Here is a 71676-nt window from a genome sequence, read left to right as displayed (position 1 = left end):
GACAACCCTACAATATCTTACTTCCATACGATTTGAAAGCAACAGCAGCTTCCAGGAAGTAGCTTGACTTGCTCATCAAATCAGAAAGAGATTCCGAATGACTTTCCAAATATTGCAATGCTCTACTGAGATTGGCAAGTTGGCATCCAGAGTTCAAGAGATTTGAACTAACAATCATATCAGCTCTTTAATCCCTATCTGAATGCTCACCAACTGAACTGTTTCTTCTCGAACGGGATGTACCTCCTCTACCATTGCTGTGAACTAAAGTCTCATGGTTTCTTCTACCAACAACTGAGCCACTTACATATCTGCAGCTCAAAGCTCTACTAATAGATTTTGGCTTAGGTTCAACCCCGTCGCCATCTCCCTGAAATTCAGACAGCCCATCATTTCCAGCCATTAAATCCATCAAATTGCTGCGCAAACCCAAGTCAGAGTAAACCCTCGGCGAATTCCTCATTGGCGTTGCAAGTCCAGCATCTCCACCATCCAAATCTCTTTGTTTACTAACTTTTCTAGACTCCACAGGTCGGCCTACTGTCTCAACCATCAAACAAGGATTGGTAAAACCATTCCAAGAATGTAAAGGTACCAACTTACTCAACCCACTCAAACATTCGGACACCTCCTTCATTGTTGGCCTCCTCTCCCTACATGACCTCACACATTTCGCAGCCACAACCGCCAATTGCTTTCTTACACAAGGATCCTTGGGAGGCGGAATCCTCGGATCGTATACAGCCAAGAGCTTCCCTCTCTTAATCAACGGAATCGCCCAATCCACAATAGACGGCGGGGAATACGCTACATCAATAGCTTTCCTCCCACTAATAATCTCCAACAACAAAATCCCAAAACTAAAAACATCAGTTTTTGTACTCAAATTATCAGGAGTCACATAACATGGATCAAGATAACCCATAGTACCAGCAGGAGGAGTAGACCTCAACCTAAAATCATCAAGATGACACCTTAACGCTAACCCAAAATCACCCAAACGAGCATTGAAATTCCTATCTATCAACACATTAGCAGACTTAATATCACGATGAATAACAGGAGGAGTCAAAGAATGTAAAATATCAACAGCTTTAGCAGTTTGTAAAGCCATTTTTATCCTTCTACCCCAACTAAGTGGACGAGAATTGGAGTGAAGGACATCATAAAGTGTACCATTGGACATAAACTCAACAACCAAAAGAGTGTCATGAGAATCATTAGAAAAACCAACAAGGTTAACCAATCTTGGGCTTTGTAATTTGGAAAGAATATCAATTTCATTCTCTACCTCATTACAATTATCAGATGAAGTGGTGATTCTTGAAACAACATTTCTAGAAGACCTTTTAACAGCTACAAGACGACCATTACGAAGTATACCTTTATAAACAAGTCCATGGCTACCTCTACCAAGAAGTTTTTGTTCAGAGAAACCATTAGTGGCTAATTCAAGATCTTTGTAGTTAAACTCTTGAATTTTGATGGGTTTTTCCTTTTCTTGATTATGGGTTTTCTTGGGAGTGGTTTTACAACTCTGAGAATTGGAAATTGATATGGAAGATTCAGCTTTACATGATAGATAACCCATAAAGTTCTGATTTTTCTTCTTCTGTACACTCAACAAACTTTTTATGTGTGTTTTTTTGCATATAAATAATGGCAAATCCAGAAGAAAAATGAAAGGTTTTTCAGTGATAAAGAGTTTTTCTGGTTTTTGCAATTTGGTGATAATTGTGGTGAGGAAGGAGAGGTGTTGCGGTTATAATGGGTTGTCCACTCTCCAAAATGGAATCTCAAGAATTGCCACCAGTTTGTATTTACATTTGGCTCATACTCCGTCTCAAATTATTTTTTGTGCTTTCTAAAAAGTAATTGTCTTAAATTATTTGGGATTTTAAAAGTTGCGGACAAAATTTATTGTTCTGTTCCTATTTTATCCTTGGTTTATTGCTCTTAAAGATTACAAACATATAAATTATGGAGAGATTAACATAAATAAAATTAACATAGTTAAAATCCCTCCTAATTAACATTTTTTTAAGAAACGCGTAAGAGAGAAACACGATAAATAGTTTTAGAGGGAAAGAGTAAGAAATAAGGTAGTTAATGGAAGATTTATTTTAACCAAAATTACAGAATTGATGAAATTGATTGCACTTTCAACTTGTTCCCAGGTAAGAGTCGTTTGAAAGGGTTATTAATGGAGTTAATCCAATTTAAACCTTTTTTCATTATCTCAGTCGATCAGAATTGATATGTCAAATGCATCAGCCATCAAGAAACAATTCTATAATCAATATTAGAAGTTAGTAATTAACAACGATTGCCATGAAGTAAAGAGTACTACGGGGGAAACCCACAAAAAGGGGGGAAAATGTTTTACTTGAAACTTCTCACGGAAAAGTAATTTTCCTACACGGATTTAATTAATTACGGTAAATTTGAAGACGGTTTCATTATATTAATCCGGGAAAAGATATAATTTTTTTTGAGGAAATGTCATTTATAGTTTAAATTGAAGAAAATGATTTTTTTAATAAAAATCTCATGTAAAAAAAACGTACATTATATGCATAATGTCCGCAAGGTAATATCATCTTCAGAAACAATTGGAAAAGAAAAATCATCTTTTTATTAAACTTCAAATATGAAATGAGAGGAAAAGCAGTGAGAAAAGTGTGAATCCTGGAAATTAGAGACAAAAGAAGAAATTTCCACATTCTTCTTCCCATTATTTAGATTTTAGATTGCTTAAGAAAGGGAAAAGAATAATATAGAGGAAAAAGAAAATTTCTTTTTAGCCACTTATTGCTTCAATAAGTCGAGAAAATTTAGAGTCTAATTGGATTCCTGCTTTATTGTCAAGTCATTACATTTCTCATCCAAAAAGTTAATAAGAACTATTTGAATGTAGTTTCCGGAATTTATCTTTCTTTTCCTTTATCCTCATTTCCTCTTTCTCCAAAACATATTCTAAAAACAATAAATTTTGATAATGGACAAAACTTGAGAATTTGAACTATACTACTTATTTAGTCATGGACGAATGGAAAGGAGCAAAAAATTGAGGAATAAAATTAATTTCAAGGGAAAAGGATAAAAAATACCCCTCTACTCTGGAAAAATGGCTAAAAATATTCTCTGAACTTATTTTGGATTAAAAATATCCCTCTCATCCTTAAAGTTTTCAAATATACCCCTGTCTTGACGGAAATTATCCTCAAAATAACCCGAAATTATTTTTTAAACCCGACCCAACTAAATAATAACCCATAAGATTCTCTTATTCCCTCAATTCCCTCAAACTTCATGTAACATCCCGTAAATCCGAATTAGGTATAAATGTATGAATCTAGTATAAAGGTGATATTTTAGCTATACGAATCTATTTGGGATGAACTCGGGTGATAAACAGTCGTTTTGAAGTCAAACCAAAAAGTGAAGTTCTTAAGGCCTTCTAAATTCGTCTAAGTCTAGGACAGTCTGTACTTATGGCTTGTTTTTAGGTACTTGCGTTAGGAATTTGTGAAAATTTCCTTCTTGAAAGTTGTAGCCCTTTGAAATACCTTTCCAACGGTATATTATGGGGGTCAAGGAGACATTTGTACAAATATTTATGGCCATTTTACTGAAGGAGTACAGAGCAGTCTGTTCACTGGTCATGTTATACGAACTACTTATACGGCCCATATAATTTTATACGGACCGTATAAGTCGTCCGTACTTCATGACGCTCCAAATCGAATTTCTGTTCAGCCATGATGAAATATGGTCATATTATACGGACCGTATAATACGTCCATATAACTTCCGCCTCACTTTTGTATAAATTCAAGCCTTGAGTTCTTTTATTTCATTATTCACAATTCCAAGCCCTAGCAACAATCCAAAACATCAAGGTAAGTCAATCCAAACCCTTCCAACCCAATTCTAACATATACTTTAATCATCTAAGCAAGAAATCATTGTTCCTAAACTAGGGTTTTCAAGAAAACCCATCTCAAGGTTCAAGAATCAAGATTTAGGAAATCTTCTCCAAAACTCAAGTCTTTAATTCAAATTTTGGAGCAATTAAGGTGTGTAGAACTTCCATCCACATGTGGGAATCTCTACGTTCTTCCCCATGCTCCGTTTCTTGATATTCATGAAGTTCAAATCCTAAGGCATTAAACCCAACATATTGGTAGCCCGTATTTATGTATTTATGTACATGAATTTTGTATCTATATTCGTTATTGTATTCCTAATCTTCCATTACGGTTATTAGGAACCCTAGCTTAATCCATGAATCATGAATTCTTCCTCATGTGTTCTCATTATGTTTATATGAAACTTTATGATTTTATCTAGCAAGTTACAAGCATGTTTTCAAGTCAATTATATATATAATTATGAACTATTGTTATTACTCATGAATCAAGAACATGTTTGCAAAGCTATGACAAGTTATCTCATGAAACCATATTACAAGATATTTCATGAAACCATGTTACAAGTTATTTCGTGAAATCATGATTACAAGTTATTTACAAGTTATTTCACGAAAATCATGGGCTTCTTAGCCAACTATATCATGTTCATGTTTTTGGGAATTGCTTAGTTAACCGAGAAGGCTCATATAGCCTGAAACTACGTTGCCACCGTAGGATAAGGGTTGTCAGCAAGGAGGCAACACTTTCATTATGCAGTTTGGATCCTTACATGCTTATTATTACTTAAATCTCATATTCCTGGCAAGGTGTGAGTATTCTGTTGGTAGGACGCAAGTACCAGATCATGTTGTCGGTTATACTATAGCGTTCCCCACGTTACAAGCAGTTTTACATACATGTATTTCCATTGATTTCCTGTTTTCAGACTTTACTCACGTTTCATGCTCATGTTCAAGTTACATTCAGTTTCAGTTCATGTCCTATACCTATGTTGTGCCATGTTCTTCATTTCAGCACGTCTTACATACTAGTACTATTCACCATGTACTAACGTCCCTTTTGCCCTGGGCTTACACTTCACGGTGCAAATACCGATTTTCAGGAGCATACACCTACGCAGTAGGATCACTTCAGTTATCAGCTTATTGGTGAGCCCCACTCCTCTCGGGGTTCAACATGAAGTCTGCATTAGTATTCAGTTTATGGTAGTCCAGGGCCATGTCCTGGTAGTTAGTATTCAGACATGTTTTAGAGGTTTCATAGACAGATGTTAGTTCATAGAGTCAGTTATGCCTTCATGTTTGCAGACTCTTATGTTTGCATGATATTTCATGCTATGAGATAATTTCAAGACTTTATTCCGCAAATTACATTTTTCATGATTCATTTAAATTGCATCATATAGATCATATTGTTTTGATGCTCATGTTGACAAGCAAGCCATGAGGTTCGCTCGGACACATGCAAGCAAGGCCCGAGTGCCGTGTTACGCCCAAGCCATGGTTAGGGGCGTGACACTTCAAACCTACGTATTGGGGAAATAAGGGGATCTTAGGGGTTATTATTTAGTTGGGTGGGGTTTAAATGATGGAGTGGGCTTAAAAAAATGATTTCGGGTTATTTTGGGGGATAATTTCCATCAAGACAGGGGTATATTTGAAAACTTTAAGGATGTAAGGGATATTTTTGATCCAAAATAAGTTCGAATGATATTTTTAACCCTTTTTCTAAAATAGAGGGGTATTTTTACCCTTTCCCCTAATTTCAATGTTAGTTAGTCATAATAATGATAAGGAAAGAGGTTATGCACGTGATTAGTAGTTTGGTCAACTGTGGGCAACAGTGTGCCTATAAAATATTAAATTTTTTTGTACATTTCTTGCCTATCTCACTACAGAAAGCGTATATTCAAAGGATACCCTCCTAGCCTATTTTTTCTTTTGTTTTCATTTATTTATTTACTTTGTGGGGAGAGAAGAAGAGTGCACCTAGGGATTGCTTGATTACAGTAGGACTTTAAAAAAAAAAAAATTAAATCTTTTTAATGGGTCTACCAAGCACAAATTAAAAGGATTGGGCTCCTCTCCATTAGGGACACATGACATAAGTTAAAATTAATGGTTAACATTTAATTGACTAAAATAAAATCCTAACCATGATTTAAATAATCAAATAACTTGTCCATAAAATTAAAAACTTTTCTCTCTCTTCCTATTTTTTCTTCCACAGCCGTATCACTAATCTTCCAATTTTAATTGAACTAATAACTTACAATTTATCTTCCATTTCTTTTTTTTTGAGTTAATCATTTCATTGCAATTTTTCTTTGGAGTTTTCTCTTTAAAGTCAGAAATCGCAGGGATATGACACTGCAATATTTTTTATTAACTAGGTGCCTTAATCACACAAGACCACTATGATTATCTTATTCACACATATTCTTATTAAATCTATTATTAACGTTTTTGTAATAATTCAAAGCAACTCAGATTTCCTCTTTGCTACACAATTAGCCTAGCCTAATAAAATTTGTGAAGATAATGTCATGAAACTTGCCCTATAGCAGCCTCCATAAGTGGCATTTTCATGTAGTGGAAGAAGTGCTATCTAATTACTGCAATGAAAAACACACAAATTACAAATGTTTGATCCCTAAAAAATAGAAAATGGATAAGGAAGGACGACTATACGGCTGGGGGAGGAAAAATAGGAAGAGAGAGAGAAAATAATTTAATTTATGGACAAGTTATTTAATTATCTAAACCATGGTTAGGACTTTGTTTTAGTCAATTAAATCTTAGCTATTAATTTTAACTTATGCTATGTGTCCCTAATCTAAGCTAGAACTTGAGAAAGTAAAGAGAGGAGAAATGGAAAGTAACCCAATCCAAATTGAAACTAGTCCCAATAGATTTGGGGTTCATAATCCCAACAGATTGGGGTTCATGGTCCCAACTAATTGAGTTGTTTATATGGATTTTTTTAATTATACCCTAATTCTTACTAAATTTGCATGATCGGCTCGTTTTCTAAGCTAGTTAGGATCGGTAAACCGTACATGAATCCTCATTACTCATGTAGCTTCATTTAGATTCGTCTCATTTCAATATTAAAAGAAAAGGTTATTTAATTTTAAAAGCTCTTTATCAGTTTAATTGGCATAGAAATTAATCTCTGTCAAGATTGGAACTTTTAAAAATGTTGGACTGAAAAATAAATAAATATATATATATATATATATACCATGATTAAACCACAATCCCTACTAACATTTATTAAACTTTTTTCTTTGATGTGTAGTAGTTTTAGTTAAGTTAGAATATATTCGAAGCAGTTGTAGGTCTTACGAAACAATTTCATGCAACATATATTTAGGTCTACTTTTTCCCTCTCATCACCTTCATCAATTGTTATAATTTTATATCTATGGACCGGTGCATTTATAAGTGGACGTACGACATGAACAAATAATATAAAGCGATATTTTTCATTTTATCATGTATGTGTTACTTGCAAAGAGATCTTGTCAAGCGTACTGAATTTATATTGAATATTTCTATGGAAAAGGCTATATATATGCGCTAGGGTTTGTGGTCGATGTCTTGCGAGTACATACCTCCTCACAAATGTAATCATTAACTCTATATCAATTTTGTATGACCACACATCTATACTCTCGTATTTTTTGCGCCACTCATCATGCGAATATATTAGACGTTAAAAGTTAATCTAATATAACATTATTGTTATACTTCCTCACAAATGTAATCATTAACTCTATATCAATTTTGTATGACCACACATCTATACTCTCGTATTTTTTGCGACACTCATCATGGGAATATATTAGACGTTAAAAGTTAATCTAATATAACATTATTGCTATACTTATTATGTGAATATATTAAACCTTACAATCATTCAAACCGGTGACAAAACAAATCAAAAGATGAGGGACATAGGTGATTATGAAGGAAATTATGCCTTAGATCATCAATAAGACTATTCGAAAAAAGATATAATTATAGATTCATCAACCACCAATTTAAACAATTGATGTTTATTAAGGATGCATAAGTTTCCATCACGATACACATCGCAATATCATGTCCAAATGACGAACTTATCCATATTAAATATTACAAAAGATTGTCAATATGAACCTTATAAAACATACTAAAAGTTTTTTAAAAATATATGAGACTCTGAGTGAGTGTCTCCCTAATTTTTCCTTCCTTAGTTTTGATATTTCCTCTTTCACACTCAAAAGTTTGCGAAATATGCACTATTAATTCATTTGCCACTTGAATTTGAAATTATGGAAATTATATTTTAATTACTACTGTTGAAGTCTGACTTTACATTTTTTTTTCTTTTCAAGAAGTATTGGTGCATCACAATTCACAGAGAACAATATTAATCACGGGACAGAGGGAACAACAAAAAAATTGTTTCCAATCTTCGATGAATAAATATTATATAGTACTTAATACAGGGTTAGAATTTTGAACACTGAGCGAATGTGTTTTTTTTTTTTACCTCAAATTTTATTTAATTAAATGATATTGAAGTAGGAACAATTTTGTCAAGGCAAAAAAGGTGAAGGAGACTAGGTGCATTTTTGTTGTATGTTGAATAAATGGTTTCAATTACTTATTTTTATATGAAGCAACTAAGGGTCTTGTTAAAAACTCACCAGTGGACTAGTGCCTTGGTCATTTAACTTTTTCATTTTCCCTAAGCAACTGAGGGTCTTGTTAAAAACTCACCAATGGACTAGTGCCTTTGCTCAGTTGTTCTTCATGGTCATTCAACCTTTTCATTTTTTTTTTTTTTTTTTTTTTTTTTTTAAATCTTTGGGGTAGATGTGAAGGAGGGACAGAGGTGGATGAAGCTATGTCGATGGTTTAACCAGACTCAATCTTTTAACACAAAAAATATAAATATAACTACGAAATTATTAAAATTTCAAAAAATATTTAATCGGGACCCATAAGTTTAAAAGTACAATATATTCGTAAATTTACCTCGTGACAGACGTGGTGTCAACTGTCAATCCAAGCTTGAAAATCAACTTGACAGCCTGGACTAATATACCTTATAAATTTCCAAATTCAAAATCCTATTCCTAACGCATGTTTTCTCCATCTTCATTATTTCTTTATTAAAAAAAATTGAAGTAGGACAGATATGTTGAGATATCTCGTGATCAAATTCGAGCAGTAGGATATAAGTATGCAAGTTTATATGAATTATATGAGGCATAAAATTTATCCGTACCGATGTTTACGCCAAATGAATATACGAAAGACGTGTTTTTTAAACGAACATTTATCTCTTAACTATGTTTACATGATAGTTATTCTAACTTTAAGTTTTAATTGCTAAAGTCAAATTGTTTGGTTTGGTATGAACGCAGGTAGATATTTACCATTTTATGAGCATCAAATATATTTCTTACACTTTTTCCCTTCCTTTTTGTTGTAATGGTCTGTTTATGTTTTTGAGGAAGGAAGCTTAACCCTATTCAGATATTCAATAGACCTATTTATTAGGTTGTAATAATACTGATGCAGGGGGATTAATTAATTGTTCAACAGAACCAAAAGAAAAACAAAAATAAAATGAGAAGAAGTAGTTTAGTCATGTTCCAACTTCCTTCTGTGTCACGTTATAAAATAATAATTGAATAGAAAAAAACAGCGAAGTATAAAAACAGAATGCCAAGAATTTTGTGGAAGATGACAAGGTGTATAGTCTATAGAATAATAAACCAAGAAGTTTATAGAATGTCTATTTCAAGCCAGTTAAGAATACACATACATATAAATAATTTAAGGACCCATGTTATAGTAAATTATAGGATATTCTCACGTTGGCCTTTCCCTGCTTGTCCAGACAAAGGATAAATTTTTGGATATGAAATGCCAGAAATGACTTCCAAAAAAAAATATCCAAATGATGTCCTATATATTGTGGTCCTTAACATATAGGAATGTGCAATGTAAGCTTTCACGTAACAGAGAGTTTGTTCAACTCTGGAGGGTTCATTTTCAAGATTGGAAAAAACAACAATATTTTTCTTTGTTTGTTTTATTTGAGACAACGAGATTACATTAGTCGAGACTAATAATGGAATAATTACACATTTACACGTGAGTTTATATATAGTATAAACTTATGATCAACCAATTCATTAGTTCAACAAATGCACCTGGTGACAAGTTCAATACTTTCTCGATTGAGAAAGTGCTCTGAGTTGCTTTTTATATTTCACAAGACCGTTCTAAATTAATACTAGAGATCCAATAAATTTAAGACAATAACACAAATATAGCAAATTTTAAACTTAATTGTCGACGAAGCAAATCAATCATCTTTAATTGTCCGAAACACTCCTAAAAGCTATAATAAGTACCACGTGGTTAGTTAATTGAACAAGTAATTCAATGATGCATCCTTCACTTTTATGATGGGGAGCAGCATATAACCAAATAGGTAAGTTTACTCAAAAGATTTGTACTCCCTCGTTCACTTTTACTTGTTAAGTATTTCAAAAATAAATTTTCACTTTTACTTGTCACTTTTAACATATCAAGTGAAGACGATTTTATTTTTCCTGTTTTACCCATAATATTAATTACTCACTTAAATCATTTTTCAAATCCAATAAAAATATGAATCAATTAATATGAATACGTTGATAATTTATGCACTTAATTTATTATTTCTTAAACAACATGAAAAGTCCAAAGTGGACAAGTAAAAGTGAATGGAGGGAGTAGTGTTTTTGGGTTGACAAAACTCGAAGTTGGTGTGATAGCATCACCAGACCCAATAAATCGATGAAAGCAAAAATAACGCATTAATTGATTTTACAATGCTAAGTTAATTAGTTTCGAGTGACATGATTTAAACTAGGCTAATTTACGTCGAAATGTGACAATATTGGCTTCAATTTGGTGCAATCATCGTCATCATATGTTTTAATCGTAGACTAGAGAAGTTTGGTATTAAAAAGCAATTTCTGAGGAGAGGTCTTTTCCTACATTTAAAGATTATTAAAAAAATTCTGATTAAAATTATACAATTAGAAGAAATAATTTAGAACCCTTTTTCTTCTTCATTTCCCTTCGTTGAATATCCAATGAACATTTTTAAGCGTCTAGACCAAACTTAGAAGCTCACCATCAACTCTATTCCTTAGCCAGGTTTAGGATTATTGGGATCCTAAGTTGACCAACCATGTAAAAAATAATAATTTAGTATCTAACCAAAAAAAATATATTTTTATTTCCTCCTTTTCCCCGCAATTACAACCGTGAAATTCGCTATAAAGTGCTATCGCAACTTGTGATGATAGACCAAACCATATGTTATATTGTAAACATATTCTTCTTTAGCAACTCAATGGATTCAAAAAGTGAGTCAAGAAAGTGGTTATTGGACTTAACAAAGGGGGAATATCGAAGCTTTTTCAAAAAGTGACCACATTTTCTTTATATTTTATTTATTAATCAAAAGCTTCATGTGATAAATATGAACGGAGTTACTAGAATAGTACTGTCACATGGAGAAAAAAGTTAATGTTACTTTTTGAAATGACATAACTGAGAAGATTTTATGGAGGAAACATAATTTTGGAAAGTTAACAGGTTCTACATGCAAGCATCTTTTACGTCTTTTTTTTCAACACGGGAATCAATTTGAATTTTTACACTCGTATGGTATACCAAATTACCAATAAACAGCATGTCAAATTGGGGAGGGTGGGGGTTATAAAATTAAATTTCTGGAAGTAAAGTGATAATAACCAAACTTTCCCAAATTCCATCTATATCACTGTATGAAGTACTCCCTCTGTTTTCTTTTACTAGTTCAGTATACTAAAAATAATATTTTCATTAAGTAACTACTGGAGTACTACTAGATAAATTTAGATTAGCATACTTAATATGAGCAACTTAGTAAAACAAGCACTTAATAAATGATTTATTAAGGGGAGTGTAAATTCAATATTAAACTCGTAAAAGGGAACTTGGGGAGTAATAATTTAAATAAGAAAAACAGCCAAAGTATAAAAATGGTGAATTCCAAGAATTTTGTGGAAGATGACAAGCTGCAATAACCTATGGAATAATGAACAGAAAGGTTTATAGCAAGTCCATTTCAAGCCAGATAGGAAAACCCACACATATAAATAATTTGAGGACCCATCTGATAATAAATTCTAGGATCTTCTATTATTATTGTTTTCCCAAGTAAGGTCGTCAGATTTTGGATATGAATGCCAGAGATGGCTTCCAAAATACCTCAACGATGTCCCTTTGTGGTCCTTGAAAGGAGCTGGGATCAATTACTATAGGACTGAAATGTAGCTTTCATCTACCAAAGAGTTTGTTCCGTTTCGGAGGGTTCATTTTCAAGTTTGAAAAATGTTTTGTAATTTGGTGTGTTTTATGTGAGACAACTAATGAAACAGTTAGGGGGTGAAATTGTTTATCATAGTGAATTTAGTTCCTGCTTTTTCTGCAGTTGCAACCGTGATGTTTGTTAAAAAAGTGCTAGCTACGCAATTTGTCATGATAGGCCATATGAATTATGATAGTGTAAATTTACTCTCTTTTGAAAATGGATCATTTGCCGTCAAAAGTGGTCGAGTCAAAAAAATTGGTTCTTGGGTTTAGAAAAAAGGGGAACATGGAAGCTTCATTTCAAACTGTGACCAAGTCTTCTACTACTGTATGTTTATTAGGTCTTCCTTCTAAAATGGGAAACAATTTGATCAAAACGGGAAGGATAGAGATGTAATCAATCCATAAGCTGATTTTAACATGTTCAAACTACTTATCAAGAATATACTGAATTTGAACTTGGGTTAAAATAAAGTTAATAAACTTGAACTAGGGTTGAAGCTTCGAGTTTTGCAAAGTACATGACAACTAAGAGGGTGCTGGGTTGGAAGAAGAAATAATTGAACATATGTTCTTTCATTGTCTTAGATCATTATTAGCTATCTAGAAAATGAGTCATGTGCTCTGGCTTGCAATTCATAGAGTTACTAATTTTGTTAATTGGTGGTATGATTTAATATGGAATATTAAGTAATTTCCAGATTCAATAAAAATTTTGAACTTATCTAGCATGCCATCTAATGTGGTTTATTTGAAAAGTTAGGAATAATTGATTTTTCAATAATGAAACGTGGGATGCTTATAATATTGTGTTACAAGCAGTATTTGATTATTATGAGTTTAAAAAACTTGCCTATATTAGTATTTCTAAAAATAATATACCTTTGCTTTATGAACAACTAACTTTTAGCCGAGATGAGATTTTTTTCTTTTTTCTTTTTACAGATGCAAAGGAACAAAAAGTTCAAAGTATTGGTGTGGTGAAAGTTCATACTCTTGATTTGGTGCTTCATGCATTTGGCTCTCCAATTCAGTCAATTGGGAAATAATTATTGTAGTTATGACAGTTAGAGAGGCAAGGACGGACCTAACCTTACAGTATCGGGTTCATCTGAATCCAGTACTTTCAACGAGGAACATAAATTTATGTATAAAAGTTTATTAAAATTGCAACATATAGAAGATATGAACCCATGACTTTAAAAGTATAATGTGTTCGATTCTAAAATCTTGAAGATTGAACTCATAAAATTTAAATTCTGAATCCGCCTCTGTTAGGAAAGTCATTGCAGATTGCAGCTCGTAAAGAAGGGAGGAAAATCCATATCCATTGGATGCAAAGGAGTTTGTAATGATAATACAAAGACTGAAATTAACACCTTGGACTGTGCAAAATATATATATGAAGATATCAATCTCTTAAGGAATACCATGAATATAATTCGTTTTCCTTTACTCAGAAAGAATAAAAATAGGTACAGTCTATTTATAGCTAGTTTTTCAAAGATTTGTGACATTAAGGTTTTTGGAACGCAGTGCATGAATAATAAGTTTTATCGTTTCGATGAAAAAAGGGAAAAAGTTCATGGCAACTGAAGATTCGAGTTTTCCAGTTGAGCTAACATCAAATTCTTGAACAGTATGAAATTTATAACATTGCTCGTGTTAGAAGTTAATAGGTAACGGTCGTAATTTATTCACGCTAAGCTAGAAAAAAATAGGGACAAAATCTAATACATTTTTTTGTCCAAACTTCAGTCCCTGCTCCAATCTCAGTGACACATACATAAAAAACAAATTTGTATTATGATAGGTTAACGTATCAGTCTTCAATAGAGTATTTTTGGATTATATAACCTCCATGCAAATACTAAGAGTACTATAAATCTCTTTTCTCGGTTATTTCAAATAAGGATTTAATAAATAATACAAATGCAAATCAAGCTTGCATTTACGTTTTCAAGAATCAATAGATATCAACAGAGATTGTTCTCACGAAAACCGTCAAATTTATTTATGAATTAATTACTCGGCAATTTTTCTTGTCCTTCACGCTTAGAAAGAACACTTGGATACATATATGATGGAAGAAAGTTTCACATTATAACAAAGAGCCAACCTGTTCCGATTTTCAAAAGTCCATAGTTTTGAGTACAGAAACAAGCTGCCCCATTGGATTATTACATACCACGTCTATTACAAATAAAGCATTTCAGTAATATACTGGAACCAGAAGCATTCGGCAAGTCAAAAAGAACCCTGCAATCAAGAATGACATCACGTCAGTTATCAAAACTTCATAAGAAATACCTGAAAGTTAAAATGGGAGCCATGGTACTTGGAAAAGAAACCCAACTGAAATACAGTATCACATTCCCGAATTATAGTTCATTTGTGTAACTAGATTGGTGTTTTATTAAGCATGTAAACTGTGTCATACTTGATACCTTAGAGATCAACCAAAACAAGAGCATGAAAAAGAATAGTACACAAAAACTCAGATACAAATAGAAAAGACTGTCACAAGCATTATGGAAGGAGGTTGTGGTGAACAAATATGGTCATTGTGGGGACAATAGTGCGCAAAACCTGTCACTGCTACATATGGAGTCATCTTATAGAGATCCATTAGAGCTCTATGTAATACTTTTACTGGTAAAGTGAGGTTTATGTGGGAAATGGAAGGAGAATTGCCTTCTGGAATGACAGCGGGAGCGGGAATGCCCCTTTGAGGAAGTAAGTTGCAAGAAATGCTTTAATGTTAGATCAGCCTATTATGCTTTTGCTGCTAATGAACAACATATCACTAGTTGTCCTTGGAAGAGTATAAGGAGGTTAAAAAATCCTTTTAGAGTGAACTGCTTAATTTGGTTCATGGTCAGAAGAGCTTGCTTAACACGAGAGAATTTGGAAAGAAGGGGAATATGCCTGACCTCCAGATGCTTTTTGTGTCAGAAGAGTATAGAGAGCAAGAGTCTTTTGTTTCTTCATTGTAGGGTGAGAGGACAGCTGCAGCAGATTTTTTGAACTTGATTGGCCCAAAATGGGTCATGCCAAGTAACCTGTGGTGGATATGGTGAAATGTTGGAATAGGACGGGGGCAAGCAAATCAAAAGAAGTGGTGGAAGTCATCCTAGCTCGTATATGGTGGACTGTTTGAAAAGAAAGGAATGCAAGTAGTTTTTAGGATAGCAGTAGTCCTATACAGAGAATTAACTGCATTTTGTCTTTTTATTTATGGTGTAAAGCAAGTTATGTAGAGGATGCTGAATCTCTGGTAGACCTACTGAGCTCTCTGTAGATAGTTTTCTTGTAAGATGAACAACGACAATAGTAGAGAAACACCAGGAAACATTTGACATGGAGGATCAAGCCTGAAGAAAGGAAGGGTGCTGGGCTGGAGAATGCAAGCAGGAGGTTTCAGAAGACAAATACACCAGAAAGCTAGCAGGAAAGAGACATGAAATTGGAAGGAATTAAACAAAGTGGTAGGTTCTATGAATATAACTTAGAGGGAGTGGGATTTGGATCATTGCGGGTGCTAACAGTAGACCACTAAAAAAGCAACTTTAGCACCTCTATCCAAGAACTTGGGGCCAAATGGCTGTGGCAGTGAAGTGCTTAAGACAGTGTATTTGAAAGCCAAAAGTCCAAAAAGAACGACAAATACACTGTCTAAAGAAGACAGTTTACACAAGCTGGTCTTAGCGTTTGCCAGATAGTGGAATAATGTTGGAATTAGTTAATACATCCAAAGAAGACAAAATCTTGGAATCTGATGATTTTGATTGGAGGCGTCAATAAGTTATGTCATGTACTATGAAAGATTAGTAGGAACCAGAAGAAAGAAAGGGTGTGATATGGAATGTCATTAGCCAGGCAGTGAACTGGACTAGAAGATATTCGTAGAGGAACTAAGATTCCTTCATGCAGATTATTATATCTTGCGGATTTTCCTTATCTTTTGGAGCACATATCAATTCCGACTTGTATAAATGATTGGCTAACAGTTGTAGAGAAAGATATTCTTGTATAGCTACAGGTTATTCTATACTTCTTCCAAAGGAGGTATGTCCTTTTTACTAGTAATAAATCTATATCAATCAATTATTCCTCAATTTCAAACTAGTTCTGGTAAGCTATTTGAATCCTCTATACCCATTCTGCTCTACTCAGACCCAGTTCCCAATACTGAATAATTTCTCTTTTAGATAAACTAGGGGTTCCCTAAAACTAGATGTCTCTTGATATCACACTTAGCCATAAAGGGTATTCAAGTCCCTTACCAGATTTTTTTTTAAAAAACTTCATATTTAATCTCTTGAAATTAGTAATAAAATCTTCATGTAGAAACAACATTACTAGATGATTGTTGAAAGTTGCAAAAACACGAGCTTCGAAATAATTAACGTCTAAGCTCTGTAAGAATACCAAATTGTAATAGTCGGTTAACCAGTAGAGAAAGTAAGGGAGATCCTGGGATGCAAAATAAGAAAAGAGAAGAAAAAGGAAGAACAAAGGGACATTAGCTCTTCCGCACCAAGTGGAATACCACGAAGCTGCAAACCCAGTTTTTGAGGTACTACTGAACATAATTGAGTTTACAGAAAACATTCTTCAACGGCAATCCCAGTGTTGGCTTTTAAGCAGGTGGGTAACTGCTTATATAGAACTTTCACCCCACCCCCCCAAAAAAAAAACCACACCACAACTTCTTTCCATGGACAAGGGTGTTACCTAGAAAATAAGAAGATACAAAAGCACATTCTAGCTAATCTAGACAGAATGAAGTGAAAAAGTTTGTCACAACATTCTATTATATTCATATATGCTTGGAGCTCTTCATGAGTTAAAATAACTCAATTTATAGAACTTCAGCCAGCCAATCATATCTTACTCTCATATTGGATAATGTAACATATCAAAATTACCAAGTGGAAATAGAACTATGCTACTTACTAAACAACCTTCATTTAAAGAAAAGCAAATACATTACCGCTCATAATGACAGCGAGCACTATTCCATCTACCACTTATTTTACCTGATTTCAATGCAAACGCCCCCTAGTTCCATTTTTTCCACTAGGGCTAACCAGAAAGTTAAGCCAAACAGTTGAAGTGCGGACAAACTCAACCTTGAATTCCTTCATAAACAAATTTATTCCCCATGATTCATTTTCTAAACAAGAAAGCCATGAGAATATACTGCACTATCAAATACAGCATTCAACTGCTATAAAGATCACACAACACGATAGTGCACATATTGCCTATACTTAAAGAGTCTTTTTTTTTTTTTTTTTTGCAAAGGAGAAATCCCTGATGGCCAATGGTGCACGGTTAGAATCTCGGCGGATAATGTGCATACTCCTCTATGTTCTCCACTTAAATACCAGGCTTTTGTATTCAGAAGGAATCAAACCCGTGACGTGTGACTAATCCAAACATAGCGAGCTGTGCTCTTACCACTAGTCTTTAGTCATCTAAACAGCATTCACACTGTTGTAATGTCGCCACAGGAACAGCATGTTTGATTCCTTCCCAGATAACCAGGAAACCCAATCAAGCATCCATTGTTTTTACTCTAGCAATGACAAACTCTAAACAAGAAAGAAATGGGTTTATTTTTTCCCCTTTTTTTAACAAATAAAAAACAAATGTAACTCAATTTACGTCCCCACCTAAAAAAGGCAGAAACACACCGAAAAGAACCATAGAAGAGTAACCACAAGATTAAAAAGAGCATATAACATACACATTTTATACCCAAAGATAAAATTCTCCGTCCATCCGGATTTAATTTCCTTTTCAGCTTAATAAATCAATTTGGTCTTACTGAAGCTACATCGGAATATTGTATCAAAATGATGAAAGAGACCATTAAACAACCTAAGGCAAATTTTTACTCTTGAGAAGCAAATGACATGAAAGTGGAATTACGAGAAAGATGTAAAAAATGGTAGACATTAGATACACAAAACCCTAGATTGGGCAGAAAAGAAAAGGGGACATACCCAGGGTGTTTATTTGGAAGAAGATTGGGGTTTAGAATAATAAGAAGCATAAGTGGGTGGAGAATAGATGACAGCAGCAGCCATAGCAGCAGGGAACACACCGTACTTAGCAATCAGGGCAACCTTCCTCACCAATGGCTCTCCTTTCATCAACCAAGACATCCTTCTATTATACCCCTCTTTGATCAACACTTTTCTCACTATCTCTATCTGCCCTGTTGTTTTGATCCCATCCCTATTTATTTCTCAAATTCCAGATTCCGTATGAAAAAAAATGATCCGACCCGTTTCCAGTCCATGAGCCTTTTGCTATCCGCTGACCACTTTTGATCGTGTTTTTAAAATATAACCATTCTCATGATGTGGTGGTATTTGTCCCTCTAATTTGAAACTCAGTCATAATGACTATTTTTAAAATACATACTCCCTCTAATCCGAAAAGATTATCTTACTTTTCTTATTTATTTGTTTAAAAAATATTGACACATTTCTATATTTAGCAACAATTTAGCTTTATGAGATGATTTACAGCCACACAAATATCTAAGATTTGTTTTGGACCATACATTTCAAAAGTCTTCCTTTATTTCTTAAACTCCGTGCCAACTATGCTGTATGGGGCTGAATGTTGACCAGTCAAGAACTCGCACGTTCATAGGATGAAGATGGCGGAGGTGACAATGTTGCATTGAGATGCGTGGCATATAAGGAGAGATAGGATTAGGATCGAATATATTTGGGATAAGGTGAGGATGGACTCGATGGAGGACAAGATGAGGGAAGCGAGGCTGAGGTAGTTTGGGCATGTGAAGAGGAGATTCACGGATACTCCAGTGCGGAGGTGTGAGAGGTTGGCTATGGTTGGTTTCAGGAGAAGTAGAAGTAGGTCGAAGAAGTATTGAAAAGAGGTGATCAGACAGGACATGCTGCAGGTCCAGCTCATCGAGGACATAATCATAGATAGGATGTTATGGAGGGTACGGATTAGGGTAGAAGGCTAGTAAGTAGTTGAGTGTTCCCATACTTATATTTCTATATTTGTAGTCGTAATATTACTCTTGTAGTTTCTTATCTTTTTATTCATGTAATTATCTGGTGACTTGTACTTCAATTATCGATGGTTTTGTGACAGTTAGGGTATTGTTCTTTTTTTTTTTTTTCCAGACTGATTTTTATTATTATTTGTTGTTTCTTTACTTTTGTTATTTCTGTTTCCGGATTGCTGGATTGCTTTTGTTTGCTTTCTTTGAGCCAAGGGTCTAAGTCTAACTGAAACAACCTCTCTACCTCCCATACAAGAGTAAGGTCTGCGTACACTCCACCCTCCCCAAATTTCACTTGTAGGACTACACTGAGTATGTTGTTTTTATTGTTGTATTATAAAATTTCATCAGTAAAATTTGAAACTCCATAAAATAATTACTTTTCAATTACATATGTTGAAAAACGACTATTTATAAATTTACACCTTTTACGGGCTACTCTAGGGGATGATTTGCACAAATAGTATCATTCTGTAAAGTTGTTTAAATTTTATCACTGTTTAAGTAATTTGTGTAAGAATAATCTTGACATTACATATTCAGAAGAATGAAAGTCTATGTTTTAAGAAGTTATATCATATGAAACATAATTTTGATACAATTTCATTCTATCTATCTTGTTAAATTGTTCATGAGTTTGTCGGGTTGACCAATCCTGCCTCGTTACAAGTTACGCAAGTGGGCATACTCTGATACGATCTTCATTTTATTTTAACTTTTAAAGTTATTCTCAAGTTTTGCCGTATTGATAAATCTTACCTTATTCTCAAGTTACGTCATCCAACATAATTTTCATATAAACGTCACTGAATCTTACATGCATTATTCAGTCGCACACAAGTTGACAAGATTTAATACTATCTTCATTCTAACTATCTTGTTAAATCGTTCCCAAGTTTAGTTTGCTTCTCGCAACTGGTGTATTCATAGACTTCTTGATATTAACCTTAATGAAATTATATAATACTAGTTAGTTTTGGCACAATGAATTCTGGTACTGCAAAAGGATGACGAGGTGGAAAGAAGAAGGAGAAGAAGAGCTTGAAGAAAGTTGCCGAAAACAAAAATTCTTAAACTAAATTGTAAGCAAAAGAAAACAAGGTGAAGTAGAATAGAATGATTAACCACTAGTAACAGACGGCAAATTTTCCTAAACGCAACATAATAGTAACAGTTTTGGTTGTAAGTCCGATCAGCCTGAAGATATCATTGCATTATTGGTCTGGACATCTTTCATTTCCCTACCTATACAATATATCAACTACATTTACTCTTTATAAGTTAAAATATATAGTATATTTTTTACTGTGGTTGCATTATTTCTGTAGAGAAGATCAATATATAAAATTAGAATGCCAATCAATATTTAAGTTAGTGCAGTCTATCAAACTTCGAACGCGATCCAGAGCTGCATGTCTATGCTGCAATAATGCAAAAGATCCATTGTCTTCTGGCCTCTGCTCCTCAGTAATCTTCCTTTTACGGGGGAGCTTTCTTGATACTTGCTTCCATTTCGATTCAAACGCACAAGCTACAAGCTCACACAGAAAGAAAGTTAGACAACTTGCTCAAACTCTAAGTTCCAGGTGAAAGCAAATGAAAACTAACTGCTCTAGGAAGAGAGAAGTTTATTCAACATTGGCTAAAAGGTTACAAAATAACAGGAGTTCTGTTTCCTGCTAATGAGAATTAGTAATGCTGGCAAGGACATAAGAATGAATGGCCCACGTGAAATCCGAATAAGATCTGGTTTAATCAAAAATGAAAAAGTCGATGGTGTTTTACCATGAACAGTGGCAGAGCTAGAATATAAAGAAATAAGAACACAAAAAAGCTAAGGAGATTCAACATATAGTATATACGTATAGAAAAATTACCTATTTACACATTTATAGTTTTGCAACGCCCTTGGACACCGGTGGCTCCTACACTGACTGACACCTTTCCCACCACAATCAAATGGAACTTCCTCAAGAGAAAAACACAAGCGTCTCAGGCCTAGTGAAATTTTATGCCCCTAGACCCTAAGATGCACATTCGCGTGATGCTTCATTTTCTTTTCTTTTTTTAACAGTCTAAGAAAAAAGTATCACCCTTCGCTTTACAGTGAAGAGATGTTTCCCTTTTAGATAGTTGGGATACTACTTTTCTTAGATAGCAAGGAACGAGAAAAAAATTGGCTTGTAAAAACCAATCCAACGCTTTTACCTTTTGCGATTCCTGAGAGGATTAATAAAGCTGGAAATGACCTCTCAGCAAGAGATACGATCTATCAGAGTCATAAAAAAAAAAAAAAAGTTAGGACTCAAAAACTCATCCAGTCATCTATTCATGCAGGAGTGCCATGTGTGCTCCATGAAAAGCCAATAGCAGAATAATAGATTGAATCTGTTATTCAGTTCTCTCTAGGACTGCACCACCAGGCATGCATCACCCCTCTCACTCCTTACCCCTAATCTGTAGTTCCAGAACAGAGCCTCAAGTGGTTGGCATAATCAAGAAAATCCCAAACAAATTCGGCACCAATTTTGTTGATATGATATCGAGTTATTGTAAATAATGCCACAGATGACACATTCAATGAAGATGTGGAAGATAAAGGACAAGAAAATGGTAAGAGGAAAAAATTCACTGCTCAATGTTCTAAAGTTTTACTGATTAATCTAATCTCACTCTTAATATTGGATATTCTGCTCCAACTATCGTCCTCTAAATCAACTCGGTTCTCAGGCAACTCATTTTTTATCACTGAAGATGGTGATGCTCTAACTTCCTCAGATGTAGTTGCACACCAGACAATCACTTTTAGCTAATCCTGTTGATCATATAGAAGAAAAGTATTGTTTGGCATACTGGACAATCACTTGTACCATTATATTATTATAGGAACAAACTCTTGTTGGTTTGATCAGGGCAATGACAGGCATCGGTAAAGGCACATCAAACAAGGTTTTGCTTATCAGAAATGATGATGCCACACTTATAATCAAGACAATTACAAAATAACGGCTTGGGACATTTAAGAGTCAACAAGCAACCGGAATACATCTATTCTGCAGAGCTACGATGGATTTAGAGTCTCATTTAGGTTCAAAATGGTGTTTCAAGTATAGGTTGCAGGACACGTCGACACCTTATCAAAATTGTTTTGTAACTTGTAAGCCGGATAACCAGGCTTGATTACTACCAATTAAAAACATTTTTTTCAGTATTAGTCTGAATTATTTCAATCTAACCATAAAGCGGATTCATTACTTTGGCAGCACAAAGGAAGACGAGAAAGTCACGGAATCTTGCAACAGACAAAGAGGGGCGAGATGTTCAGTTTGATTAATGTTCCACTAACAGTTAGAGCTCCACTTGTGTAAGTATTTTGTTAAAGTACACCAAGTACTACGCCATAGCAACAAACAGACCACTGCTTTTATCTAAAATATTCAGCTACCTAAATGATGTTTCAGAGAATAAACAAAACACAAGCATTTAGCAGTAGATTTAGGCATTCGCATGTCACCTCGTGCACTTACCAGTGGGTAACTTGTGATATGCTTCTATTTCTTATAAAAACAAGGAAGCAGAGAGAGTCTAAAAGATGCAACAACTCTTTATAGAAAAATTGAGTGGCACAAAAAAAGAAAGGCAGCCCGGTGCATAAAGCATCCCGCGTTAGCAGTGTCCGGGGAAGGGCCGCACCCCAAGGGTTGTGATGTAGACAGCCTACCCTAATGCAAGCATTAGTGGCCGAGTATGAGTGGTCATCTTTAAGATAAAGGAAAAAGGAAATAAGGCTGTTTTTTTGATCATACATATAGAAGAATCCTCCAAAAGTCGTGCATTTTTGGAGGATCCGAGACGGGTGAGGCAACATTTTTGGAGAGTCCGAGCAGCATAGAGAAGAACTGCAAATGCAAAACGACTGTAGGAAGTGTTGAGCCCTTGCAAACATAACCAATTTACTGGGAAATTGCTAACAACAAATAGATCTGTGTGGTTCTATGCTTACAAACATTTTAGGCCAGTCCAGGGAAAAGCTATGACTATCCTCTTATTATCCACACTAGCCAATACTTTCACCGTTTACTCCTAACTAGACCCTGGTAACAACTAGAATACTAACTTTGAAGAAACAGACACATCAGCTATCACTCTCTTCATAATGATATTCATGTCAAGACCCACTTCTATCTTAATTAGCAATTTGGAATATTTCTTGAATTGCTGATGAAAAGAATGAGCTTGGTCAAACAATCAAGAGAATAGAAGTGGCTGGCTGTTGGCTGTTGGCTGTTCAGTCTTTGGTTTAGTCTGAAGTTTACTCGTCAAAACCAAATCGACATTTTATCAAGTCTGCTTCCATTAGCACCATGACTACACTAAAGCTCTACCAACTGTCACTGTATACATATCAACTTTGTACTCGTATAAAAAACTATAGAATCAGAATCGACCAGTACTAAAGAGCTTAGAGTAAAATGGCTTGTTGGTTCAAGTACAAAATCATAAGAGTAAGAGAATCTGTGCCACCATCTTTCAAGTGGGTACATGCTTACAGAGAATGCACAAAGCCATAAAAATTGCAAATGATCTCTGATGGCCTGGGTAAGCTCAAAATGTAGACCATGATTTTACGCAACTAAAAGAATATCAGGAAAACCAAACGGAAACATCTATACAGCAAAAGTATAATCAAATTAGAAAGTGCACTAGTATAATAGGAGTTATGGACTTGGAGCCAATTTTGTATTTCTGATGAAAGAAAGAAGCATCTCAGATACAATAGTGTATAAATACTGTACCTTCACTTCTGTCCTTAAATCCTCTAATAAGGCAGGCACAAATCCATGGTCTTCCCGAACGAGATGCCTTTGCACCCCCTTTTAGTTCACCATTATGTTGTTTCAGTCTATCAGAGAAATCACCAATTAGAAATCAGCTTAGATTTTTTTTTTTTTGTTAAAAGAAAAAAGTTAAATGAACAAATGATTATATATTGATGCAGATTTTATCTAACTGAAATGTCAATCAAATTTACATTACTTGGAGAACACAGAAACCCGAAACAGAAGTTCCATAGAGAATCACAGTCGATGAGTCACTACACACTCAATGGAAGGCCAACAACCAATTTACCATCAAATTAATTTTTTCAACAAGTCCTAAAAATATTCATTAATGCCCTAAAATGTGGGAGACCAATTGGGTGAATATAAAAACAAGCAGCAGGATAAAGATTGCCATATGTGATAGTAGAATGTACTCGTTCATTTTAAAGGCATTCGCTGAAACCAATCCAACTATGGATAGAAGTACTAAATAAAAGCTTCAAGAGAAAAAAAAAAGTTTTAAATGAAGTTGAGAATGCACAATTTTATGGAAGATGAAAACATTTCTATCATGGTGTGTTAATGATCTACTGAAAGAACCATTAAAATACATTATTGTTATTCTCAGAGGAAGAATAATAAGGATGAAAGAGTTCCCAAAAGAATCTAAAACTAGAAGAAGTGAGGAAAGATAGAAGCTACAAACCACCAATAAAGCATAGGATAAAGGCCTAAATAAAAAGGAATTACACCTTCACAATGGAGAAGCTGAGATTGAGCACAATTATCCAGTTTTGAACAGAGAGATTAGCAGCATGACTCTATTTCAGAAATGTTATCAAAGTTTTACCCTTTTTGAAATTCTTAGCCTATATGCTCCATACACAAGCTAATAGGGGTAAAAACCATTATCAAATTTCAAAGTTGACCTTTGTTTTTTTTTTTTTTTTTTTTCCTTTTTGAAATTCTTAGGCTATTTTCTACATATAAGTATCCTCTAACACAAGCTAATAGAGAGCCACCAAACATACAGGCTGGACAAAAGCTTCTTGTTTTGAAATCTTATCAAAGTTTACCTTTTTTATTTAAATTCTAAGGTTATTTTCCACATATAAGTATGGTCTAACACAAGCTAATAGGTAGAACCATCAAACACACAAGCTGTACATGAATAACACATTGATTAAAGCCATGAACAGAAGCTTCTTTTTTCCTAGAATAAAGAAGAGAAAGATGGTACTAACCGGCGAGTGAAATTGGTAGTGACACCAACATATGTCTTAATAGGTGCATTTGTGGATAGAATGAGGTATACACACCACAAAGACAAACACCTCTTTTTATTGCATTTTCTTGAATTATTGAATTCAGAGTCATTTGGGGAAGATTCTGAAGAGGACAGCTGTGAATTTCTTGATTTGCTGGAACTTGCTATTATTGGATTTGAAGAAGAGCAAACTTTGAGATTTGTAGGCTTCAAGGATTCAAAATTTGTGGGTTTTGGTGGATTCAGAATACGGGGTTTCGTTGATTTGAAGATTGTTGACAAGGGTCTAGCCATGGTGATGATCCCAACAGTTTTCTTCATCTCAAAATTGACCGTTTGCTTCAAGGAATCAATTTTCCTGAAAAAACTTAACAACCCATCGTCTTATTAGGAGTTTTTAGCTTTTAGTTTAAAATAAATACCTAGTTTTTTACATAACTTGTGAAATGGTCGAGAAAAGGACATAAATGAGATCCCTTAACTAAGAGTATGTTCAAAATAGTCCTTTAACTATGCACTTAACAGTTTTGATCCTTTAAGTTTGTCATAAGTTAACAAAAATGGTCCCTCAACTATGAGGTTTGGTTAAAAATAGTCCCTTAAGTATGCACTTAACAATTTTGGTCCTTTAAGTTCGCCCCAAATGTTAACACGTTTAGTCTTCGACAAAATATTCATCGAACTCTGTTTGTTAGATTTGACGAGAATTATGAAAAAATTAGCGAGAACTCACATTTGGGTGTACGCATTACTAAAGAAAAGGCCAAATACCTCAGGATAAAACCGACGGACATCAGTCGGTTATAGAAAAAAACAGAGGAAAAACCTACAGACTTGATAATGTCAGAAAATAGTGTCTCGGAACACAAAGACCGACAGACTCCATCGGCTAAGTAAAATACACTAGACTCATTTTTACTGAAAACCCGAAAAAAAAAAAATCTTCCATCATAGTGATTCTTTAAAAAAAAAAAAATAGTTTCTGCGCATTTTCCTTGAAAATAATCGACGGACGTTCGTTGGTTTTTGTAAAAAATAATAAAAGCTAAAAAAAAATAAAAAATAGTGTCCCTCGATTTTATCCATCGGTTTCCGTCCATCGTTTTTTTCGCTTGTTTTTAGTAGTGATAATTTTTGTAGTTTCTGCTATTTCTAATTTATTTCTAAGGTCTGGTGTATTTTACTTAGCTGATAGACTACCTCGGTTTTAATCGACAGAGTCCGTCGGTCCTTGTGTTCCGAGACACTATTTTCTGACATTATCAAGTCTGTAGGTTTTTCCTCTGTTTTTTCCTATAACCGACTGATGTCCGTCGGTTTTATCCTGAGGTATTTGGCATTTTCTTTAGTAATGTGTACACCCAAATGTGAGTTCTCGCTAATTTTTTCATAGTTCTCGTCAAATCTAACAAACAGAGTTCGATGAATATTTTGTCGGAGACTAAAAGTGTTAACATTTGGCTAACTTAAAAGACCAAAACTGTTAAGTGCATACTTAAGGGACTATTTTTAACCAACCCTCATAGTTGAGGGACCATTTTTGTTAACTTATGACAAACTTAAAGGACCAAAACCGTTAAGTGCATAGTTAAGGAACTATTTTGAACCTACTCTCATAGTTAAGGGACCATTTATGTCTTTTCTCTGAAATGGTATGTCATAAAATACCTTATTAGATATGCCAACTTTTCTAATACCCAAGTATAAAGAATGTGTTAAGAATTCTTTTAGCTTTCAAATCCAAATAAATTAAAATTAATGTTTTAATCCATTTAATTATTTACAATTAGTTTTAGAGTTTATTCAAGTTTTGCACTGTTTAAGAGTTTTTGGTGATGTAATTTTATTTTTCTTACTAAAATTTCATTTAATATGTATAATAATACATCAAGAACGGAGTAAATAAAATATATTGTGATTCCGATTGGCCTGAATTTTGGTGGACCCATCGAAAATGTCCTGATGAGCAATACTGACCATGTTCGTCTTGACAAACATCATTTATTTTGACATTTCGGGGTCATGAAACCCGAAATAATGAATTTGGTTGTTTTTTATGTGTAGTGTTAGTACATGGATTTTCCTGAATTTGGTTGACGGACTCCAATTGGCCTGAATTTTGGTGGGTCCATAGGAAATTGGTGGGTCTAATGAGCAATAGTGATCATGTTCTTCATGACAAACGTAGTTTATTTGGCGTTTCTGGGTGATGAAGCCCGAATTCATGAGTTCAGTTGTTTTTCATGTGTATTCTTAGTATATGATTTTTTTTTTTAATTTGATTACGAATTTCGATTGGCCTGAAATTTGGTGGATCCATAAAAAACGGCTTGCTAATCAATACTGACCATGTTCGCCATGACAAACATCGTTTATCATGGCGTTTCGGGGTCATGAAACTTGAATTCATGAATTTGGTTATTTTTCGTGTGTATTAGTACATGATGATTTTCCTGAATTTGGTTGACGGATTCCGATTAGCCTGAATTTTGGTGGGTCCATCGGAAACAGCCTGATGAACAACACTGGCCATATTCGCCATGACAAACATCTTTTATTTTGGCGTTTCGGGGTCAAGAAACCTGAATTCATGAATTTGATTGTTTTTCGTTTGTGTTAGTTATACATGAACTTCCTGTATTTGGTTGACAAACTCCAATTGGCCCGGATTTTGGTGGGTCCATAAGGAAACGACCTTTTTTTGGAGATCCCAAACCTCTGCTCTTCAAAATGCCTCCAGCGATTTCAAACCTCAGTGTCGGATATAGGAGTGCACTTCAGAATGCAAAAAAGAAGCAACACCGAGGACATTACGTTCATTTTAGAATGCCTGCATTCTTGCTTGATATTTTGGAACGATTCTGTGCCATGTATTAGACTTGTCCTTTTTAGGAGTCTAACTTCTCAATGATGACAACAAAGTGAAACGATTGAAGCAACATGAGTGACATCTGAATCTTTTAATAGAAAATTCAAAAGAAGATGCAATCTCACTAAGAGTTTTGTTCGTTGTTCACAAAATATGTGAATCTCGGCAAGTTAACTATTACAAAAAACATTAAGTGTAAATCAACTTGAACCCTAACAGAATAAAATAAAAAGATCAAATACACTTCCTTGACGTGGCCAGTGTTTTTGGGGAACAGAATTAGATATCACTCTTGCCTTTTTATCCAAATTTGCATTGTACCATCTCCCTCAGCACTTGCCAAGCATTGCCACAAAGACTGAACTTCATAGTTTATGATGAAAAGATAAAGATTTCATGTACCCTAAGCTTTTGCCATTTTTCATAATTTGATTTGATTGGAAAGTGATCTCTCAACGGGGTTAGCATATGAGTCAAATATACCGTGGGTCCCGACAGAGAAATACCCTCTTGGTTAAATTGATCAAGAAGTACAGTAAGTTCTTTTCGATTTCTAGATGCAATAGTCAACAAAAGAGAATTTTTTTTTTGGCAACTAACGAATTTTATTACCAAAAATTATAACTTTACAAAGCTGTAATTTCTCAAATTTCCAACCAGCAACCTTGGACATAATGCCCCAAGGCTGCTCACTACTCATCCCACTCATCTACTACACCTCCAGTGAGCTACCAAAACCACCACATTACGGATAAAAGTTGAGTTCAGACAACTTCCTTGAGAGCTTCTTTTGAATTGCACCCTTTCCGACAACCTCCTGGATAATCATTCTAATGATAGGAGTTGCAGGTCTGCTTTGATGTTGAAAAATCCTCAAATTTCTCTCTTGCCAAATCTGATGTACACAAGCAGCAATAGACATCTTGTAAATTACGGCATCAGCAGAATTCCCTTTGGCATAATCACTTGCCGTCTTCAACTCTTCTTGCCAACCAAGTGCAGGTCTATTAAGTCCTTGCCAACTCAAAATGTTACTCCAAACACTAGTGGAGAATGAGCAGCTAAAGAATAAGTGTTCAATCGATTCATTCTCCACAGTGCATAGTGGACACACAGTCTCATCAGTGATCCCCCATTTCGCCAATCTGTCTCTAGTAAGTAAACTTCTCTGAGCTGCTAGAATTAGAATGAAGGTCCATTTAGGTAGTCCCCCATTATTGCAAATTAGCTTCTTCCATGGCATTTTTTGAAAGGTACTTTTCAGTCTTAAGTACATAGTTTTGATTGAGAATTTTTCCCAGTTCACTATCTCATCCATGCTTACCCCAGCAGTCTCGATATACTCCTTAGCCTTCATGTTTTTCCTCACAACCAAAGAAGCTTGCTTAAGCACATTAAGCCATATTGGGTGTGCCTTTCCATAATAGGCATGTATCCATTGCAAAGCCATATTGGGTGTGCCTTTCCATAATAGGCATGTATTCTTTGTGCTCAGAGGTACTCCCAAATATTTAAATGATAGCTCACCTTTAGCAAAGCCAGAGCCTGGATAATCTCTTGTTGTTCATGTTGACCAACCCCTCCGAAATAAATAGAGCTTTTGCTTAGGTTAGCAATCAGTCCAGAGGCCTATGAGAATCTAGCAAAATAATCATACATCAATTGTACAGAGCCTATGTCACCCGTACAAAATAGGAGTAAATCATCAGCAAACCCTAACTGCACCAAGTTTAGTTTCTCACACTTTGGATGGTAGTTGAAATCAGGGATATTCCTCAAAGTCTTCAATGATCTTGAGAGGTATTCCATAGCTAGAACAAACATATAGGGGGACAATGGATCACCTTGTCGTAGTCCCTTTTTTGCTTGAAATGGTTTTGTGGGATTCCCATTAATCAGAATGGAGTAGGATACTGTACGGACACAGCTCATAATCCAAGAAGCAAATTTAGTAGGAATATTCAACCCACGCATCACTTGTTCTAGATACACCCATTCTACGGAATCATATGCCTTATGCATATCAAGCTTGATCATACACCTGGGTGAGACTCCCTTCCATCCATACCCCTTTACCAGTTCATGACTTAAGATTATATTATCAGTTATTATTCTCCTGGCACAAAAGCAAACTGACTATTATCCACTAAGAAATCCATCACCAGACTTACTCTTTTTTCTTGGATAGTATTATTCTGGAAAATGATCAACCTTTTTTTATAATCTTAAGACCTGTTTGGCTCCCGGGATCCTCTCTTTAAAAAGAAAACCCCTAGCCGAGTAAACCTACAAACTACCCTATTTTCAACTAACCATGGCCAATCCCGGAGGCGGGCAGCCTCTACTAGAGGTTGTGCCGCCAAAAGTAAACATACAGTCACCCGCAAACACGATTAGCTATGTGAATCTGTTGAAACCATACACAAATACCACACAAACCCAAGCTGTACCATCTAAACCTATTGAATATCTTCATGTGGAACCACAAGTTACATGGAAATAATCCGAAATCAAAAAACTTATCATACAAGAAAATCTTCAATATGCGATACTTGGGAAGTTTTCTTATGATAAACCTAACGTGCGAGGATTAAGTAAAGTCATTCCAATACAATGTGAAATTAAAGGTCCATGTGAAATTGGCCTGATGGACAATAGACATATGCTAATACGCCTTACATTATTGGAAGACTATATAAGGATGATATCGACCCCTACATACTATCTAAAGGTTCACAATATGTATTGTCACATGAGGCCTTTGATATGGAATCCTTGGTTTATCCCAGATGAAGAAACTTCAGTTGTGGTTGCATGGATCAGTTTTCCAGATCTCCCTCGGATTTTTTTGCAAAGGAAGCAGTATTTTCCTTAGCCTCTGCAGTGGGAAGACCTCTAACAGTTGATATGGCTACAAAAAACAAAATAAGACCAAGTTGCGCCAAGGTAAAAGTTGAAATTGATCTATTAGCCAACCATCCAAAAAGGATTAAAATTGTAGAAGAGGATGATATTATTGGAGAAATCAAATCCAAGTGGATTAAAATTCAATACGACTACCTCCCCAAGTATTGTAGGCACTGCAAACTAGAGGGACATGGAGAGATTGAATGTAGAGCATTGAATCTAGAGCTGGAAAAACAATTCAAGGAACAGATTGAAAAAGACAACAAGAAAACTGAAACTACAATTAATCAACCTAAAAACAAGGAGAAAGTATCTGAAAATATTCAAAGAAAACAAGAGTGGATGTAGAGGAGGAGTAAATACAATAAAGACAGAACTGGAAGGCATCTTGGGGGTGAGAAAAAAATACTGGTAAGGATAGAAATCAGAAGGCACCTGAAGTAGTAGTAACCACAAAAAATTCATATGATGCTTTGAATGATCAAGAGCAGGAAGAAGACCTGCAAAAGAAAGAGGAATCAAGTCAGGTTGTAGCAAAGGTTGATTATAAGTCACAACCAAACAAGGACAATCAGGAAATACAGAAAACTGATAATAAAACACAAGAAGATGAGGCACAAAAAGTACAAGAAACAGCAAAGGAATGGGTTACAAGGGCTTTCCCCAATGAGAAGGAAAAGGAAAACAACAAAGAAAAGCAAGGAGATAAGGTGGAAATCTCATCAGATGGTGAAGAAAAAATTGATTATTCAGCATCTACAAACAAAAGTGCAGTAAAAAGTAATAATGAAATAGCAGATAATTCTAGCACTAATGTAGGGGATGGAACACAAGAGGATAACAGTGAAGAGAAGACACAAACAAACGAAAAGGAATAACAAGTAGAGCAGGTGAAAAACAACACAGAAACTGCTACAGAGGGTGCAAAAGATCAAGACCAACACAATGTGACAAAAATTAATTCACAAAAAACTTTACCCTTAAAGCCAACAGTAACCAGTCCATTGAAAACTACACTAATAAAAACAGCAGAAACCAATTAAAAAAAAAAACATCTTTAACAAAGAAACAGGGGACTGAAAATACAGCACAACAACAGTTACAAGATACTGGATATAAACATGAAGATATAGATGAAGAGGATATCAGTATTAATATTCAAAATGTAGCTAATACTGGGGATTTATCGCCAAAGCAAATTGATAGATTGAAGTCACTTGGAAAGCAAAAGTGGAAACAATCAAAAGACAACAAAAAACAATCAGTACTACCTACAAGGGGAGTACAGACAAGGAGAACAGCAACCAAAACATTTATTTTACCATGAAGTAAGCCTTGCTTTGGAATATTAGGTCTGTAAATACACAACAGGCTTTTCAAAGATTACAAACAGTGCATAGAAGTCAACAATTCTACATGATTGGTTTGTTGGAACCTTTTGAAACTTCTGACAATATTGAACATTATAAAAGATAGTTAGGGATGCATACAGCTATTTCTAACACCACGGGAAAAATTTGGGTCTTTTTTGATGAAATAATGCAAGTCACTGTGGTGAAGGATGAAATTCAACAAGTAACAGTTCAGGTGCATAACCAAGAATTGGTGACTGATATTCTAGTGACTGTAGTATATGCTAGATATGATCAAAGGAAAAGATTGGAGTTGTGAGAGTCCTTAGAAGATCTTTCCTCTGATTTTAATCTACCATGGTTGGTGATAGGAGATTTTAATGTAATAACTTCAGAGGAAGAGAAGCTAGGAGGCCTACCAGTAAAGAACAATGAAGTGGATGATTTTGTGCATTCCATTCAAATATGTAATTTAAATGATTTAGGTTTCATAGGAAGCCAATACACTTGGTAAAATGGAAGGTCTGAAGAAGAATTCATTTTCAAAAGATTAGACAGGGGATTGGGTAATGAGGGATTGATGGATTTGTTTCCTACTATGAAGATTGAACATCTAGTGAGGACAAGTTCTGATCATGCTCCATTAATATTAAAATGCGATACTATAGAAGCTCCAGTGAGAAAATCATTCAAGTTCTTAAACTTTTGGGTAAAAGAGGAATCCTTTATTGATGTGGTGAAACAAAACTGGACAGCAGACTTTATGGCTAAACCTTTTATTCTGTTTCATCACAAATTGAAGAAAACTAAAGCAGCTTTGGTGCAATGGAGTAAGAATACCTTTGGAAACATTTTTCAGGAGATTCAAACTTTGGAGGATGTTATTAAAGCAAAGCTCACGAGGTGCAATTTGAGATTAATCCTTCTCAGAATAATAGAGAAAGTTTACATAAGGTACAAGCAGATTTAAACAGACAGCTGCATTTAGAAGAATAGTTTTGGAAGTAGAAAGCAAGCATGAATTGGTTTAAAGATGGGGAAAGAAACACTAAATTTTTCCATACTTATGTGAAAGGCTGAAGAAGAAGATTACAGTTGAAGAGAATTCAAAATGAAGAAGGGGAATGGTTGGAATCAATGAAGGATATTGCTGCAGAGGCAATCAGATTCTATAAGAATCAATTCACTAAAGAAAATGATCCTAGATATTTTGCCCTGCTAAATAACATACCTACCATGATTAATGCAGAGCAGAATGAAGAGGTGATTCAGATTCCAACTAAGGAAGAAGTTAAACAAGTTGTGTGTAGTCTAAATGTAGATAGTGCAGGAGGACCTGATGGTTTTACAGGAGTATTCTTTCAGGCAGCATGGAATATAATAGGGGAGGATGTCACTAACATGGTTGTGGCTTTCTTTGTGGGTGCTGAATTACCAAAATTCATTACTTATACAAATTTGGTACTTCTACCAAAGAAACAAGATGTTAGCACATTTGCAGATATGAGACCAATCAGTCCAAGTAATTTCTTCAATAAAATATTTTCCAGACTGATTCATGACAGAATGGTAAACCTGTTGCCTTTCATGATATCACCAGAAAAGCAGGCTTTGTGAAAGGGAGAAACATAGTTGAAAATATGTTGATGGTACAAGAACTGGTCACTGATATTAGAAAAAGGTCTAAACATGCTAATATAGTGATTAAACTTGATATGGCAAAAGCATAGGATAGGGTGACATGGTTATTTCTCACTAAGGTTCTCAGAAAAGTAGGATTCAGTGAAAGACTAATAGATGTGGTATTCAGAATTATTGGGAACAACTACTATTCTGTATTAGTGAATGGGCAACCATATGGATTTTTCAATTCATCTAGAGGGGTCAAACAAGGGGATCCACTATCCCCAACTTTGTTTATCATTGTAGCAGAGGTACTTTCTAGATCCTTAAATGCTTTACATCAGAATCTATACTTTCATGGTTATGGGATGCCTAGAGGAAGTTCAAAGCTAAACCATTTAGCTTATGCACATGACATGATTATATTTAGTTTTGTTGATGTATGGTCTTTACAACTAGTAATGGATGTTTTGACTAAGTATGAAAAGGTATCAGGGCAGAAAATTAATAAGGAGAAGAGTGCAATTTATATGCATTCAAATGTGACTATGGACATAGTAATAACAACAGAGGTAATCACATGTATAGGGAGAAAGCAATTTCCTTTCACATACCTAGGATGTCCAATTTTTCATATGAGAAAGAAAAAGGAGCATTATAGGCATATGATCACCAAGCTCAGCAACAAATTGCAAGTATAGAAAGGAAAAATGTTATCTTTTGGTGGAAGGGTTGTATTGATAAAACATGTATTACAAAGCATCCCTATACATCAACTGTCCGCAGTAAATCCTCCGAAAAAATGTGATAGTACAATTACACAAGTTGTTTGCACAATTCTTTTGGAGTACTTGTGTTGGAGGAAAAAATAGACAATGGTCTTCCTGGAAAACCCTTTGTCTACTAGTGATTGAAGGAGGCTTAGGCTTTAGATCAATGCATGATGTGTCAATAGCATTGTTTGTAAGCTTTGGTGGAGATACAGGACAAAATCATCTTTATGGAGCAACTATATGAGAAATAAGTACTGTAAAATGGAGAATGAAGTGATAGTACCATGGAAGGTAGGGTATTTTCAGGTATGGAAAAAAATGTTAGAGGCAAGGGACAAAGTGGACAAATCTTGTGGCAATTGAATAGAGGATCTGTCCAATTCTGGTTTGATAACTGGACAGGCACAGGTGAACTTTATCATCTAACCCCTAATGACTATTATTGTGATGAAATTGTCCAAACAGTTGCTGAAGTGGTGTTAAATGGAGAATGGAATGAAATACTGTTGAGTTGTGTACTTCCTACTGATATAGTTCAACACATTGTTCAAGGGGTAAAACCTCCAAAGGCAATCAAGAATAGGATAAACCATGGTGGATGTTAAGCACAAAAGGAGATTTTTCAGTGAAATCAGCATGGGATTATGTGAGGAGAAAGGAACAGACAATCAACCTGTATAATAATATATGGGTTACGGGTCTCCCTTTTAAGATGTCTTTTTTTTCTTGGAGGATGTGGAAATTTAAGATACCAATTGATCATATTGTTAGGAGATGGGGAATTGCCTTACCATCAAGGTGCTGGTGTGTTACACCTCGGAAATTTCCCCGTGAACGTACAACGAATAGATTAACGAAGAATACGGGTATACGATGCTTAAATAAGAAGGGGATGATGTTGATGACCCTAAGTAAGATTTCAAGGGCAATTGCAATAAAAGATAGGCTATGCCCCATAATGATTAATCATAGGTTTTGAAAATGTGAAAAGCTGCAGATTTGCATTTTGGCCCAGTTGGTCGTAAAATGAAATACGGACCGTAAAGTGGTATACGGGCCCGTAAACTACCATGTCGTATTTGAACACTCCAAAACTTCAACTTTTTGCCAAATGTTCAAATGGTTAAATACGACTTGGAATACGGATCGTAAATTGAAATACGGCCCGTAAACCGTGATCGTAAATTACCATGACTTCAGCATACCTTTCTGGTTTTGATATGCTTACATACGACCACGAAATACGGCCCGTAAACTGGAATACGGACCATAAACTGGGTTTACGACCACTGTGCACTTCAGTTACTGTTCATTCCGGATTATATTTTAAGTCATTAAAAGGAGACCCAAGCTCATTAAATTCATTTCATCTCCACGATATTTCTCTCTAGAAACCTCTAGAATACTCATCACTTCTCATCTACAAGAAAACAAAGGAAATCAAGGATCAATATCAAGAATCTAAGTGAATCAAGTGTATGAAACTCATCAAAGCTCATCCAAATTAAGAAATTTCAAGAGAAGCAAACTAGGGTTTTGGTGCCAGAGGAGTAATTCCATTCAAGGCTTGTTCAACCATCATCTAAGGTAAGTTTCATGACTAAACCATGTTGTTTGAGGTATTGGAAGGTTAAAATACTTAAATTGTAGAAAGACATGGAAAATGGGTCATAAATGGGTGAATAGTGCCATGGTTGAATAGGGGTTGGATTGAATCATGAATGTTGATATGTTGTGATTATGAATACGTCATAAATGACACTTAGACCATGAAATAAGTATTATACACGAGGAAACGCGATAGTAAGCTATAACCATAAATGTGGAGAAATAGTGGATGGTGGCCAATGTATATAAATAATGATTGTTGATTTCAGTATTGTGGATGTTATTGTGAGCGTTTGGGAGTTGATATAGAATATGGGAAGAGTAGTATAAATAAAGGAAGCGCTGCCCAATTTTCCCTAGAATTAGTAACGCGTTCTTATAGTCGATTAACTAACGATAGTGCGAATTCTCTCTTGAAGGTAGAAGCGTGACGTCGAAAGGAGAACAAGAGAACGATAGCTTAGTTAAACGTCAAAGGTATGTGAGGCTAGTCCTTTCCTTCTAATGGCATGAATCTTCTAGCATGATTTCCTTTCTTCTTCGTGAGTTCCTATATTCCGGAAAGCTAAAAGCCTATACCCATAAATATCTATATAAGATAAGAAATATGATGTGATGATAAGCATGTTATGATGATAATGATATAACACCGCGCCTATTTGGTCGGGCAGCTATACACCATGGCCAGATGGCATGGGCAGACACCACTAGTGGGCGGCATGAGATGGTACCCCGAACGCGGGAGGCCTGGACGCAGGCTAATGATATTGATTATTATACCGATCCGATATGGACGGGCAGTTTATACACTATATACATGCGATATGATGATGAGTATGAGTAAGACAGCATGATTTATTTTCTTTATACTTGACAGTCAGATTCAGATGTTCTATATTGATATCATTCTTATTATCATTGTCTTATCTCATTGTTTATGCCTCTCATACTCAGTACAATGTTCGTACTGACGTCCGTTTTCTTTGGACGTTGTGTTCATGCCCACAGGTAGACAGGGATGAGAGCTCGACCCAGATCCATAGTAGCTGTCAGCTGATTTGAGAAGCACTCTATTGTCCCGGAGGTGCTTATGATTATTCTTTTGTGTATATAGTCATGTATATGTATTTTGGGCATGACGGGGTCTTGTCCCGTCCTTGTGTTCAGTACTCCAGTAGAGGCTCGTAGATGCACAGTGTGGGTTAGATGGTCTCACGGTATGCTTTTACGTATATGTATATATATTATTTGATGGCCGAGAGGCTTGGGCATATAAAAGTATTTTTATGTTCTCAAATGAAAAGATGATTTTCTTATGTCCTAAGCATAAATTGATAAAAAAGCATTAAATGGGTAAGATGAGTAGCAGAATGAGTGGTGCTCGGTGGATAGCCCCGGGTACCCGTCACAGCTCCTAGCTGGGTCGTGACAAAAGTGGTATCAGAGCAATTCAGTCCTAAGAAGTGTCTACGAGCCGTGTCTAGTAGAGTCTTGTTTATGGTGTGTTGCGCGCCACATCAATAAACAAGAGGCTACAGGGCATTTAGGAAAAATGACCATCTTTCTTCTTAAGAGATCATGCGATAGAGCCGTGTATAAGATTTTATCCTCCCTAATAGCGTATTATGATTTTAGAATGCCGCCACAGGGAAAAGTTACAGCTGCCCAGAAGGGAAAGACTACGACAAAGAGGCGGGTAGAAAGAGAGCCTCCGATGAATATTGAAGAGGGTGAATCGCATAATGAGGCCTTGTCTAATACTTCTTCTGCCCCGCCTAATGTGGGAGAATAAGGAGGAGCTCCAGCTCCAATTTCTCCACCGATTGCTTCAGGTCAACAAATGACCGAGGCCATACATCTATTGACACAGTTGGTTGCCGCTCAGGCACAGCGGAAAAATGTAAGTTCAAGTGATCGGGCAGCAAGTACCAAAGCCCGTCATTTTATAAGCCTAAATCCTCCGGAGTTTTTCGGGTCAAAGCCGGATGAAGACCCGCAAGGTTTCATAGATGAGATGTTAAGGACATTGAAGATTGTCCATGCCTCCGAAACTGAATCCGTAGAGTTGGCATATTATAGACTCCGAGATATGGCAGTTTTATGGTATAATAACTGGGTATTATCAAGAGGAGAGAATGCGCCTCCTCCGGTTTGGCAAGAATTCGTGGATGCTTTTATTCGTCACTATTTGACACCCGAGGTCCACCGAGCTAGAGCGGATAGATTCTTAAATTTGAGGCAAGGAAATATGAGTGCCCGGGAGTATACCATGCAATTTAATTCTTTGGCTAGGTATGCCCCGGCTATGGTGGCCGACATGGGAGATCGGGTGCATAGATTTGTGAGTGGCCTAGGGCCACATTTATTTAGAGATTGTTTGATGGCTTCCTTGCAAGACGGGATGGATATTTCCCGAATACAGGCCCACGCTCAGAATTTGGAGGGGCGACAACAACAAAGGGGTGACCGTGATATCGATAGAAGGCAAGGCAAGAGGGCCAGGTCTATGGGAGCAGGCAGTGATTATAGAGGGGGATTAAGGCAGACATATTCTGGGTACTCAGGCCAGTCAGTGACCAGTGCACCTCCACGACTCGCAGGTAGTAGATTTGATCGCTCTTTCCGTTCAGGGCAGGGCCAGAGTTTGAGGGCCTCAGACTCCCAGTTCAGGGAAGACTATAGCCAGAGGAGACCCCCAGTGCCGCGATGCAGCCAGTACGGTAGACTACATTCCGGACAGTGTCGCCAGGTTTCGGATGCTTGCTATACTTGTGGCCAAGTTGGGTACATGATGAGAGATTGCCCATCGATGAGTGACAGAGTTGGAGTTCAGCCCACAGGTTCAGCCGCTGGCTCTTCCTCAGCACGCCCGGCAGGGCAGATTCCCTAGATGTCAACAGGCCGAGGTAGAGGCAGAGGGGCAGCATCTACTTCAGGTGCCACTCAGCCCCGTGTATATGCTTTAGCCGGACGGCAGGATCTTGAGTCCTCCCCAGATGTTGTTACAGGTACATTGACTATATTTTCCCGTGATGTATATGCCTTGATCGATCCGGGTTCTACTTTCTCTTATGTTACTCCGTATGTTGCTGATTGTATTGGGGTGAAACTTGAGCCAATTAAACCCTTCGAGGTATTCACTCCGGTTGGTGATCCCGTGATAGCGAGGCAAGTGTACAAAAATTGTGTCATTGTGATATGTGATCGCCAGACCACAACTGATTTAATTGAGTTAGAAATGTTAGATTTCGATGTAATTATGGGTATGGATTGGTTGGCCTTGTGCTATGCTAATGTTGATTGCCAAATGAAAATGGTTCGATTCCAATTTCCGGGAGAGCCCGTGCTTGAATGGAAGGGCAATGCAGCATCTCCAAAGGGCAGGCTACGTATATGTATATATATATTATTTGATGGCCGAGAGGCTTGGGCATATAAAAGTATTTTTATGTTCTCAAATGAAAAGATGATTTTCTTATGTCCTAAGAATAAATTGATAAAAGAGCATTAAATAGGTAAGATGAGTAGCAGAACGAGTGGTGCTCGGTGGCTAGCTCTGGGTACCCGTCACGGCCCCTAGCTGGGTCGTGACATGGTGTTGCACTGAATCTAAGCAGGAAACAATGGCACACTTATTCCTAAACTCTGATATAGCTAACAGGACATGGTCCTATTTTCTTCCTTTGCAAGTATAAATATAACAAGACTGCACCTAAGAGAAGTAATTCTCACATGGTGGAATCTACCAATAAGGAAAAGCATGAAATCATACTTTCAAGTTATCCCATGTATGATATTATGGGAGATTTGGAAAATCAGGAATCAGAGGAAGCACAATGGAATTCAGGTAACAAATAACAAAATTATATATCAAGTGACAAGCAATATTCTGTTATTTCTAAGAATCAGAAAGCCATCAATGCAAAATTATCCTCATAAATGGCCTGATATATTGAATTGTTTAGAGAGTCGCACACCCACAATTACTATCATTAAAGTGCTATGGGAATTTCCCCCTACGGGTTTCTACAAATGTAATACTGATGGTGTATCAAGGGGGAACCCAGGGAGAAGTGCTTATGCCTTTTGCCTAAGGGATGAGAGAGGAGATTTGATAGATGCTGAGGCTAAGGAAATTCATAGTACTACTAATACAAAATCTGAAGCAAAAGCTATAATGGAGGCATGTATATATAGTGATAAGAGGAAGTATACTCAGGTAATGGTTCAAACAGATTCCCTTATGTTACAAAGAGTGATACAAGGGATATGGAAGCCACCATGGCAAATTTTGAGATGGATTGAAGAAATACAAAGCATAATGACAAGCAGTAACATGCAGATTTCACACATATTCAGAGAAGGAAACAAAATGGCAGATTATCTAGCAAATACAGCTCTGGATAAAGGGAACGTGGATTACAACAACTTTCAACAACTGGAAATTGAGGGACGCAAGATTGAAAATAGTCCATACACAAGATTGAAAATAGTCAAGCAATGACAAAAGGCACAAAATTCAGCAAGAAGACACTTAGGTTGTTGCGGATACAAATTCTTCGATTCAAACTATACAACAACAGATATCAAGGAAGCAAAAGTAAAATAACAACAGAAATTACAGGATTCAAGTATCATCAAGTCATAACATTCAAGATTCGAAAGAAATCAATGGCAAGAGAGAAAATGAACATACAGATGAAGGGTCACACACAGCAAAAAGTTTGACCATGCAATGGCAAGTCACAATCTTCAGCTGCAGATCTACAACTATCATAGCTCAAATTCCCATCGTGCTGAAGATTGAACCTCATTTTAGAAGTCCTAGTTCACAATTTCTACTTTTTAGTTTGGGTTTTCCATTTGGGTTTGCACTTTCCCATTTCTAGAATAGGTCGTTTTTATTTTATTTTGTTGTTTGAGACTTTTCATATTTATAAAATGGTCCCTGGGCTGAAATTTAATTAAAAAAGAATCCATAACTTTTTGTAGCTTATTAATCAATACTTTAGATATGATCTTTTACATCATAGTACAACATGAGATAGGTCTATACTCTCTGATAGTTGAAGGGTGTTTTACCTTGGGCACCAGAGTAACTGAAGTAATATTGATTACCTTGTACATATCAGAAGTGTCAAAGAACTGCTTCACAACATCAGTAACATCATCACCTATGATTTTCCAAGCTTTTTTGAAAAAGTGAGAATTAAAACCATCACTTCCCGGAGCCTTTGAATCATCAATTTCACACAAGCCAGAGTATATCTGTTACACCTCGAATATTTTCGCGTCGTTTACGTCGTGAGTAGACTAACGTAAGCTCGGAGAGGTCATGAAACCCTTATAAGGTTAAGGGATACTATTAACAAGTGTTAAGCAAGTGTATAAAGGTTCTGGGATCAAGAAAATCAAAGAAAATAAGTTTGCCAAAAATTTAGAAAAAAATTGGCAGAATTGTGGACAGAATTTTGGGTCGACTTCAGAGAGGTATATCTCCTGGTATATCAGGAGTCTTGAGGTGTTTCAAGAGTCTAAAATGAAGTTCGTCGAGTCTAGTTTCCAACGCAACAAACAGTCCATCAATACGGCATTGGAGTAGGGAGTTATGGGTGTTTTAAAATAGACAGCCATAAGAATACGAACCTGTGCGAAAAATCCGAGAAGCTCACTTAGAAGCCCACTTATGTGATGACTCGGCCCAACTCGATCTTGGCACCTATAAAAAGGGCCTCTACACTTAATTTTATTCATGTTCCTCAATTCCACAACCCTCTAGAAATCTCCTAACATCTCCACACCTCTCTAGAACTTCCCACAACATTCATCCAATATCCAAAACCTCCCCAAACCTTCTCAAGTCCTCTAGAACCTTCCTCCAACTTCCACAACATACTTGAATATTCCTACAAGTCTATATGAAAATTTTGGTCATTTTTATTTCATTTTTAGCATAGCCTCAAGTCTTAGAAAGTCCTAGAAACTTCTCCAAACATATTCCAACATATTTCCAAGCCTAAACCAAAGATCAAAGTGAAGATTAAAGTGGTTAAGGGTTTCCAAGTGAGGTCTGTACTTGTCTCCTCTTCTTGAAGATGTTTGGGTTAGTATTTTTAAGGTGGAGAAACCATGGAATTGAAGTGTTCTCGAATTCTGAGGTAAGATTTCATATTAGTTTCATGTTTATGAGTTTGTTTGGTAATTATGTTAAGATTTGAGGAGAATAAAGTTGGAGGAAAAGTTCAAATATACATTTGATGATATTTTGAGTTGTGAATTTACTTGAGTTATAATTATTAGTATGTTTTGAGCATAATCTTGTTATGAGAGATAATAATGATGTTAAGAAATTGTCGTATACGAGTGTATAAGGGGTTGTATGAAGTTGTTGTTATGGATTGATTATGAAAAGAATTTTTGGGATGGAGTGGAGTATATTGGTATTGATAATGATGTTGTTGATGTTAGTGTTGTTATTGTTATTGTTGGTTGTTGGTATTTTGATTTCGGGGTAGGGATATAAATAGGGGAGATGCTGCCCGAATTTCGACAGATTCTAAAAGGATTTAAATTGAAGCCTTAAGACAAGAATATGACGATAAGCCTAACAATAGTATGACTAGTTTTATATGTAGATTACGAGACCACGAATGATCTTATGTAGATTGCAAGACGGAAAGTAAGTTGGAAAGTCGAGAAATAAGCTTCCAGGTATGTTAAGGTTATCCTTTCTTTCATTTTGGAATGATCTATGACAAGTGCGAAACGTAATGATATCCATAATGAATCCACTCCTAGACGTAAGAATCCTGAGTTCCTTGACTTCTTAAGTCTCGAAGGGGCATCCATAGGTTGTATGTTTCCGTAATGGTGTCTAAATCCCGAAGGGGACATTCATGAGGGTTCTTTATTCAGATGCATTTCATATTTGAATTTTAAATCTCAAAGGAGACAAATAAAAAAGGGAAGAAGTTCCCATTTTGAAAAAGGGGAAGAAGTTCCCGTTTTGAACTAAAGGTTGCTCCGAAGAGTCTTTTGATGTTTTACAAAGATTATCATGCATTTGCAATTATATACATGAATGATATCATTTCATGGGAAAGGGGAAAGGGGAAAGAGGGCTAAGGCGTTATATACACAAACCACCTGATCAGCTGGTATACGATGATTATGATGCCCGAAGGGGCTGCCCGATGGGGCCAGGATGCTATTATGCCCGAAGGGGCTGCAAGCAGGGCAAAGTGGGTGAAGGCATGCAATATATATATATATATATATATATATACACACACACACTTATGATGGATTAAAAGTTCATATGCACATATATGATTCGCAATGTTGGTTACAGGTATAGATTGAGTCTGTTACTCTTTTTATCATTCGAGTCGAGAAATATTGTTTCAGTTCTGTCTTACATACTCGGTACATTATTCGTACTGGCGTCCCTTTTCCTGGGGGCGCTGTGTTTCATGCCACACAGGTGCAGACAGCTGAGTAGAGGACACTTGCCATAGGATGTTCCCAGGCTATCAGCTGGATTGGTGAACTCCACTTTTATTCGAAGTGTTGCCGAGTCAAAGTACTTATGTATGTCCTCGAGTCAGATGCATTACGAGTATGTTGGGGACCTATCTCAACTTATGTTATGGTAACTTGGTCCTTGTTAGAGGCTTTTGCAAACAGTGTCCTGTGGATAGTGCGTCGAGATGCCGACAATTGTGTGAGGCAACCACATAGGTCGATGTGTTCATATGCATTGATTTAAAGATTTTATTATGACTAAAGGTTTTCTTTGACTTAACGATAAGGGAGAAGTCCCTGACATGATGAGAGAGTTCTATTAAAAAGTTCTCATGTTTTACTTGATGGAGGCGTCATTTCATAATTTAAAGGTTCACAAAAAGTTGTGGCTTATGAATAGAGTTGTAGTATAGCACTCAGCCGAGTAGGGTCTTGGGTGTCAGTCATGGCCCCCCGGTTTGGGTCGTGACAATATCTCATCAGATGTAATAGGAGTAATTAGCTGCAATTGTTGCTCCCTGGTCAATATGTTGCCTTATTTCATGATAGTAGGATTTATGGCAGGTAGTGATGGGGATTTTGATCCCAACAACCCCCTATAGAACCCTTGAATTTCCTCTTCAATTCCCTGGTCAGATGTTATGTAGGCCCCCTGAGCATTCACCAAGCTTCTGATCACGTTTTGGCTATATCTATTCTTCATATATCCATGGAAATAAGCAGTATTTGAGTCACCTAACCTTAACCAATTAGCTATGGATTTTTGTTTATATACACTTTCCTCTACTACTACCCATTTCTCTAGTTGCTTCCTAATCTCCTTCTCTGCAGTAAACAAAGCAGAACCAGTGTGTGAGTCTCTCATTTTTTCTTGGATATCTTTCAGCTCTTGCCTCACCTGTTGCACCTTTGTCTCAATCCCTAGAAATTCAGTTATATGGAGACTTTTTAGAGCAGTTTTGACCTTTTTAAGTTTGCTCCATACTACTGCCATGCCAGCAGTGTTATGTCCTTCCCAAACAGATTTTATGGAGTGCTCAAACTGGCTATGTTGTGCCAAGTGGTTAAAGAACTTGAAGGGCTTTGGCTTCCTTGGAGTATTTGCAAATTCAATGCACAAGGGGGAAATATTAGAAAAACCCGGATCAAGCACCCTCACATTAAGATGAGGATAGGTATGTATCCAATCAGAGTTAACTACAGCCCTATCTATCCTACTAAAGACATGTGAGTTTGTCCAAGTATAGTTCCTCCCAACTGTTTTCATCTCAGTCATACCAGCAACTGTTAGAAAACCTTTAAAATCTCTAGTTTCAGCTTCCATTACAGGGCTTCCACCATATCTATCCTCCTGGTCCAGCACCACATTATAATCCCCCATACATAGCCATGGCCCTTGCTGCATTTGCTGGAGGTTTAATAAATCAGTCCATAGCCTTCGTCTTGTTTCTACAGTATGAAGCTCCATATATTGCAGTAAAACTAAATTGTACTCTATCAGCCTGTAGGTAGACATTGCCATGGATATATTGATCCTTAACACATGTCATATTAAAGGTTACTGCGTTTAGGTCCCATACTATCCACAGTGTTCCTTTACCACTAGAGTTGTAGTTATTGCACCAGTGCCCCGATGGCCATATCTTCTTTATTATTCTACTAGCATACTTCTCTTGGACTCTATGCTCAGAAATAGCAATTAGAGTCACTTTATTCTCCCTCATAAACTTTGGCATCTCCCTATGCTTATAGGCCTTGTTAAGGCCCCTAACATTCCAAGTGACCGGCTTCATGTGGAAACATTCTAGCATGCATTTCAGGTCCCTTTTGGCTTCCAAGTACCACTTGTGCTACTCCATCCTCAGAACTCCCAAATTGTATTGCTACATGATTTTTATTACTATTAGGTATAGAGGTATTCGCTTTAGCAGCCGACTTGCCCTTCGCTACCTGTCAGCCGTCCTCAACAGTAGGAAGAGCTTGTTGTATAGTCACCTGACTTATCTCATGTCCACCCTTATCAGTCCTTTTCACTGGAGGAGCTAATATGCTTGATGATCCCGCCTCAATGGTCACTCTAGATTTCCATTCCGTCCTATTCGTGAATTTCCTGGCCTGATTGTGTAGTACAACTGGTCGTTTAGCCTGTGGGTGCAAACCAGTTGCATTAACTGCTGGTATAGGTTCCTTGGGTGGGCATACATGCCCGAGCTATAAGCAGGTGCTGCAATAGAGAGGCTTCCATTCATACACAACTTGTTGCTTGAATTGCTTCCCATCCGGGTCCTTCAGCTTCACAAAAGTAGGTAGAGGCATAGTGATATCCATCTCTACCAGGATCCTGGCATATGAAATACAATCCACCTTGGATGTGCAATCGTCAGCATAAATTGGTACGCCCAAGCGACTTCCAATCCTACTCAACGTTTCGTTTTCCTAGTTTTCAGAATTATTGAAAAAGTTAAAAATGAACATTGTATATAAAGAGTATCGGTTAGAAGATGGGATAGTTAAAACTTAAACTTAGGAATATGGAAAGACTCATTCTGCAACCCAAAAGGTCACTTTAATGACCATTATTTCAATTTAACCGCTACAACTTTATGACCATTACAAAGTTAATTCAATAGTTGTAGTAACTTGTAACCGTAGGTTTAGTTGTTCATTTTTTGTAAGGCTCGGCAAAAAGATTGACAAAAAAGATAAATGAGAGGAATAAAAAGGTGTAATTAAGAGAATTTAAAATGAGAGGAAACCCCAAAAAAAGGAGAAAAAGGATAAATAGTCTTCTAGGTCATAGAGAGATGCCACATCACCTTGTCTATGCGTAACTTTATATTATATATAGATTAAGAGAGTATTGTTTATCCTTATTTATATAAGTAATAAGTAAATTCTACATAATCAAGAAATCATATTAATATGTATTATTTAAGTAAGATTATAGTAAAAATACTTCTTACTTTTTAGGGTTAATGAATTTCTTAGCGAGTATATGTTATGTTAAAAGGAAAATACATGAAAGCCCTTCTAAACTATATCCGTTTTATTGCTTTTATACTTAAATTGTTTAGTGTTTATAGCACCCCTTAACTACAATTTTTTGTATTTAAAATCCCCCAGGGCCAAGTGACATGCAGAGCGTCTTCACCTCTTTATGGCACCTGAGAGTCAAACATTAGCCAAAAAACAACTGACAAATGGCGTTGTTTTTTTTAATTTTCATTTATTAATTAAGGTTTTTTGTTTTTTATTTTTTCTCTTCTTTTCTTTCTTCTTCTTTGAAACCAATAATGTTTTGTTTGAAAACCCTATCATTTTGAACAGTTGAAGGGATGAAATTTAGTTTATAAAATACTCCCTCTATCTCAAGTTATGTTGCATAATTCGAATTTCAAGAGTCAAACTATTTAATCTTAATCGTAAATTTAGACATAAATTTTTAAGTTTTATAATAAAATTTACATATCAGGTAGTTACGTAAAAAGTATTATAAGTCACAATAACTAATAATTCAAAATACTTAAAATGTATATGAAAAAGTCATGATCAAAGTAAAACTTGTTCTGATTCTCGAAATTCGACCACCACCACATAAATTGAGACGGGGAGAATAAAACTTTTTGATAAACTAGTGCTTATTTAAAATTTGGATCTCTTAAAAAGTTACAGCTTTTTTAAAATTTATTCCCTGATTCTCGTTTTAATATTCAATTTTTGTTATATTTATATTAATTTTTTGGTGTTACTGTTATTTTAGGAATATGAAATTTTAACTGTCCATGAGATTTCAAAGTTCATAGATGTAATGATTTAATTTAGCACTTATTTTATTAGTTTTTTGTTGGAGGCTTATTTTTTTCCGCAGAACCCTTCTAAGAAGATGACTACGGGTAATAAAAACTTATTGGGTTTCAAAGAACAAGAAGAAAAATGAATAAATAAATAAATAAACAAGAGAGCAAATAGAAAGGAACAAAAAATAATTGATCAATAAGCCTTAAAACTAAGGAATTAATTAATAAGAGAAAAAAAAATATCACGTGGCTATTTTTTAAGGCTAATTTTTAGCTCTCAACATGCCACAAAGAGAGTAATAAGACATCTTCAATAACACATACAATATTCTTTTGGAATAAGCCAATAAGGCATAAGAATCTCCTGAACTATGGCGAAATAGTCGTTACTCATTTAAACTATGTGAAGATCCTATTACCCCCATGAACTTAAATTTTTCGTATTATTTACACCCCTGAACTATGTGAGAGTCCTAACACACCCCTCCCCCCACCCCAAAAAAAAAAACAAAAAAAAAACTTAATGTCAAGATTGCACTCTGTGTTTAAGTTGTTGCGTTTATTAAGATGATATTATGCACTTATTGCATAATTAAGTGCATTTTTGCACTGATTTTTATATCTGTGAAGTTGCATCACTCGTTTTAATATCTATAAAATAATTCTTGATATTTTGCACAGGTTTCCTTTATTTATGAAGATGTCATACTTGTAAAGTTGGTATTTTGCACAGGTTTTCGTAATTTTTTTGGTGTATAAAACTTGCAAGTTCTTGTTCTTGTTCTTGTTCATGTCATTGAATCAAAATTGGACCACACTTGCAAAAAAAAAAAAAAAAACTGCACCAATACAAACAGTCAAAACTAGACCAAAAATCCACCAAAAACTGCATTAGGCAACAGCAAAAATTGGACCAAAAATAATTCAGGATTTAAATAGTACAAAAAAATTAAATTTAGGGGAGTAATAGAACTTCACATAGTTTAGGAGTGTTAATGACAATTTCGCCATAGTTCTAGAGGATTCTTATCCCTACTTTTTGTAAAAGTCACACCACCCCGTTTCTTAATAACACTAATAATCCACAAATGGTTCGGAATATTCAGGGTCTAAATGAGATTAAAAGTACTTCGTCTGGCTTCTAATCCTAGATATAGAGGGGTTAATGGGTCGGTTTGGGGTAAAAATCAAACCAATCTAATCGGTTTTTTTAAATTATAAAAACCAAACCAAACCAAAATAATACATACCCATCGGTTTTGTAGTCGGTTTGAATTGGTTTTTAAGAAAACTAACGGTATTTCTCTTTCATGTTTTTCTCCTACAATTAGGAGAGAATTTTCTATCCTTTACCAACTTATAATTCAATATTACTCTTTTATTGTGATAGCTATAGTTTTCTTGCATTTATGGAGAAATTTTCTTAGGATTGTTGATTTTAATTAAGTGAGTAAATTTTACAAGAAATACAAAAATAAATCTAGGTAAATCTCATTGGTGTTTCTTTGAATTCAATGAATTTCTATTTAAAAATGGGCTTTAAGGTATAAAGTATTAAAATAACATTACTGTATATATTCTGTGTATGTGTATATATATATATATATAAAATTTATCAGTTCGGTTCGTTTTTTTCTTCTGTTTGCTTTTAATAAAATCAAAACCAAATCAAACCAAATATTATCGGTTTTTAAAAATTTAAAACCAAACTACACCCAACCCACGTAAATATCGGTTATGTAATCGGTTTGATTCGATTTTCGGTTCAAATCGGTTTTTAACCAAACCGCGAACACCGCTGCCTAAATATATCCACAAATCATGCCTCCTAAAAAAGGTATTAACTTGAAAATGCTCGCCTCACTTATAAATGAATACTCAAGAAGGTGCATTGCATGTATTTTTGTTGAACTGCGGCTAGAACAAGTTTAACAGTCTCGCCTCAAACTCAAATAACAAACAAGCGGAGAAATATTAATTAATGGATAAGAAACAACAGTGTTATTAATAATTCCAAGTTTAATTTTTACCTAACTTGAGGATACTGAGTTCCATTTATCCGTACCTTTAGCATTTAAGGAATAACAGCATTTTTATTTTGGAGGGGGGGGGGGGGGGGGGGGGGGGGTTGAAAAGGATAGGCATTTCAAAAGGGACCACCAAAAGTCTCATAAATCATAGGGGACGAAAAATCAATTTGCTGAAATTTGACAGCTTTGCAGTGATGCAACCAAAATGGCAAGAGTTTACCATAATCCGAGATTGAATGACTGGATTTCAGACAGGTTACAACCAAAACATATGCTAATATAAAAAATTTAAAAAAAATTCTATATTTCAACACTGTAAGAAAATAATCAAACATTATCACTATGTTCAGAGAACCAAGCTCTCTAACCTCTTTCCCAAAATTTGCAAGCACCTAAAACCAATATCTAGAGCGGGTGAAAAGAGGTAGGAAAATATCCAACTAGAAAGACAATCTAAAGGTGTCCATCTCCAGATATGAGAGATTATAATTCCTTTTGAACTCGGCAAGAAGGACTTGAATCCAGAACCTCAAATTCTTTAAGTTTGGCGTACGTTAAGGCTACCACATTTATCTGAAGCTTTGTCTGATCTTAATCATCCGCTTGAGTGTTGCAAGCCAGAAGTTGCACTCGTCCCAATCACTTGTGGTGAGAAGTACCTGAAATATAAGAAGCAAATGGAGATCATATGATACTCTCTAGCAATACCAGACTCAAAAAAAAAAAAAAATGAAACTACATCTATCCAGATAGCTACCTGTATCTGAAGGGCGGTACTGAAATCACCATTGTCCAAGGCCTGACAAAGTTGCACAAGTTTTTCTGCTGCATTCTTAGATATGTCCCCACTATTTAGTTTTGCAAAAAGCGCTCCTAATTTCTTTGAATTATCCTCGATTTCCCGCTTCTTAGCTGGATTTGCTCGTGATCCACCCAATGCCTCAGATGTTTCATTGAACAATCTTGTCAAAGTTGCTATCACGGGCTTCTGCTGGGCTGCAACACACCCAATGATTCATTCCATTACATATTGAGATTTAAGAAGCAAGCACAAGAAATAGAACCTCATTTTCCCAGTTAAGACTTAAAGCTAATCCTACAACCATACCTTGCCTTCAAAAGAAATGGAGAAAAGGAAACATGCTAACATAGACCACACCAGAGTAATCCAGGAGAAATTACAAACTGTTTAGGTTGGCGCCAAGTGACGCCAATTTCATCTAATTTTTACTCATTTCTTGGCCTTCTATAAGTAGTAGGTTATAATATAGCAGCAACAGGAGCTTTTCTGGACAGAAACTCCAGATGTAACCATTGAAAATCCAAGAGTGAGAGTAAATACACTGTCAGGTGAAGCCGGGTGAACATACAAGTGCAGTGCAGTTAATACAAGACCACTTCTTAAAGACCACATTCACCACCATAGGTAGCAATGTCGGACAATTGCAAGGAAAGAAGTAACGTGTCAGTAAGAAGGGGTTGTGTAGCCGCCCACACTACAGAAATATAAGAACGTGAATTTAACACGAATTTAAGTGGAAGAGAAGCAAACCAGGAACATTTGAGGTATCCACTGTCTGAACTGTAGGTGGGGGAGCAGCAGGAGCTGCTGGTTGCTGGGCTTGAGATTGCTGAGTAGGGCTAGGAGGCTGCATTGGAGCCATTCCAGGTCTCTGCATTGTATTATTAACTGGCATAAATCCTCTGGGAGCTTGGGAAGGAGCTACAACCTGAGGCATTTTTTGTCCAAGAGCTGGGCCAACTTGAGTAGGGTTAGGGCCATATGAAGGCGGCACATTATGACCGGCAGCATAACCAGGGTTAGCAGGTCCCTGAAATAAACATGAAAGGAAATCATAAGACAACACATTTATCTTAGCTCAAAACAAAATGCCCCCCTCCCACGCCCAGATTCAACTGAAATGATAAAAATGTTAACATACGGGATATAACTGAGCACCCAAGGTGGGCTGCTGATATTGCTCCACATTTCTCAGCGCAGGGGGATTTGATGGGATGAAGGAGGTCTTAGCAGGATGGGTAGCAACAGGTGGTGGAGCAATGTTACCCTGCAAACATGAGAAAAATATATATTAGTAAGAAAAGATAACTCCACATTACCGTGCTTCAGGCAGCTATCTGTTTCAACTCAACGGTAGCCATTAATTTGATAATCTTTACATCCAAGAGAAAGCAAACCAAAAGTGTATACCTGAGGAACTGGAGGAGTTGGGGTTGGCAGAAATATGTTTGGTTGCTGGATGTTTTGCTGTGGAGCAGGCTGGTATGGGACAGGAGCAGCAAAACCGCTATTGTATGAAGAACCAAATGGTTGTTGATAATTCTCGGCATAAGGGCTGTTTGAAATGCTAGGCTGAGGCTTGGATGGTTGCTCCTGAGAAGAGAGAAATTAAAGACGGATAAATCATACGAAATCTCTAACTAGAAGTCCTTTTTTAAGTAAAGGTCACAGTATATCAAGAGAGGGAGAAGAAAATACCGGATAATAATGCTGAGAAGGATCAACCATGCCATAACCAGATTGATCTGCAACATAGTTGGATCCAGTGTGCAGATGTGAGTTGTCAAAAGCCATAGATTTCGATGCGTCTTTAGCTGCAAAGACCAATATGCTAAAAATTGTCAGTTTAATCTCTGTTTTGGAAGGGGTTGCACTTTCTGCACTTGGTCAATTCGCTTGAAATAAAATAACACTACCACACACGTAAATACGGCCATAGCCCAAAATTATAATTAGACTTAAAAAGCCATAAAAAGCATCCCAAAATTCAAATAAAAAAAGGTACATGGAGAGGGATATCATAGATACTACTTTTTTAAATATCAGAAATAGCCAGGTCTCCCTCCTTTACAGCATAGTCGTGCATATGTCTATAATTAACCCTTTTTATTAGGCGCAGGGAGAGACAAACCTGTCAGCCTTTCGAAGCTCAAAAGAAGACATTTATGCTATACTCTAACAAGTCGACAGAATTTAGACACCCATAGAAGAGGAACAGAAAGGATACAGATTGATAACTTGCACTCTCTTGGCTGACACAATCTGAAGAGTTTGAAAAGGAGAATGAAATGGTATAACCCAATAAGCCTAGAAGATTAAAAGTTGGAATTATCAAACCAAATGATGGTACAGCTTGTTTGGTCAACACTCAAAACCATAGAAACATTCCTCAAACTCCTCATCCTGCTATACCCAAAAGTTTACCCGTCAGTAGTGTGAACATTAAAATAGTCAAGTACTGGATAAAGGCAAATGATACTATACTTTAGTTTAAACTAAAGTGGCTTGAGAAATATTCTACACCACATGAATGCTTCCTTACTTCTCAGGTATACAACTGCTATAGTGAAAGCACGAAAAGCAAAATATTTGCAGAAGAGCCAGGCTAAACCAAACCATACGACCATTATCAGCAAGGAAAAGAGAGACACAAAAAGCATAACAGTGTCATTCTGTAATGAAGAAATATAACATTGCAAAACATATTCACCTGGTTCAGTGGACAGAGCAATACGATCTCGTAAGATCGCCAATTCAGGTGACAATTCCTCAGAGCCCATAAGCTTCAAGTATTCCATTGCAGTAGTTAAAAGCCCCTGACTTGCTAGGATTTCAGCATACTTCTCAAGAAGCTTGCAAAGAGAAGCACTAAATCTCTTTTGTCCAGTTGCCAATGCAAAGACTATCGTTTTTTCCATTAAATCCTATAGGAAGGAACAGAAAATACTGTTGAGTGTCTTATAGATAACATAGAAAACTTTGAAGAATCTGAATGCAATACCTGAAGAAGGTCAACATATGATTTTCCATCAGCCTTTCCTGCCAAAGTCCTCGACCATATTTCTATAGTTTTATCAATGTTCCCTGCACATATGTAACACAGTGTTGCAGGAAGGCTTTCACCAGCAGCCAAGAGTCTTGAACCAAGTGTATCGCACAATGAAGTCCATTCATCTGGTGTAGCAAACTGCATCAAAGTGATGAGCAGATTAACATGTAAACTTCACCTCAGATGGATAAGACCAAAACTCTCCTCAGTGAACACATCCCGAAGGTGTACACTACTTGTTTGGAACAGAACAGATTTTCATATATCCCACCTATGTCGATGGACTTTTTTATAATGCCCCTTACAACCCCACTGCATGAGATAAAATAAAAAATAATGATTAGGATGTTAGGTAGAGGAACTTACAGTGCAAAGGAGTGCAAGTGTTTCCTTCCAGGATTTCAAGGGCCGAGTATTTACAATGTTCATTAGATCATTGTTCACCATAGCAGCAACAACCTGAAGTTATTGTTTAGAACAAAAACTCAAATTTTGAAAAGCATGGACTAATCCCCATTTAGAAAATAACAACCACGATATAAATGGATCTTACCTTAAGGTAAGAAGACTGACTAGTTTTAAGGTATTGATCACGAGTTTGCTCCCACAAAGAAGTACCACCAACATGAGCAATAACCAGAGCATCGGCCATTCTATTTGCGGATATGCATTGTGCAACAGCCCCCTTATAGTCACTGACAACCAACGCGCGTTGAACAGTTTCATCAAATGATGTGTCCGCACTCTCCTCTTGTACATCCATTTCTGGTTGGGACTCCTTCACATCAACTGACTCGCCAACAGAAAAGGTACTCACAGACGTTGACACTGGTGTATCAGCTTTGGGACTCGGAAGATTGTTAAAGAAATCTTCCCCATTGTCCATCGCATGCATTAAGTTCTCTTTGCTTGCAGCTTCTTTACCTGAAAGATTCTCATCAAGGGCAAGGGCATTTACTTCCTCAGATACATCATTCTGCGTAGTATCTTTCTCCTCAACAGGCAGACTAAAGCCAAGATGGGAAAGCAGTTTTGTCCTTGCATCACCATCCTCTTCAAGCATAACCTTCAGGAAGCCCCATACTTCTTTTTCACCCGCAGATCTGTTAGAAAGCGCAAGCAAGCTAATGTAAACCGGAAGATGAATGCAATTTATGAAAGAATTATCACCAATTTGAGGAAAAGGATATACTCTGACTCTTGATATTTCATTTCACAGAAAAGCCTCAGCGAAGTTTTCTCGCCATTCTGAATAGCAGTCTCGAAATCAGAAGACCGACTCACCAAACGTTGTTCCGTGACTATGCTATGCACATGGACCTAAAAAAGAGTAAACGTTTATGCAAAGAAAATGGCAATAAAGGAGGGAATTACAGGAACCACTGTACCTCTGTCGGTCCATTTGGAGCATCTGCAGCACCGAATGAAACAAGCTTTCCACCAAAGCCAAATGAGACTCCAGACTTTTTCTTAGACCACCACTTTGGAGCTCGTAAGGGAGCTGATCAGCCCATGTAATGCAAATGAAAACCCAAAGTAAGTTAAAAACAAAGGTAAAAGAAAAATCCTTTTAAAGCAGAAAGAGACCAAGAGATGTGCCGTACAACAATGCAGACAAGCTGTGAAACCTGTAAAAAAGAACAATTCCTCCCCCCGTAGCGCCTGTCTATCTTCTTTTATTCATAATATAGCCAAAATTGGTGGTGCATTTTTGCATTTTTTATTTTTTTTTGGTTTTTGAGCTACAGCCCCTTCCATATCTTGATATCTAAGATCCACACAAGGTGCCCAAGTAGCCAAGCTAATTTTTAAAAGATTCGCAAATTATGTTACAAAATGTTGACCATAGGGAAGAAAATGTCTCTAAGCAAGCACCTTGTGTCAACTATAATGGCAACTCCTTCCTACATTCAAACGGAAACCTACAGCCTTATGTCCTGAACCTCAAGGATGTTCAAGGAAGACATCAAGAGGGGTGAGGAAGAAGATTAACAAAATTTCATCATACCTGCGCCAAAATAGCCATCTCCATCGCCAGCTCGAGCGCAGCCCTATAAAACATATTAATTTGAGGACCACACTCACCAATCTAAACAAAAAATGTTGTGGCACAGGAAAACAACAATTCATAAAATATAAAAGGAATAAAAGTTTTCCCAGTTCACCATATCATCTGTTTTTCCTATAGGAAGAACAATCAAATTACCAAGCACTAGCCATCTGGAACACGAGAAACATCTGTTATTTGAACGCTTAAGTCCATCCACATTACTTTGATGAGAATCTCCATGTAGTGAAGGATATTGTTATACAGGCCCATCCTACTACATTACTTTAGCTACTCAACATATCTCAACTCAAAATAGCAGCAGAATAACAGAACTGGAAAGAGGACAAGAAGGCGGAGCAAATCTTTTTGGAGTTCTCTACTTATATTCAGAAATGTGTGCTCTACATTGCAACCCGACAAATAAAGCATAAAAATTAAGAGGAAAAGACCTCTATGTTGTAAATGCCAATTTTTCCATCAAATGATGATGTTGATATAACCCCTGGACACTTCGGATACCAATGCACATCAAAATTCCAATTGGTTCCAGCTGGCAATTCGGAAACAATCTGCCAGAGTTAGACATTACAACAATCAGTATTCTTAAGAGCTTTCCATAGATTTAAAAAAAAAAAATAAAGAGCAACAATTCACTAGTCCAAAAACCTTTACGGCTTTACCACAAAGTGAAGGTCAGCAGAGATCATAGTTATGAAACAAAAACACAGAAATTGACAATGAGGATATGAACAATGTTAATTTGCATTCACCTCTCCAGACACAACATCCCAGCAGATAGTGCGGTTATCTTTTGCACAAGTAAGCAGGTAGGAGCTATCAAGGGGACACCAGGACATTGCAATGACACCTGAGTGAAAAATATCCAGGATTAACTGAAAATTGTAAGGATATCAATATAATATGAAATGTACTTCATAGATAAACTAGAACTGTAATCCTTATTAAAAAAAAAAGACAAATTAAAACTTTAATCGTACTTTAAAATCAAATTATCTTATAAAGTAATCTTTTTGGCATGTCACACCAATTACGCACTGGTCTCTTAAGACCTCTGAATGCAAGATATTGTTGAATATCTGAAGACTGACATCATGGGAACTGAGCCCTTGGCTTATATTTAGTATACTTTTTCTCATTACACGTTAGGAAAGTCAAAAAATACTTGCCCCGCACCAGAAGTTCTTCAATTTCTATTAAAAACAAGGTTCCAATAAGCTTTAGACTATTGAACTGAGTGACATGTATTTGATATTCATTAAAGCTTGCAAAGGTAGTTTGTGCTCCCTCTACCTACATCCCTTTCCATTTCTCCATGTACTCTTCTTCCCCCACTCCTCCATCTCTCAGTTCTCAGCATTTCTTAAGGGACAGAGCTGAACTGATTCTAGCTGGCACTCATAAGAATGAAGAGGAATGGGGGACACAGAGGGGCTGAGGTCATTTAAACACAAAATTAGTACAATTATCACTCCTTCCTTTCCTTCCAAACTCAACCATCCGATCATGATGTTAATCTCCTCAACATGTAATTACTAAACAGATTCCGCTTGCACCCACCGGCAACATGTCAAATAACTTGTTACAGAAACCAGTAAAATGCTGCAACAATTTTCTTTCTTTTGCCAAAGGACACCAGAGGATCTAGTATGGTTAAAATGGATCGACGGCCATTCAGTACCCAATACCCCCATATCCCAAAAATGGTGCATTTCAGGTGGATGCCTCATTGGCAAAAGACAGGAAGACATTGAGAGAGCAACAAAGAATAAAAAGCTCCAAGTTAAAGAACAGGAAACAAACTAATTAATAAACTATCGCCCTTGGATCACCTTGAGAAACAACTATTGTACAGACTGTTCAGCCATGTGCTTAGAAAAATATATCCACTTGTATAAAATGAAATTTTGCAGATCAGTTGTTGTCCACCAGCATATTCTACCACTGTCATACCAGTCATGAGTCAACAACAGTTGCGTTCCTTTATTTTTTTTGTTTAATAAGTAACCATAAACATAAATTGAATGCATCTATATGGGATAAGCTCAGCAATAGTATTTACAAGTATTTAATAGAGTTCAGCCTCATTAGTAGGATAGAATTCTACCATCACTTGTCTCTTCAGACGTGCATGTTCTAAGACAGTTGAAACATGGAAATTATAGGTTCTGTGCCAAGCTTGTACAGATGGAAGAGACAAGCTTTCAGCTGCACTAACCTTTAGTGTGACCCACGAACTCTTTCACGGGAGACAATACATTCCGCATATCCCACAGCTGAAACGGTAATATATTAGTCAGATACGTATTACAACAAGCCCGTGAAAGACAAAAGAGTAGAATTTTTACCCTAAGTGCGGGTGAACCATCTTCATCCGAAGCAACAATAAGCTGTGTGGCAACATCAGGATGCCACTGCAATACAGAGCACCGCCTTCTAACAGAATCTGTGAAACTGCATAATTGCCCAATGTAGGTTTATTTTTCATTATTGCTATTACTCTTAAAATGCAGGAGAAATGTTCAACTTATAGTATCTCTTGAATATAATAACAATTAAAGCCTACACTTCATGGACGCCTATTTACCTTATCACTGGCTTCTGCTTCTTCAAATCCCACACAACTGAAATAAGAAAATAGAAAAAAGAGAGATATTATAGCAACCTTTACAAGAAAAACAAACCAAAAAAACTCAGGCAACCTCTGCTCCTAGCTCACCAGTTGTGCCGTTAAGGGAAGTAGACGCCAATATATGCTGAACTTTGCTATTCCAAGATACGTAGGAAATTTCACCTTGAGTTGATGATCCACTACCCTGTTAAAAAGGAGTCAGAATCTGAGTTAGATACCTTAAACAGAATGTCAAAATCAAGGAGAACTTTCCAAATAAAGTAGCATAGTTATAGGCCAGGAGTAGCGGACAGCAAGAGAATACACCACCAGATCAAAACCATTATTAACTGAAACAAACAATACACTAAATTTTCTGCTATGATTTTAAGTCATACTTGTCATTCCTCTTAAACCATCAGTTCCATTATTAGTTACTTGCAAGCCACTTATAAGAAAGCATAACTACAAATCAGTGAGACCATCTGCTCCAACCTCAACGGACAGGTTCAGCCAATACTTCCATGTTATGTTCACATGCTTGAATACCTAACGTAAATTCTTCTGAACGATGAAAACTTTTATTAATGTAATATAAGGCTTGATTGATTGGAACCCCAAAATGTCACCAAAAGATGCCAATGTACCGCTCACCAAAAAAGTGAAGCTGCAGAGCCAAAAAACGACCTCTTCTATTTCCATCAAGGAATGTTAAAACTCCCGCCAGAAACTAATTCCCAACAACATGTCCCTTTAATAAAATTTTAAAAGAACACATCACATCATTGCTTAGTTTCTAAATCATTCTTTTCAATCAAGAGAATCATTAAGAATATTGTGTAGAATATTCTTCAAGATTTTCTTGACGTTCACCACACCCGTCAACCTTAAGCTGAAGACCTTAACAAGGGAAGAGAATACATGGACAGGACCTACAAAAGGGTTGAATATTAGTGGATTACGACAACAATGTCACTCTGTCACTTACAACATCCACAACATCACATCGCTTATTTAAATAGTTTACCAAAGCATTTTACCCACTACTCAATGAAAATTGTAATTCAAGGCGAACACTGCAATTGTTCCACTGCAGTAACTTATAGTTAACGATGCATGCCACAGGGGCAACAATTCCTACAATAGGCAAGCAGACAACAAGTGTGTTTCTTCTTCCAGCCTGGATTCTGACCTTTTTTAAATAAGCAACCAAGATTCTGGCTCTGAGGTGCTAGTAGCTTCACACCACGGGCTTTTAACCAAACGCAATGATCAATTGTGCAAAGCAACCGTTCTTCTCATACTAGGTTGAATTATTACTTGTTACATTGTCATCAAAAAAGGTAAAACCCACAAGTCAAAACCCTCCTTGTCAGCCTCCCCACCACTACTTGTTATGCCATGCCCTCTTAGCTACAAATAACTAAGGGGTCTCTTGATATATCCAAATTGCAAAACTCCCTAAACTACGAATAGAGTCTTTGATCACGGACTGTGACCACGTGTTATTGAGGTTCTTTGGACCCGAAACTTCTAAAATTGATTGCAATGTTGTCACACATCATGTGATGTGCTCAAATCACTAGACCCAAAGCCCGGGGGCTCCATCTTGTATCCTAACTACCAATTCTCCCAATCTCATATGTTAACTACCAATTTCAACAGAAATGTGTTCTCTTCTTGCTTTCTCTTTACACAGTAGCTCTACAGAAAATGAAATTAGCAATTAGGCACTATTTCATTGTTCTTGTTCCTCTTTAGGTATTCCTGGCTATCAGTTACCAAGAGAAACTGTTGATACTCGAGTTACAATCAACAATCAATCAATTTTTAGAAACCACTAAGATATGGAGGAGCATTTTAAGGATTGAGGCATTGTGATTTACATTTGACTCGTATTAATGGCTACAGAAGAATGCAAAAAGTTATATCATTTTTCTTCAGTTACCTCCGTTGCAATGTGTTGGATTTAGGGGTCCAGGAGGACACTAGAATTTATAAACAAACATTGCATGAGAAACGCTAATAAAAAATATTTTAAATGTCAGATATTACATACTTTTAGGGGAGGGAAATGGCTAGGCTCTGCAGGATTCGCAATATCCCATATGCAGATTTCACCTTCATCAGCTCCAGATGCAAGGAGATTTGGAGTAAACCCGTTAAACTCCAATCCACGAACCTGACAATAAGATACATGAGAAAAATATATCAGATCATCACAGGATTACCAAAAGATGTCTAGAAAAAGAACAGAAGCATGTAAAACAGCAAAATGATAAAACTTACAGGCCCTTTGTGCCTCGACAGGTTGCCGACAAGAGCATTTTCAGCTGCCTCAGGCCCTCCTCTACTTGCAAAGAAAATGACGGCAACAAAAATTATTTAACGTCAAAGGTAGCAAGATCATAAGAAACATATTATATCCAAACTAAAAATTTAAAGAAGCATCATAGAATGAATATATTTTTTCCCTATCTTTGACCAGTAAAGCATAACAGATAATCTTGCTACCTTTTGTACACCTTTCTCATTACTAATTGTAAACAAGAAGAACAAAAAGAGTTTCCTTCCGGGGAAAAGTTGGAGCAAATAAAAGTATAGGTGAAAAAAGACAATAAAAGGGCCTCAGCGAGGAAGTGGTTTTCAAAAAGAGGTTAAATTGGAAGAACATTTATCAGGAGGGTTAATAGTAATACAGGCAGCATCTCTGCACTTAGCAGTGCCACATACGCATGGCAGTTCATGCATATTTTATGTCACATCAATACATTATCATGTACATTCTGTACTAAAACATGTATGAAATATTCAGAAAAGTAAAACCGCAAAAGTATGCTCCACTAGAAGATATTAGGGAGACAAGAAATGATTGGTTTGGAAATTCTCGTGTCCAAGTTATGCCATCATAAAAGCACTCCATTTCTTTTGAGAAGTCATGATCATTTTGATTCCTTAACATAGAAGGAGTAACTAGAAACACTACTCACTATTTACTGCCAACCCAACTTCTAAACATCCCAGTTCAAAGATCCCACATTAATCACCGAGATTTTGCATATTTTATAATTAGAAAAACATAATTTCGTTACTAGTATTTAAGATACCAAAATCAAAGGAATCCTGTCCTTCAAAAATGCACGGAAACCTAGAATGCCAATAGCTGATCTAGTTCATTTACAGCACCACTATTTCACCAAAAGACCAAGTTTTGAAAGCACTAGACATTTGGATTTAGTTCGTTATCCATCTACAAGCAGAGACGAATTTATGTGTAAATTTTGGGGCACGTAAATCCATGGTCTTTCCACAAAACTAGATATTTTATGTACATATTTTCTAGAATTGATCTAATATTATTTAACGGTACCCACGCTACAAAAAGGCTAAATGGTGCAGTCGGTTAAAAGCTTTAGTTATTTACCAAAAGGAACAAGGATCAATTCCCACTTAATGCATTTTTTTTCTCCTTTCTTTTAGTAGTGCACCCATGTTCTAGAAATCCTAGATTCGCCTCTGCGTAAAATGCATCAGATTGATAATCACACTGAACTCGATCACTAACGACAAAGGAACGCAATTAAACAATTCAATTAAAGAAGAACAAATATTGGGGAATTACGAGATCAGAGGCTTAGGATTCCAAAGTCCAATGTTGCCATCAACAAGCCCACCAGCAATGATTCCATGAGAATACTCCTCCGAGTTAGGCTGAAATTTGCCCCAAGACAGCCGATTGAAGCGCTCGGGAGTCGGGATCGAACCAGCGAGAACGAGCTGACGATCATCAGATGTGAAATCAACCTCGAAAATATCGAGATTAGCGGTAGAGCTGAATGACAGATCCACCGCTCCAGCCATCGTTCCAGCCGCCAGATACGGTGCTTCCGGCGCAAACGCCGCCGATGCCGATCTGTTCACCACCTTTATGCACGCCATCGCAAATTTTCAGAACTATCTAATTTGAAACGGGAGATCTAGGGTTACGAGTTTGAGAAATTAGGATACGAATTGTAGATCGACAGAGGACAGAGAGTGTGGAGTCTCTCTCTGTTTATTTGTTTTGGGAATTTTGTTTTTTCAGATTAGATTAGATATATATTTATTCTGCATATATAACTCCTTTTGGGTTTTTTTATTTTTTTTATTTTCACTTCGCTACGCTTCTGTAATACTACAACTCGCATTTTTTCATTTGGGGAAGAAAGAGTGGGGGTTTTTTGATGAGGGAACACGTTTTTGACATCTGACCAATCATATGTTGCCGCGTGTAATGCTCTCGTCATCGGACTAGTCTAGCTCCATTCCGTCCTTATACCTCTCTCTTTACCTATGAATCAAATTGTTGTTCTCAGTAGAAGTTTGCAAGTGAGAAAATGAGGATCGTTGGATCGAGGGCATCAAAATTATAATATAAAAATAATTATTTTTGAGATATTAAAAAATGTTATTTCATTTATTTTGCCATTACTTATATTTTTTTTTCCTTCTATTCTTAACGGCTTAATTAACTAATTCTATATATTTTTCTTACTGTTGACAGATTAATTAATTAGTATATATTAAAAGGATTTCTAAAATGTTATAGAAGCACAATAGTATTTGTTTATTTAACTAACTTATTTCATAAGTTCAAATAGTTAAGAGCAAAAACTTCATTTCATTAATCGTATTTTTTCTTCCTACCAGACTCTTTTTATTTTATGACTCTGCACATTTATTTACAATAATCGTCGACTTAAAAGGGTGAAATAATATATTCTCCTCTTTGGTGAACTTTTTTTTTTGATTACTAAAAAAATAAATTAAATAAAGATCTTAAACTTATTTGTAAACAACAATTTATGTCTGCTAGAGAAGAATTTTATGTCCTTAAGCATTATTCCTGAGTATTAGAGCCTCTTCGTTGTTGTGCTTCATTGGCTAGAAAATCAACAAACTAATGTCTTCATCCAGACATATCTAATCGCGACGTTCCTCGCGTGCAGCACATATCTACAAATTTTATTAATAAATAGAAGAGGATGATGTTGTATGTCGTCTAAGTTGATAAGTTTGCAGCCGAAGCAATATGTTTCCAACTCTAAGGTTTCATAATTCATTTGCTTTGGGACGTTTAATCCTTGTTTGATGCTCCATAATTCCATAGTAAAGCTTGAACTAAGCTGCATTTTACAGGACTAGCCCAATAACCGCTTTCCCTCATCATAAAAATCCCTTCAAAAGCAACACCCTCATATTGTATCTTGACAATAACATCAGTGTGCAAAAGGGATCAAGCTATTCGTTTTGATTGTTTAGAAATAAAAATTACAATGGGAAATACTTCAATAGTTTTTTCAGACATAATCTGTTTTTTGATTGTTTATAAATTCACTAGCTAAACATTCATGTCCAATCAGAATTCTAGTTTACACTCTTTCAGGTATGCCATATATTGAAAATAAACATGTCATTATGATTGCTAGTTATTATGTATAATTTCATCAATTCATTCGAGCATTGTTTAGCGGCTATAGCATCAAGCTCATCTTGTGAGAAGAACTTTCGCTTTATCCGTTTACACATTGGGAGATCCAAATGATATGCGAGCAATCCTTCACACCGGTGTTTTAAAAGGCAGTCTTTGGACTAGCCTCGGGTGAGCGGGGCACTGACAAAACGCCTCGGGACTCACGTGTGAGGCTTAGTTCTGTGAGGGTTAAGCCCTTAACGCCCGAATGTACGCCTTAAACTCGCCCAACGCTCGGGGCTCGCCGTATAATTCTTACACAAATTACGTGTAAAAGACAATATTGATCCTCATAATTCATTAATTAATGAATGATGCTTAATAGTTTTTCATCTATAAAAATAAGAAGATCGAGAGCAACTCAAATAACAAGTCATAGTATTGCATATTTACAATTTGAGAATACCATGAGGCTGAGTATCACTTAATTCAATCTTTTAAAAATACATAGCCAAAATTTTCATCTTCACTTGTCATTGTTCTTCACGTTTTTGTCCTATGTCTTGAAATTATCATATTTTATTATTTTGTTATTTGAAAGTAATTTTATTTTTACTCATGGAGTGATGTTGTAATTAATTATAATACTGATAAAGTTTATTAATCATTTTCTTTTTAAGGAGGTAAATTGCATAGTATGATAGTAATATATTTTAAGAAAATGTGATTCTTTTATTGGTTGAGAGTTAAGATGTTAGAGTTGATTTGCATCTTATAATAGCTTTATATCATTGCATTAATTATACTTGTAAAATCGTGTTAGAAGTTTTACTTTGTATGAATTTCTTTAATCAAATTTTTAATTTTGTAAAACTATTACTGTATTTTTATAAATTTTTCCAGTTATTATACTATTTTATTAAATTATTAATATTAAAATTTTAAAGATCCATAGGGCTTACGCCTCGCCCTGTGCTAAGTAAAACGCCCCGCCTCACGCCCCCGCCTTTCAAAACACTAATTCACACTACCATCACATTGATCTAATATGATAATTTAATTATCTTTTTGTTAACTCGAAGTTTAGCTTATTGATGAAGGTGATAAAAGTGAGGCATTTAAATATAAGTGACCTTTAAGTTTTAAAATTAACAGGAGGTGATTCAAGTTTTAATTATTGAGTAAAGGTGATGATTTTTTTATTAGTGATTAAGGGGTTTTGAGCTTGTTCAACAGTTTTGTTTTTGATACTTTGACCCTCGACTTTATTTTTAAGACTTTGCCCTCAAGTTTTATTTTTAACACTTTGTCCCTCACCTTCACCCCCTCCCTGCCCCCATCCCCCCACCCCGTCCCCTGCCTTTCCCCCCACCTCCCACCAAAAATATGTTTTTTTGAAAAAGATTTTGAAAAGTTTTTTTTTTGTTTTTTTGCACCACCCGCACCCCTGCCCCCAGCCCCCGACCATGCCCCCACCCCCACCCCCCACCAAAAAAAATATTTTTAATTTTTGTTTTTTGTTTTTTTTGCACCACCCCCAACCACTGCCCCCAGCCCCTGACCACGCCCCCTCCCTTGCCCCCCACCCCCACCCTCACCTCACATCAAAAAAAAAGATTTTTTTAAAAAAAGATTTTTAAAAGTTTTTTTTTGTTTTTTTTTTTGCACAACCCCACCCCCCCCCACCACACCCCTCCCATGGCCCCACCCCTACCCCCACCAATTTTTTTTTAAAGAGATTTTTAAAGTTTTTTTTTGCACCACCCCCACCCCCTGCCCCCACCACACCCCCTCCCTAGCCCCCACCCCCTACCCCCACCAAAAAAAATATTTTTAAAAGTTTTTTTTTGTTTTTTTGCACCACCCACCCCCCACCCTCCAAAAAAAATTAATTTTATTTTAAAAAAAATTGAAAAGTTTTTATTTTTGGTTTTTGGCACCATCCCCCTCCCCCCCCCCCCCCCCCCCCCAACCTCCCAAAAAAATTAATTTTATTTTAAAAAAAAAAATAAAAAAAATTGGGTTTTGTTTTTCGCACCACCCCACCCAAAAAAAAAATCTTGAAAAGAAGTTTTGAATTAGAGAAAGAGATACCTCCTTCATATGTTGGTCCTAGCAAACCCGGAAGAAGGCAGACAAAGAGGAGGCGTGGAATCATTGCGAACGAGAAAAAACAAATGCTCCTTATGCAAAACAGTTGGCACAAAAAACAACATATCCAAACTGAAATGCTCCATAGTTGTTAATTGCACTGTGTTGTAATAATAGTTATTTGTTGGAACTTTATGACATTTTAATGTTGTTCTTTTTTAGAATGATAATTTCTATTCTTGGTGTTTGTGAACTTGATTTATATGATATGTTGATCATGTTCAATCACAAATGTGTGTATTCTTGTTAATAAATTGCTGAACAATTTTCAACAACTAATGAATCTGTTGCAACAGCTCTGCAACTTGTTGTGTTTTATCCAACAAGTAACAGGACTTGTTACGGCAACTAGTATCTTGTTGGGTTTTATCCAACTGCTAAAAGATTTTCAACAAGTAAGCAATCTGTTGCAACAACTGACAGGACTTGTTGCAGCAACTAAGTTACATTTTGGGGTTTTTCCAAAAGTGGAGTGACTTGTTGCAAAAACTGGGTAACTTGTTGTGTTTATCCAACAAGAGTAAGGACTTGTTCAACAACTATGTCACTTGCTGCAACAGATACTACAATTGTTGCAACAGATACTACACTTGCTGCGACAGATATTACAGTAGTTGCAACAGATACTACTTGATTCACCCGTATTTAGTGATCAACAAAGGGAAATCAATGATATTTAGTAATAAGCAAAAGAAATCAACGATATGTAGTGATCAATTTATAATACTTAATCAATTTGATGGTATTTTGACTCAGGAAAGATGATCTACTAAGTCAGTATGCACTAAATCCAATGATCATTAGAGTGAATTGATATCAACTACTTAATTCACCCATATTTAGTGATAAACAAATGAAATCAATGATATTTAGTGATTAATATATAATACTTAATCAATTTGATGGTATTTTGAGTCTGGAAAGATGATCTACTAAGTCATTATACACTGTGAACTACTTGATTCACCCATAGTTAATGATAAACAAAGGAAATCAACGATATTTAGTGATCAATGTATATACTTAATCAATTTGTTGTATTTTGAGTCAGAAAATATGATATACTAAGTCAATATGCACTAAATCGAGTTATCATTAGAGTGAATTGATGTGAACTACTTAATTCACACATATTTAGTGATAAACAAAGGAAATCAACGATGTTTAGTGATCAATGTATAATGCTTAATCAATTTGATGTATTTTGAGTCAGGAAAGATGATCTACTAAGTCAGTATGCACTAAATCGAGTGATCATTAGAGTAATTTGATGCGAACTACTTGATTCACCCATATTTAGTGTTAAACAAAGGAAATAAATGGTATTTAGTGATGAATATATATATCTACTAATATTCTTAATGGATTAGATAGTAATTTCATAGATTAGATGGGCAATTCTAAGTGTATTCCTCCTAAATCGAATGATCATTATAGTGTTTTGATGTGAAGTACTTAATTCAACCATATTTAGTGATAAACAAATGAATTCAGTGTTATTCAGTATAAACAAAGGAGTTCAATGTGATCAATATCGTGAATATGTTGCAACAATGGAGGAGTTGTTGCAACATATGAGATACCTGCTGCAACATATGAGTAAGTTGTTGCAACATATGAGATATCTGCTACCTGCTGCAACATATGAGTAAGTTGTTGCAACATATGAGATATCTGCTGCAACATATAAGTAAGTTGTTGCAATAATTCAAATCTGTTGCAACAACTAAGCAACTTGCTTAAACATCTGATCCATCTGTTGAAACAGATTAATAACTTGTTGCAACTTCTTCAACAAGTGTATGATCTGTTGCAACAATTAACTCATATATTGCGACATATTTTTTAGTTTTTGCAATAATTTAAGCCATTGTTTGATTTTTTCCAACAAGGTGAATAATTTGTTGTAACAACTAAGCAACTTGTTTAAAAAGATTAGTAACTTGTTGAAACAATTTAGTAACTTGTTGTAACTTCTTCAACAACGCATTCATCTGTTGCAATAATTAGTAAGCAAAATAAATAAGTTCATAAACAGAAATTGTTCAACAGCCACCTTGGTTGCAAATATTACAACTAATCAAAATAAATAAGTTCATAAACATCATTCACAAATAACATAAAGGACAAAAAAAAACACAAATTGTTCAACAGCAACCTTGGGTCCAAATACCACAACTTAAGTAATAATTTGTTCAGCAACTGCCTTCTAAGGTATAACAGATTTCCTTGATCTACTCCATCTCCTTCATTTCAATTATCAGTTTCTTCATCTTCTAGTTCTTCTTCACTTTTTTCTTTGTATCTACTGCTTCTTTGCTCTGTTCTTCATCTCTTTCTGAGGATTGATTGTCAGTTTGGCTGTTCAATTTGACTATATCTTTCCTCAACATTTGCTGATTCATAAATAAATTATCTACTTGTTGCAACACGTGTAGAAATTATTGCAAAACTACAAATCTGTTGGATATCTTCTACAAACAGAACCAAATAACTGAAGTTATGTCCAACAGATTTGTAGTTGTTGCAACAGATTGTCTACTTGTTGCAACAAGTGTAGAACTTGTTGCAACAGCTACAAATCTGTTGGATATCTTCTACCAACCGAACCAAATAACTGAAGCTATATCCAACAGATTTGTAGTTGTTGCAACAGATTGTCTACTTGTTGCAACAAGTGTAGAACTTGTTGCAACACCTACAAATTTGTAGGATATCTTATCCAAAAAAAAACTAAATAACTGAAGCTATGTCCAACAGATTTGTAGTTGTTGCAACAGATTGTCTACTTGTTGAACAACTACAAATCTGTAGGATATCTTCTACAAAAAAAAAAACTAAATAACTGAAGCTATGTCCAACAAATTTGTAGTTTTTGCAACATATTGTCTACTTGTTACAATAAGTGTAGAACTTGTTACAACAACTACAAATCCGTTAGATATCTTCTACAAACAGAAGCAAATAACTGAAGCTATGTCCAACAGATTAGTGAGTCGTTGCAACAGATTGTCTACTTGTTGCAAAAAGTGTTGAACTTGTTGCAATAACTACAAATCTGTTGGTTATCTTATACAAATAGAATCGGATAAATATCAGGACAAGAACAAAAAAACTATCTGTTGGATATATTTTCCTAAACCTTGAACCATACCTGACAGCAACAGAAAAATCATCTATTCACTACAAACTTTTCCTAAACCCAAAACAAAAAAAATCAAAACTTCTTTTCAAGATTTTTTTTTTGGAGGGGGATGGGGAGCAAAAAACCAAAATAAAAACTTTCCAATACTTTTTTTTAAAAACAATTTTTTTTAGGGTGGGTGGGGGAAGTAAGAAACCAAAAAAATAATAATTCAAAACTTCGTTTTGTTGTGGGTGGGGGAAGTAAGAAACCAAAAAGAATAATTCAAAACTTCTTTTCAAGAAAAAAAAAATTGGGGGGGGGGGGGGGGGGGGGAGGGGGGTTGGCGTTGCGAAAAAACAAAAAAAATTCAATACTTCTTTTTTTTTAAAACAATTCTTTTTTGGGAAGGGAGAGGGTGCAAAAAAATTAAAAGAAAAAATTTTCAATTTTATTTTTTGTGGGCGGAGGGGGTGGGGTTGGGGAGGGGGGAGGGGTGGGAAGAGGAGGAGTGGGGACTGATAAAAAAAATCAAAATTTTTTTGGGGGTGAGGGAGGGGGGATAAAAAACAAATAAAGAAAATCAATACTTTAAAAACAATTGAGGGTGGGGCTGGGGAGGGGTGGGAGGAGGAGAAGGGGGGCTGGTGGGGTTTTTTTGGATTAAGTTGAAATCTTTTTGTATTTTATAAAAGATTAAGAAGTTTGAAAAAAATACATTTTGGACCCAATCTTCTTAATCCCAAATTTAATTGGGTTTTGATTTGATGTGGTCCCCACAAGTCACCTATACTAATTTCACAACTAAAAGGTCACCTTTAGTTAAATCTTCTGATAAAAGTAGATATTTTTTGCCATCTCTAATTTCATATTTTTAGTTTGTTCTGCTAATTCTATTTAATGCTTCATATTGTTACGGAAAAGGGTCAAAATGCCCTTAACGTATTGAAAATGGTCTACAAATGCCCTTCATCCACCTATTCGTTCAAAATTTCCCATAACGTTTTCTTTAGGTCTAAAAATGCCCTTCCTTTAACAGAATGATGACATGGCATTAGTGGGTCTTTTAATTAAACAAGTGGTAGTAATTTATTGGTCCACGTGGATTTTTAACGCACCCATAAGACCCGACCCCTCTATAAATAAACCCAACGTCCAAACCTTTTTAAATAACCTAATTAACCTATCAATCCCTTCTCATTTTCAACATGTTCCTTATGCCTCTGAAATTTTCAGTATCAATCTACAAACCAACATTTTAATTTACATAGTGTTATGTAGGTGCAATTGATTTAGGGTGTCTATCGAATTGGGAATTTGGGTCTGATTTTAGGAATTAGGGATTTAGTTGATTAATTGTGAATAAAGGAGAGGTCACGTGTGTTGCACAGGTCAGTGGGCCAATTCATTAATCCAACTCAGCAATCTGCGTGAGAGCTGATCAAGGGCCAAGATTAGAAGATCATCAACGGCTGAGATCTCATTCCAACCAACTTAAGTTGTTAAATAACTACTTTGCCAGCTAAGAGGGCAATCATTGATCTGGTAATCATCATCATCATCATCATCTTCTTCTTCTTCTTCTTCTTCTTCTTCTTCTTCTTCTTCTTCTTCTTCTTCTTCTTCTTCTTCTTCTTCTTCTTCTCTCCCAAATTCTCTTCTTTCTAACCTAAATTTTCTATTACAGGAATCCATTGAAGCTCGGAGTCATCACATTGGAGTTTCATTCTTGTATTGAGTTCTTCTATCCAATTCTCCATCATTGTAATTGTAACTTGTTGAATATCAATAAAATACCATTATTTTGCCCCAATTGTCAATTTTCTATTACAATTCCAATTTCATATTCTCGAGTCCATTACAAATTGGTATTAGAGCAAGTCGTTCCCCATTAAAATGACCATAACTGAAACAAGATCGAAATATACGGACGAAAACCTATAAAAAAAAATCGAGTCACAGTTCATGACTGATGTTACAAAAGCAAACAAAATAGCAGAAAATACTGAGTCTAAAATGGATGAACTAGGGAAAAAGTTTGACATGTTAGTGGAAAGGAGTGTTCCGTTCCCTACACCAACTGGGACATTGGACACCAGTCCAGTTGAGAATTTGCAGAATAATACACAAGGAATATTGGGTAGTGGACCAGTTGACACAATGCCCTTGAACAACCAAGGTACTGGTAGCAGAACCAGAGTAGTTGACAGTCCAGAGCATCTCTTTGGATATAATCATGGCAATGGCTTCAGTGCAAGAGTTGAGTTTCCTTATTTTGAGGGAGTGGATCCACGCACATGGTTGAGAAAATATGAGAGGTACTTTGAGTACAATCACATTACTGACCCTGAACAAAAGCTTGAATCAGCAGTGCTCCACCTTAATGGTAAGGCTGAATCTTGGTTTTTCTCCTATCACATTAGCAGAGGTAGAGTTAAGT

The 71676-nt window shown here is 35.9% G+C and overlaps 5 protein-coding genes and 1 long non-coding RNA gene across 21 annotated transcripts in view; 1 reads left to right on the top strand and 5 right to left on the bottom strand.

Moving 5' to 3' along the window:
- Positions 1-1853, bottom strand: part of LOC132644820 (serine/threonine-protein kinase-like protein At3g51990) — a 2013-nt gene extending 160 nt beyond the window's left edge. The window contains exon 1 of the mRNA XM_060361450.1: positions 1-1853. This exon is cut by the window's left edge and continues 160 nt beyond it. Within this exon, the coding sequence (XP_060217433.1) occupies positions 188-1591 (1404 nt within the window). The 5' untranslated portion in view covers positions 1592-1853 and the 3' untranslated portion in view covers positions 1-187.
- A 12577-nt stretch (positions 1854-14430) lies between these two features.
- On the bottom strand, positions 14431-18770 carry LOC132644819 (uncharacterized). Its single transcript, XR_009583928.1, has 2 exons — positions 18364-18770; positions 14431-14608 (listed from the first exon to the last, which is right to left on the bottom strand). It is a non-coding gene; the product is annotated as an uncharacterized LOC132644819 (long non-coding RNA).
- A 1728-nt stretch (positions 18771-20498) lies between these two features.
- Positions 20499-25913, bottom strand: LOC132644818 (structure-specific endonuclease subunit SLX1). 2 transcript variants are annotated; one of them, XM_060361449.1, is made up of 4 exons: positions 25474-25913; positions 24203-24309; positions 21615-21675; positions 20823-20937 (listed from the first exon to the last, which is right to left on the bottom strand). In XM_060361449.1, exons 1-3 carry the CDS (start codon positions 25815-25817, stop codon positions 21659-21661), a joined length of 468 nt encoding a protein of 155 aa, XP_060217432.1. In that variant the 5' UTR covers positions 25818-25913; the 3' UTR covers positions 20823-20937; positions 21615-21658. The 2 variants fall into 2 exon arrangements, with proteins under 2 accessions (XP_060217431.1, XP_060217432.1); XM_060361448.1 differs by lacking the exon at positions 21615-21675 and having other exon boundaries at positions 20499-20937; positions 25474-25909.
- A 3032-nt stretch (positions 25914-28945) lies between these two features.
- Positions 28946-41519, bottom strand: LOC132644817 (uncharacterized). 13 transcript variants are annotated; one of them, XM_060361438.1, is made up of 4 exons: positions 41325-41519; positions 31708-31772; positions 31426-31497; positions 28946-31276 (listed from the first exon to the last, which is right to left on the bottom strand). In XM_060361438.1, the coding sequence occupies exon 4, from the start codon at positions 29813-29815 to the stop codon at positions 29111-29113; it is 705 nt and encodes a 234-aa protein (XP_060217421.1). In that variant the 5' UTR covers positions 29816-31276; positions 31426-31497; positions 31708-31772; positions 41325-41519; the 3' UTR covers positions 28946-29110. The 13 variants fall into 13 exon arrangements, with proteins under 13 accessions (XP_060217421.1, XP_060217425.1, XP_060217420.1 ...); XM_060361442.1 differs by having other exon boundaries at positions 28946-31243; XM_060361437.1 differs by having other exon boundaries at positions 31426-31772.
- LOC132644199 (uncharacterized) lies at positions 31180-32599 on the top strand. Its single transcript, XM_060360774.1, has 3 exons — positions 31180-31581; positions 31764-32115; positions 32259-32599. The coding sequence occupies exons 1-3, from the start codon at positions 31180-31182 to the stop codon at positions 32597-32599; spliced, it is 1095 nt and encodes a 364-aa protein (XP_060216757.1).
- Positions 41520-50171: 8652 nt separating the features above from the next.
- LOC132644816 (protein transport protein SEC31 homolog B) lies at positions 50172-62696 on the bottom strand. Of its 3 annotated transcripts, none has more exons than XM_060361432.1 (22): positions 62132-62696; positions 60799-60862; positions 60569-60691; positions 58618-58714; positions 58486-58522; positions 58247-58352; positions 58117-58174; positions 56651-56748; positions 56330-56449; positions 55839-55881; positions 55219-55331; positions 55029-55150; positions 54384-54933; positions 54197-54289; positions 53783-53968; positions 53492-53705; positions 52480-52595; positions 52192-52374; positions 51923-52048; positions 51532-51811; positions 50737-50975; positions 50172-50638 (listed from the first exon to the last, which is right to left on the bottom strand). In XM_060361432.1, exons 1-22 carry the CDS (start codon positions 62446-62448, stop codon positions 50549-50551), a joined length of 3375 nt encoding a protein of 1124 aa, XP_060217415.1. In that variant the 5' UTR covers positions 62449-62696; the 3' UTR covers positions 50172-50548. The 3 variants fall into 3 exon arrangements, with proteins under 3 accessions (XP_060217415.1, XP_060217413.1, XP_060217414.1); XM_060361430.1 differs by having other exon boundaries at positions 55023-55150; positions 62132-62695; XM_060361431.1 differs by having other exon boundaries at positions 55023-55150; positions 60799-60859; positions 62132-62695.
- Positions 62697-71676: the final 8980 nt, after the last annotated feature.

This window comes from Lycium barbarum, chromosome 6 (assembly GCF_019175385.1).
Source record: "Lycium barbarum isolate Lr01 chromosome 6, ASM1917538v2, whole genome shotgun sequence".
Lineage (NCBI taxonomy): Eukaryota > Viridiplantae > Streptophyta > Magnoliopsida > Solanales > Solanaceae > Lycium > Lycium barbarum.
This window is presented reverse-complemented; position numbering and strand designations above follow the sequence as displayed.

Excerpts from the sequence above, each read along its gene's own strand:
- LOC132644818 (XM_060361448.1), bottom strand. The coding sequence starts at position 25,817 with ATGAAGAAAACTGTTGGGATCATCACCATGGCTAGACCCTTGTCAACA. Across the intron at positions 24,310-25,473 it reads ACTACCAATTTCACTCGCCG|ACTGAAACAACATAATGGTG; the intron begins GTTAGTACCATC and ends TTTCTCTGATAG. Across the intron at positions 20,938-24,202 it reads ATTTAAGGACAGAAGTGAAG|CTTGTGCGTTTGAATCGAAA; the intron begins GTACAGTATTTA and ends GTGAGCTTGTAG.
- LOC132644817 (XM_060361433.1), bottom strand. The coding sequence starts at position 29,815 with ATGGCTTTGCAATGGATACATGCCTATTATGGAAAGGCACACCCAATA.
- LOC132644199 (XM_060360774.1), top strand. The coding sequence starts at position 31,180 with ATGGATCAGTTTTCCAGATCTCCCTCGGATTTTTTTGCAAAGGAAGCA. Across the intron at positions 31,582-31,763 it reads AACCTAAAAACAAGGAGAAA|GAAGAAGACCTGCAAAAGAA; the intron begins GTATCTGAAAAT and ends GATCAAGAGCAG. Across the intron at positions 32,116-32,258 it reads TGGAACACAAGAGGATAACA|CCAACAGTAACCAGTCCATT; the intron begins GTGAAGAGAAGA and ends TTACCCTTAAAG.
- LOC132644816 (XM_060361430.1), bottom strand. The coding sequence starts at position 62,448 with ATGGCGTGCATAAAGGTGGTGAACAGATCGGCATCGGCGGCGTTTGCG. Across the intron at positions 58,715-60,568 it reads GCCATTTCCCTCCCCTAAAA|GGTAGTGGATCATCAACTCA; the intron begins GTATGTAATATC and ends CCTTTTTAACAG. Across the intron at positions 54,934-55,022 it reads ATGAAATATCAAGAGTCAGA|ATCTGCGGGTGAAAAAGAAG; the intron begins GTATATCCTTTT and ends GCTTTCTAACAG.